We start from the raw sequence: 72,089 nt of genomic DNA, 5'->3' as shown, positions 1-72,089 counted from the left end.
TGCAGATGACACGGCAGCCACGCTCTTTCTTTAAGCTGGTATGTGGAACTTCGGAGCTACAATATAAAGTGTACGGGGGGAGGGGCCGGTTTAATAGGTACATAGGCGGCACACTGAGGCAATAATGGCTCATTCTATATCTTTCTAAGAGACATCACTATATAATGGCAATTAATAGTGAACAGGGGGCAGTGGGTTTAATATTTGCTAGATAAAAACATTTAAAAACAGTGAATTATAAAAATCAAATAATGTACAATCACAAACACATAATATACAGCAACATTGACGACTAACCCACATGAATAATGATGGAAAACACACAGTAATTAATTGAATAAATAATGAATAATAAGAACATAATTATGAGACTGCATAGTTGTACAGAAAAAAAATGCAATTAATGGGAGAATCGAGAAGATATAATAAACATAATACCAATTTTAGTTAAAATGAATACAATTAAATGTAATTATTAATTGCTGTGGAATTAGTTATTAAGTGGTGGTGGGGGGAGGGGGGGATTTGTTTTTCATTGCTGGTTCCCCATACTCAAGCAGCAAATTAGGTAATCAATTTATATAGATGGATGAATAGTTTAAATTTTAATAGCAGAAGTATGTGCAGAATATATACACATATGTGTATATACAAGCATATTAGTGATCGTCATAGTGTAATTGGGCGATTGGATGTAGAAGGGGGGGTGTAGGAGCTGGGGGGCAGGGAGAGGAAGCTATTAGTGTTTAGTTAGTTGGGGGGATATCAAAATGAAAATAAATTAAAAGTAGTGAGAATTCATTAATTTTAAAGGAATTTACAGAATTAAATATATTAAAAACCATCATATTCATATTGGTCTGCATTAGCCAATACAGCATAGATGTTGAATCGGGATGAGCTTTGAGTTCGAGTCGAACTCATGTTTGACTAGAACATCGGCTGTTCGCCAGTTCGCCGAACAGCAAACAATTTGGGGTGTTCACGGCAAATTCGAAAGCCGCAGAACACCCTTTAAAAGTCTATGGGAGAAATCAAAAGTGCTAATTTTAAAGGCTTATATGCATGGTATTGTCATAAAAAGTGTTTGGGGACCTGGGTCCTGCCCCAGGGGACAAGGATCAATGCAAAAAAAAGTTTTTAAAACGGCCGTTTTTTCAGGAGCAGTGATTTTAATAATGCTTAAAGTGAAACAATAAAAGTGTAATATTCCTTTAAATTTCGTACCTGGGGGGTGTCTATAGTATGCCTGTAAAGGGGCGCATGTTTCCCGTGTTTAGAACAGTCTGACAGCAAAATGACATTTCAAAGGAAAAAAAGTCATTTAAAACTACTCGCGGCTATTAATGAATTGCCGGTCCGACAATACACATACAAGTTCATTGATAAAAACAGCATGGGAATTCCCCACAGGGGAACCCCGAACCAAAATGAAAAAAAAAATGGCTTGGGGTCCCCCTAAATTCCATACCAGGCCCTTCAGGTCTGATATGGATATTAAGGGGAACCCCGACCAAAATGTTTTAAAAAATGGCGTGGGGTCCCCCCAGAAATCCATACCAGACCCTTATCTGAGCACGCAACCTGGCAGGCCACAGGAAAAGAGGGGGGGACGAGAGAGCGGCCCCCCCGCCTCCTGAATCGTACCAGGCCACATGCCCTCAACATTGGGAGGGTGCTTTGGGGTAGCCCCCAAAACACCTTGTCCCCATGTTGATGGGGACAAGGGCCTCATCCCCACAACCCTTGCCCGGGGGTTGTGGGGGTCTGCGGGCAGGGGGCTTATTGATATCTGGAAGCCCCCTTTAACAAGGGGACACCCAGATTCCGGCCCTCCCCCCTGTGTGAAATGGTAAGGGGGTACAAAAGTACCCCTACCATTTCACAAAAAAACTGTCAAAAATGTTAAAAATGACAAGAGACAGTTTTTGACAATTCCTTTATTTAAATGCTTCTTCTATCTTCTATCTTCCTTCGGTTTCTTCCTCCATCTTCTTCTTCTTCTGGTTCTTCTGGTCCTTCTTCCAGTGTTCTCGTCCGGAATCTTCCTCCGTGGCGTCTTCTTCTCTTCTTCTCCTCGGGCCGCTCCGCATCCATGATGGCATGGAGGGAGGCACCCGCTGTGTGACGCTTCTCCTCTTCTAACGGTTCTTAAATAATGGGTTGTGGAGCCACTGGGTGACCCCGCCCCCTCTGACACACGGGGACTTGACGGGGACTTCCCTGTGGCATTCCCCGTGATGTCAGAAGGGGGCGGAGTTACGTAACGGGTGACCCTGCACCCCATTATTTAAGAACCGTCAGAGGGCCGGAATCTGGGGGTCCCCTTGTTAAAGGGGGCTTCCAGATATCAATAAGCCCCCTGCCCGCAGACCCCCACAACCCCCGGGCAAGGGTTGTGGGGATGAGGCCCTTGTCCCTATCAACATGGGGACAAGGTGTTTTGGGGGCTACCCCAAAGCACCCTCCCAATGTTGAGGGCATGTGGCCTGGTACGGTTCAGGAGGGGGGTGCTCTTTCATCCCCCCTCTTTTCCTGCAGCCTGCCAGGTTGCGTGCTCAGATAAGGGTCTGGTATGGATTTTTGGGGGGACCCCACGCCATTTTTTTAAAAATTTTGGCACGGGGTTCCCCTTAAAATCCATACCAGACCTGAAGGGCCTGGTATGGAATTTAGGGGGACCCCACATAATTTTTTTTTTTAATTTTGGTTCGGGGTTCCCCCGTGGGGAATTCTCGTACCGTTTTTATTAATGAACTTGTATGTGTATTGTCGGACTGGCAATTCATTAATAGCCGCAAGTAGTTTTAAATGACTTTTTTTCTTTTGAAATGTCATTTTGCTGTCAGACTGTTCTAAGCACGGGAAACATGCGCCCCTTTACAGGCATACTATAGACACCCCCCAGGTACGAAATTTAAAGGAATATTACACTTTTATTGTTTCACTTTAAGCATTATTAAAATCACTGCTCCCGAAAAAATGGCCATTTTTAAAACTTTTTTTTGCATTGATCCATGTCCCCTGGGGCAGGACCCAGGTCCCCAAACACTTTTTATGACAATAACTTGCATATAAGCCTTTAAAATTAGCACTATTGCTAATTTTGCGAACCGAACAGGGGGGTGTTTGGCTCATCCCTAATGTTGAATAGATGTAACACACTGCATATACAAAGTACAAGCAATAAGTGCACAGCCTTACCTATATTTGTACATAGAACCTTTTCAGGTTCGTCAGAGGATAAAGTACAAGATTATTGATAGATACCAGTAGTGGGTTAAGGGGAATACACTTAATAAAGAGATGGGGTCTGACATAGAGCGTGACCGTACTTACGAATACCCGCCACCCCCAAAGGAAGACCAACCTAAGGAGTACAGGGGGTCCCCTAGTTACAAACATCCGACTTACAAACGACTCCTACTTACAAACAGAAGGAGACAACAGGAAGTGAAAGGAAATCTACGCCTAGGAAGGGAAATTCACTCTTGTAAGAGCTATTATGGGGAAAAGGTACCTCCTCTGATGCTTTATCACCAAGGCTAGTTTCCACAACAATCCAAAATTTTCAAAATCCAATTGTCATTGGGACAGAAAGTGAGGTGAAATCTTCTGAACGGGGCACAGACAGCAAAACAAATGTTACAGGGGTGTTAACCGTTCCATATGCTATCCAAAAAGCTTAAAAATAGTTTTTTTGGCTGGAGCTACACTTTAAAAATGTACCTGTTCTGACTTACAAACAGATTCAACTTAAGAACAAACCTACAGTCCCTAACTTGTTTGTAACCCGGGGACCCCCTGTATAGATATAAAGTTATGTATATGGCATAGCTGGTATAAAGTACAAATACAGATAACATGTGTTTATGTCTATATATAAAAAAAATATGTATCTAAAAATCATATTAAAGGATGGTAGCTATCTCGATCCCTTCATTATTACCTCCTGGTGAGAGAACATCTATAGGTTCTGTTCTTGGACCTCTTTTATTTTCAATCTACACCTCTTCCCTGGGTCAGCTGATAGCCTCTCATGGCTTTCAATATAATTTCTACGCTGACGACACACAAATCTATCTCTCCACCCCTCAACTCACTCCATCAGTCTCCTCACGCATCACTAACTTACTAACCGACATATCTATATGGATGTCACACCACTTCCTTAAACTCAACTTGTCCAAAACCGAGCTTATAATATTTCCTCCCCCACGTGCCTCTTCCCCTGACTTGTCTGTCAAGAGCAATGGCACAACCATCCACCCGTCCCCATATGTCAGGGTACTAGGTGTTATCCTGGATTCTGAACTCTCCTTCGGCCCCACATCCAATCACTTTCCAAAGCTTGCCTCTTCAATCTCCGCAACATCTCTAAACTACGTCCATTTCTAACCAATGAAACCACAAAGCTCCTGATTCACTCCCTGGTTATCTCTTGCCTCGACTACTCCAACTCCCTCCTCATTGGCTTACCTTTAAATAGACTATCTCCCCTTCAGTCCATCATGAATGCTGCTGCCAGACTCATCCACCTTACAAACCGCTCAGTGTCTGCTACCCCTCTCTGCCAATCCCTCCATTGGCTGCCACTTGCCCAACAAATTAAATTCAAAATACTAACAATAAGTTACAAAGCCATCCACAACTCTGCCCCCAGCTACATCACTAGCCTAGTCTCAAAATACCAACCTAATCGCCCTCTCCGTTCCTCCCAGGACCTCCTGCTCTCTAGCTCCCTCATCACCTCCTCCCATATCCGCCTCCAGGACTTCTCCTGAGCCTCGCCCATCCTCTGGAATTCCCTACCCCAATCTGTCAGATTGTTTCCAAATTTATCCAATTTTAGGCGATCCCTGAAAACTTTCCTCTTCAGAGAAGCCTATCCTGCCTCCATCTAACAACTGCACTATTTTCTCCATTAGCTCATCCTCCACAGCTATTACCCTTTTGTATAACTTGACCCTCCCTCCTAGATTGTAAACTCTAATGAGCAGGGCTCTCTGATTCCTCCTGTATTGAATTGTATTGTACTTGTACTGTCCTCCCTAATGTTGTAAAACGCTGCATAAACTGTTGGTGCTATATAAATCCTGTATAATAATAATAATATGATATATCCAGTATGTTTCTCTAGCACACCATTTTTTTAAGCTGCAGAGAGGGATCTAGAGATCTGTTCAATGACTCATACATTAAGTCCAATGGTGGATTTATGGTGGACCTCTGCAAAGTGCTGTGGGACACTGTGTGGGTCCTCACCCCCCTCGATGAACCGTCTATGTTCGCCAACCCTCTGCTGTAAGGCTCGGATTGTTCAGCCAACATAGATAAGGCCACATGGACAAGTGAGGCCATAGACCACAAAGTCAGTTGAACAATTGTAAAATTCTTCGAGTTGGTAGGTTTTACCTTTGGTACAGAATATCTGCACCAAGAGGCACCTCTCTCCTTGTGTTTTCTCAGTGTACTGGAACATGGTTTCTGTTCCTCTATGACAGAAGCCCTGAGTGTGGGACCCCCTACTACCATCCTATATGGTCCTTGGACTTTTAAATAGATTCAAAGATCATGGACTCTTGTCATCTTATTTTCTCCTGCATAGATCACTATGCTTATAAATGAATTAATTTTATGTTTAACAACACTGTAGGATATATTGCTCTAGTTGCCTGCACCTTTACTTGTACATGTGCAGTGTGCCCCTAAGGCTCTGTTCTATTAGCAGATGGGTTGGGGACAGTAAAAGAAGGGGAGGCCTTTTTACATAATGCAGAGGATTAAACCCTTAGGTTTCACAGTGATGATAACAAGCATGCTTTACCGCATATACAGACTCATTTTATTGTTGTGGGTTTAGTAACACTTTTATTTATTAAAAAGTCAAAAGCATTCTCATAAACATGAGAAGATAAAAGCATATCAAATCACAACTTCAGCATAGGGGATATCCAAATCACTGTAGTTGGAATCTGACGCTTTTTGGGAGACAAGCCCCTTTCCTCAGAGCAGAAGCTGTCATTGTGAAGCTTGTGATTTGATATGCTTTTATCTGCACATGTTTGTGAGTATGCTTTTGGATTTTTAATGAACTAAAAATGGTGTTGGAGGTAATGCACTAGGTGTCTGCACCCTCCTTTGTTTCTTTTCACTGATGGGGATGCACTGAGGTTTGCTATTGAGGCTGCACTGATGGGCGTTGATGAGATTGCACAGATGGGTGCTGGTGAGCCTGCACTGATGGGTGCTGATGAGGCTGCACAGATGGGTGCTGATGAGGCTGCACAGATGGGTGCTGATGAGGCTGCACATATGGGTGCTGATGAGGCTGCACATATGGGTGCTGATGAGGCTGCACTGATGTGCAATGATGTTCACTAATGAGGCTGCACTAATGGGCACTGATCAGGCTAAACTGATGGGTGCTGATATGAACTGATGAGGTTGCACTGATGGGTGCTGATGAGGCTGCACTAATGTGTACTAATGCACTGCACTGATGGGGCTGCACTGATCAGCTACAATGATGACCATTGATAAGGCAGCACTGATGAGGTTCCACTGAAGAGACAGCAATGATAAGCAGCACTGATGAGGCAGTACTGATCAGCTACAATCATGTGCACTGATGCACACTTATGAGGTTCCACTGATGAAGTAGCACTGATAAGCAGCACAGATGTGAACTAATGAGGCAGCAGCTATGAAGCAGTACTGATGGACACTATGTGACACTGAATGGGCACTATGTGACATTGAATGGAAACTGTGTGATACTGATGGGCTTAAAAAAGCACTGAAGCATAAAGCAGTAAACTCAGTTGGCACAGATCAATCTCCTTCCCTCACACTCAGTCTCTGTGTGAGAGAATGAGAGCTGTCAATGACTGATGAGCTAAATTGTTTACACTTATGATCGCTTGTCATTGGACACAGCTATCACATGGTAAAAGGCTGCTGTGATTGGACACAGCTATCACATGGTAAAAGGCTGCTGTGATTGTCCATTTACCATTATCTGTGATTGGCTGTGTACACAGTGATCACAGATTCTTCCCCATGCGCGCCCGAGAAGCGGGTTCTCGTGAGGACGTCAATAGACACCCTCCCAGCAATGTGAGTCCATGCTGTAGCCGTCATTTGGCTAAAGGGTGGGAGGAACCTCATCAGTGCACATAATTGTAGCTGATCAGTACTGCCTCATCAGTGCCGCTTATCAGTGCTGCCTCTTCAGTGGAACCTCAACAGTGCCACCTCATCAATGGTGACACTGGGTGAGACTGTCTGGTGATTGTTGATTTCTCCCATGCTGTTCAGGTAGATCTCCACATCTTTAAAGTTGCCTACCCCTGTTCCGGATCTTCTCCACCTTATCCAAAACAAACAATAGTTTTGACTATACTGTAGATGCACATTATCATGTTATTTTGGATTTTACTGATTTATCTGGAAAGAAGTTTTCCATAATAAATCATTTTACAGCTCAGGTGAGATTCCTGTTTGGCTAATAGCCAGTCACACAGAAACAAACATCTAAGTGTTAGTGAAATCCATTGGTCCAGGACAAGTTGCATTTGTTTGTTTTACTACAAAAAGAAACTATGCAAAATCATAACAATAATTTAAGTGGGTCATATTGATTGAAATATCCACCTAGCATTGCCATTTTATATCTTGTAATCATGCTACTTCTGAGTGGCTCTGTTTTATAGGCTATTGAGTCTAAAATATACCACTAAATGGTTATACACTAGTTTTGCTTTGCTCTTTTCATCAAACAAACATATTTTCGTGTTATATCTTAAAAGATCCCTCTGTTTGGTTAAAGTTTACATTAAAAGTTTACATTTTTGAAATCCTATCCAGAAAGCAATTCTCTGCAGAAAAAAGCCTCCTCTTTTTGCATTTACTTTGAATTTCCTTTGCCACCTTTAGCAGTCTTCTATCTTTATCGCTGCAGAGGAGGATGGTACTTCTTTTGGTGTCTACATCTCTGCCTGGGTGATTTTAGACACTTTTACTGGCTGTCCAGTGGTGGGATCCTCTCACGCTCAAGAAGACCTCACAGCATGAAAATGTTACAAAGAGCTGACCAAATGGTGTTGTCAGAAACTGCAGAGTTGGATTATTGGGCGCCATAGCATGAAGTGGCACCTGGTAGTGAGTAAAACTGCTGAAAAAATATATTTAAAATAAAAGGAAAGGGTATAAAGGGAGAGGATGGGACAGGGGAATGTGTTTGCCCAGAACTGGAATCTTTGGAAAACAACAACACCAAATTAAATTGTTCCACTAACCCCCAAAATAAATCAATGTACATTTCACTTTGGTATAATAAATAATGGCAAAGTTATTCCTGAATCTCTGGGCCCAGGTCAAACCTAAAAATAGCTTTGGTCCTTGGCATTTGTGTCAAGTAGAGACATAAAACAGTAATACCATATGTATTGTTTGGTGTGCCTGCTCTGAATGTAAAGAGTGCTCCAGTGCTCTCCAGGTGATCTGAACAAGCAGCGGAAGTTTGAACTTTTCCTGCAAATGTACTGTTCTGCTTCATCTGAGAAATTACTGTACAGCTCTGCCATGGTGCACCTTGTTTGCCCTATTAGGTGGCTTTTTTATTTTTGGTACTCTATAGGATGTATTACATTTTATATGTGTGTATTATTACAGTGTACAGACAATTAAAATAGTTATTCTGTCTTGCTTTTTGAGGTTATTTTTAACATGGGCTGGGATTTGTGTTTTCCTTTAAACAAATAAAGGTAAAGTGTAAATAAAGCAAAACCTTTAAAAAAAAAAACTTTGGATATAGATAGAAAGTGTTAAAACCTCCTTTTTTTAATGCTTTCTGTGTTCCAAGCTTGATTGATTTACACTCTCTATTTGTCTTGGTGAGCACTATCTTTGGTACAAAAAAATATTAGGAAATTTTATACATCCCTACTCATACATTATTGTTTTACGCAAAATATACTACACAGTATTCAAGATACACTGTATCTTTCTTTTTCCCCCTTGTAACTTGTGCAAAGAAAGTTATTGTTTTAAATAAACAAAACAAAAGGTAGATTGCTGCATGGCTAATGTAATACTAGATTTTACATTTTCTGTAGCTGCAGTTATTTATCTTTGTTTTGTTCACTGCTGTGGCACAAGTAAGCATCAAAATGAAGAAGTTGCAGTTTTTTACAATTCAGCAATGAACATTTTAAAAATTGTAAATACATTATTGTAAAAGTTTAGACCTACTGTACATATTACTGATTGTAAAAGGATGCAAAAGAAAGAAGAAAATTGTAACTAACAAATTGTAACTGTTGCTTATACCACGATTGTTTTTTATATAGCACTGTCAGCAGCTTTAACCACAATGTTGTGTACTGCATGTGATTTAACTGAAACAATTTTAATTACATGCAAATGATACAGAATACATTTATGTAGATTTTGTATCCCCCCTCCAGTGTAGTAATTAAGATGAAGACATAGCACTTTAATGAGCTTGTTAAGCTAGACATTTTCTTGATTATGTTATTCAAAACAAATCCCAAAATGCAAAAGTCATTGCACCTAATATTGTGATAAATATCTACTGAAAGTTTTAAGCTCACGGGATCTGCCTTTTACAGATATGCATATTAGCTAATATAATAATTGGCAATAAACAAATGAATTCAAGTCTAAATGATCTAATGCTAGGCTATGTGATTTATGTAAACATGTTTTAGGTAGGTTATAAATTGTTTTTGTAAATATAAAATTAACCTAAAACATTGTTGATGGTGTTAGCCATCTTTTAAAAAATGGACTTTCTAAAAACTCTTTAAAAATCTTTAACTAGAATGGAATGCAGGTTTGTAGCATGTGCAATTGAAACAGCTTGCTCACTATGCTTGCTGACATTTTATAAATTAATTAGGTTTGTTTGTGGCCTCACAGACAGGAATAGTGAGGTGCACATAAAGGCCAACAGGATGATTTTAAATTAGGTAAATGTGTTAAAGTTTATAACTGACATGATCCAGATAACTATAATATGAATAATATTAATGGAAATGTGTCACGTTGACACTATAAGGTGCCTGTTATTACTAATATTAATGTTTTTACATGCAAGGTGTAATAATGTAGTTTCTATAAAAATTTAAAATAAAGAACCACATACTTGGAAATGTCCTATATATATGTTCCACTTGGCAATTTAGTAGTTTGAAACTTCTTTGATACCAGTGAAAATAAGATGTTTTGATGCCAAAAAAGTCAGTGCTGCTCCAAGGCCATGTTCTAAAATAATAGATCATATTTGTAATATAAACATACAGTATATAGAGGTAGTATAGTATATACTGTTTTTAATATATATTGTAGACCTGTCTCCTATTTTGGAACATTAAACTGTTGCTTGGACTAACTCTGCCAACCATATGACTACCATTCGCCACAGTCTTATTAGGGAATAACGTTTTTTAAAAGGAGTTTGTTTATTGCTCATTCTGCTGCTTTGGGTACAGCATACACCTATTTTTGGAGGCAATACACAGGCCTTAACTCTTAAGTAGAGATGGTCAGAACACCCCCTCATTTGGTTTACGCCCAAACTTTTGAACACCACAAAAGTTTGGGGCTGAACAACAAACACCATTGAAGTTTATGGGACCTGAACTGGAAAAATCAAATATGCCCATTTTGAAGGCTTATATGCAAGTTATTGGGCATACAAAGGGTATGGGGGTCTGGGTACTGTCCTGGGGACATGCATCAATGAAAAAAAGTTTGTAAAAAAGATAATTTTTAAATGAGTAATGAGTTACTGATTCTTGAAGTGAAACAATAAAAATGAAAAATTCCTTTAAATATAGTGCCCAGGGGGTCCCCTTAGTGGGCCTGTCAAGTGGTGAATCTGTACCAAGTATAGAACCTGCTGCAGCAAAAATTACATTTATAAAGCCAAAAAAAGACATATTTCCTGCAAGTTTTCTTTATTTTATAAAGCTTGGGGGGGGGGCAGTCTATATGATGAGGCCACAATTTAGTCCACTCAGAACAAGATTAGAGATTTTTTGGATACGTTCTGGTGTCAGTTTTGCAGAATTTGTATAGAAGTAACAGGTGCATAAAAACTGGGCTTTGGGTATTGGTGGTGCTTTCACACCATAACCCTGTAGAGGTACTCTTAAAGAAAGCAAGAATTGGCCTTGCTGTCAAAAATTGAAATGACATGTCCTTGTCAAAGAGGTGAGGGTTGGAGCTGACAAATCTTGCATCATCACCACTAGCTGTATGGAGATGTGGCGGCAAAGCAAGCTGCAGCACTGAGCCCTCTCCTGCATCCTTCTGAGTTGCAAGTAGAGTTACCCAGTGTGCTGTGAACAAAATATATCATCCCTGACCATGCTTGCTGGACCACGTGTCCGCAGTTATGTGGACCTTGAAGCTGACTGCCTTGCCCAACAATGTTGCTGTGAACTAAATATATCATCCCTGACCATGCTTGCTGGACCACGTATCCACAGTTATGTGGACCTTGCAGCTGACTGCCTTACCCAACAATGCCCCAACATTGCCTTCCATGTGATGGTGCCTTGTCAAGTATGCTGTACTCAAATGGCTGGTGTTTTTGCCAAGCTTGATCTGCTTGAGGCAAAGTTTGCAAATTATACAAAAAATAAAAATAAAAGAAACGTATATATTATATAATTATGTATTCAATATTATCATATAATCCACGCTGACGAAGCTCACGGAGTTGAGCAAAATGCATTGACATCTCAGTGTCCTACAGCCTGGCTCTCTTGCTGCTCTTTTCCCCCGCTTCACCCTGTATTGCAAGGAACTGGTCAGGCATCAAGGTACCACAGAAGTTTACTATACAGCCCCACTGCACAGTCCCAAACAATATATACCTGGATGAGGTTCATTCCACTGGTGTCATGGCACGTAAGACAGACTAATTGAGAGACCTTGTGAGCTCTTTGGTGGTAACATTTCATGGTCATGGACAGACCAATGGAGCAGGCTGCATGACGGGTGAGACCTATCCATTGGACAGTTTGTCCTGCTTTATATCTTCACACTGTGTTTTGATTATATAGACTCTCACGTCAATACATTGCTACTGCCTCACTCATCAGAGATAATTCATATCTATATGCTCTTTCACTGACAGTCTCCATGTCTGCACTATCTCCATTTGGGATCTCTCTGCATACATCCACACGAATAACTATTAGACAGTTCATCTCAGCCCTTTAATACTGTTGGTTCACTGTGGCTGTTCCTCCAGAGTGGCATTTCTGGCTCTGAGTTTGTGACATTTTTGTGTCATCAGTTGATTCAAGGGATCCTTCATGCTCCCCAGTACTTAGTATTACTGGATGCCTATTCCCAGACTGTCAAACATATAGTCACCCCTCGTGTATGTGAAAAGTGAATGTCTGTGTGCAAGATAGCCCGGGCTGTTTTTATTCATATAGTGAAAATGTTGCCAAATTGTTTTCACACTTTTGGTGAAGGTTCTGTTCATTTTGGCTCAATAGCCAGCTGTAACGTTTACATGTGTCTTTTTTGCATCAATTAAAGTTTTTTGTACTCATACCACAGTGTTTTCCACTTGAAGCTTCTATTCAAACCTTTGGTTTATTTTTTCTGTTTGCAAAATTTGCAAATTGCATCAGTGGGATCGGCTGCACATGTGCTAAAAAAGGCCCAGATAACTGAGCTGTGGGAAGTGGGCCAGGAGATAACCGCTTCACAATATGATGGACTAGGGTAGCTACTCTCTACTCTTCCATGATGGATGCCTTGTTGGGGGTTATGCTCAACCCCCACTTTCCTCCTTTGCTCTATCCAGCACCTAAGTTGTGCCAGTGACCTCATTGTCATCATCTCCTTCATCCTCATCTTCACTGGAGCCAGCTGATTTGTTGTTTACCAGTGTTCTCCTCTCTCTGTAGGCCCATGTTACTACCTTCCTCAACCTCAGAACCAACATCAGAATCAAGTAATGCCTGTGCATCACCAAGGAGCAAGTAGCTGACGCTGCATTCAAATAACTCCGCTGACTCCTCCATGCATTATGCTGGGGTTATGGCAGGAGTAGCTGTGCACAAGGAGGCAGAATAAGCCACTCTGGCAGCTGGGGTGGACTGTGCACTAGTCTCTGCTTGGATCATAGTGGATAAGGAGGACGAGGATGGTTTAGTACAGTGTTTCTCAACTCCAGTCCTCAAGGCGCCCCAACAGGTCATGTTTTCAGGATTTCCCTCAGATGAAACAGCTGTGGTAATTACTAAGGCAGTGAAACTGATCAAATCACCTGTGCAAATTAATGGATAGCCTGAAAACATGACCTGTTGGGGCGCCTTAAGGACTGGAGTTGAGAAACACTGGTTTAGTAAGCCAGTCCACCACCTCCTCTGCATGCTGTGGCTGGATAGCATGGGTAACATCACTAAACAGAGGAAATAGTGCCCTGCATGGGGACAGACCATGTCCACCTTTGCCTGTGGACACAGACTTTACTAGCCCCCTCACAGTGCCATGGGAATGTCTGCCTCTCTTTACTGGCCTCCCAGACATGATGGCGAGCTTATTACCAAAATGTAATAGAGACAGGAAAATGTGTACTTGGATGCTCTTCACTGACACACTACACTATACTGCAGTAAAACTGCACTGATACACTTCAATAAACTGTAGTAAAAGTGTATTCATGCACTTCAATATACTGCAGTAAAAGTTCTCTAATGCACTTCAATCTACTGCAGTAAAAGTGCACTAACACACTTCAATACACTGCAGTAAAAGTGCCCTGAGACACTTAAATATAATGCAGTAAAAGTACCCTGAGGCACTTCACTATACTGCAGTAAAAGTGCACTAACCCCCTTAAATATACTGCAGTAAAAGTGTACTAGCACACTTCAATATATTGCAGTAAAAATGCTCTAAAGGACTTCAATATACTGCAGTAAAAGTGCTCCAACACACTTCAATATACTGTAGTAAACGTTCCCTGAGGTACTTAAATATACTGCACTAAAAGTACACTGACGCACTTCAATATACTGCAGTAAAAGTGTACTAACACACCTCAATATACTGCAGTAAAAGTGCACCAACACACTGCAATATATTGCAGTAAAGCTGCACTAATGTACTTCAATATACTGCAGTAAAAGTGCACTTATGCACTTTAATATATTGCAATAAAAGTGCCCTGATGCACTTTAATATACTGCAGTAAAAGTGCACTAAAGCACTTCAATATACTGCAGTAAAAGTGCCCTGATGGACTTCAATATACTGCAGTAAAAGTGCCCTGATGGACTTCAATATACTGCAGTAAAAGTGCCCTGATGGACTTCAATATACTGCAGTAAAAGTGCACTAATGCACTTCAATATACTGTAATAAAACCATACTAATGCACTTCAATATATTGTTGTAAAAGTGTCCTGATGCACTTCAATATACTGCAGTAAAAGTGACCTGATGCACTTCAATATACTGCAGTAAAAGTGCACTAACGCACTTCAATATACTGCAGTAAAAGTGCACTAACGCACTTTAATATACTGCAGTAAAAGTGCACTAACACTTCAATATATTGCAGTAAAAGTGCTCTAACACACTTCAATATAGTGCAGTAAAAGTGCCCTGACACACTTCAATATATTGCAGTAAAAGTGTAATAACACACTTCAATATACTGCAGTAAAAGTGCACTAATGTACTTCAATATACTGCAGTAAAAGTGCACTAACACACTTCAATTTACTGCAGTAAAAGTGCACTGACACATTTCAATATTCTAAGGTAAACCTGCCGCGACACACTAAACCAGGGGTCTCCAAACTATGGCCCTCCAGTTGTTCAGGAACTACAATTCCCATCATGTCTGTGAATATCAGAGTTTTACCATTACCATTTTAACATGGGATGTTAGTTCTGCAGCAGCTGGAGGGCCGTAGTTTGGAGATCCCTTCACACTAACTCACTAGTAGCAATTAACAAAGCCCTGTTCTATCTATCTCCACTCCAATATCACACTGCAAATGGCTGCTCTGGGAAGGGAATTGGGCACAGTCATCATTACTTTCTCCAATCATGGCGTTGACAGTGTTCTGTGCCCTGATTGGGCAAAGCCTTAATTGCCTCAGCCAATCCAGGTTTTTAAATGCACTGTGCAGCACACAGTGCATTGTGGGGCATTTGGCAGGCCGAACATACGTTTGAACGCCCCAACAATTCGGGTGTTCGCTGAACGGGTAAACAACCAATGTTCAGGCTGAACTTATGCTGAACCATTCGCCCAACACTACCCTTAAGTAGAAGTAGTTCCACCGTTTTCTACAATAAATCTTATAGTTATTACATGTTCTCCTCAGAGCCCTTTTACCTTCATTAAAGGTCAACCCATGCAACAACAAGTAATACCCTAGATTAAGCAAATTAAATAATATTTAATTAAAGCATCCACATTAAAGCCATCCTACTCTAATATTCAAAAGATACATCTCCCCAGTAAATCCTTCTAAATCAAAACATGCAAGGATGTTCTTGTATTAGATATCATCTTTATCAAAAACTACCTTGAACTGTCCATCACCCCCAGTAAGTTGGGTATTGAAATAAATATTGTGATTTCCTAGAAGCATGAATGATAATTAGCCAAATTCTGCATGAACAAATGTATTAAAGTTTATGTAAACTCCATCAATGCTTTCTCTTATTGGCTCCCATATGGTCTGCTAGATATAGCATTGGAAGCATTTTGTTATATCTGTTAGAAAACTGCAAAAAAATAACTGTTCATCCAGCCAGAAATATTGTGAGCTGATTATGTTCTGTGCTATCTTCCTCTGCACACAGTTATTAGTTAGAATTATGCACAGTTATGTCTATTGACTATGACCCTATGTTACTGACTGGGGTGGTGTTATACAGTCCTAACACACTCCCTTTCTAGGGTGAGCATGCTGCTTCTCCTAGATACAGTATGGTTGTCAACTTAGGACAGGAAGTTTGTTCCTGGCTGGATCACCAGATGAAATTAACCACTTCAGCCCCGGAAGAATTTACCCCTTCCTGACCAGGCCATTTTTTCCAATATGGCGCTGCATCATTTTAACTGACAATTGCGCGGTCGTCCAACATTGTACCCAAACAAAATTTATGTCCCTTTTTTCTCCACAAATAGAGCTTTCTTTTGGTGGTATTTGATCACCTTTGCGTGTTTTATTTTTTGCACTATAAACAAAAGAAGAGCGACAATTTTGAAAAAAACACATTAAGGGTTATTTACGAAAGGCAAATCCACTTTGCACTGTAAGTGCACTTGGAAGTGCAGTCGCTCTAAATCTAAAGGAGAGATCTGAAATGAGTGGAAACACTGCTGATTTTATCATCCAATCATGTGCAAGCTAAAATGCTGTTTTTTATTTTCCTTGCATGTTCCCCTCGGATCTACAGCGACTTTACTTCCAAGTGCACTTTCAGTGCACTTTCAAGTGCACTTGCAAAGTGGATTTTCCTTTAGTAAATAACCCCCATTTTTTACTTTTTGCTGTAATAAATACCCCAAATTAAAAAAAAACAAAAAACAAATTTCTTCATCAGTTTAGGCCAATATGTATTCTTCTACATATTTTTGGTAACTTTGGTTAATATGATTACTTATGCAATACATAAGACCACATGTTTAATTTGTGAATAAGCCCTCTCTTGCTCAATTCTGAAAACAAAAATTTAAGTCTGTGAGTGCATGGCTCCCTTATCTTGTTTATTTTACTAAGTGTCCAAACCTCTAATTTACAATGTGGGATAAAAATACAGATAAGGCTAACACAGTCTCTTTGTGAAGCACTCTTGAAAATTCATGCACTCAGATTCAACTTTAGGGAGAGAAGAGAAAAAAAATATTTAAATGGCTTCTCTCATGTTCACAAAAATAGGGGTAAAAATAATATGATACTCATAGGCTTTCTATATTCTTTTAACCTCAATAGTTCTGACACGGCGTTCACAGCAAATTCGAAAGTCTCAGAACCGAGTTAAAGTCTATGGGACACTAACATGACAAACCAAAAGTGCTAATTTTAAAGGCTTATATGCAAGTTATTGCCATAAAAAGTGTTTGGGGACCTGGGTTCTGCCCCAGGGGACATGTATCAATGCAAAAAAAGTTTTTTTAAAAATGGCTGTTTTTTCGGGAGCAGTGATTTTAATAATGCTTAAAGTGATACAATAAAATTTAAATATTCCTTTAAATATCGTGCCTGGGGGCTGTCCTTAGTATCGCAATAAAGTAGCGCATTTTCCCCATGTTTAGAACAATACCCCAACAAAATGAAATTTCTAAAGGAAAAAATGTTATTTAAAATTACTTGCGGCTTTAATGTATTGTCTGGTCCCGGCAATATAGATACAAATCTTTGAAAAAAATGGCATGGGTTTCCCTACCCAGTCCATTACCAAGTCCTTTGGGTCTGGTATGGATATTAAAGTGGTTGTAAACCCTTACAACAGTTTTTGCTACAGGTAAGCCTATAATAAGGCTTACCTGTAGCTACCCTGGATATCTCCTAAACCTGAATGGTTTAGGAGATATCCCCTGTATTTGCCGACGTCATCGGCACGTGCACACTGAAGCAAACTGAAGCAACGGCACATACGTTACTGGCGGCCCCTGTGCACATGCGCAGGAGTGACATAATCACTGCTCCAGCTAATCAGAGTGCCGGAGCCCGCGATACCCGGAAGTAACTCTGGGAGCGATGCCGGCCACCGGAGCGGTGTACGAGGACTGCTGCAGGGACTCGATCTCAGGTAAGTAATTCATAATGAGCTAGTATGCTATGCATACTAGCTCATTATGCCTTTGTCTTGCAGGGTTTTTTTTGCCCTAGGGTTTACAAACCAATTTAAGGGGAACCCCGCACCCAAATTAAAAAAAATTGAGTGGGGGTCCCCCCAAAATCCATACCAGGCCCTTCAGGTCTGGTATGGATATTAAGGGGAACCCAAGCCAAAATTAAAAAAAAAAAATAGTGTAGGGGCCTCCCAAAATCCATACCAGACCCTTATCTGAGCACGCAACCTGGTAGGCTGCAGGAAAAGGGGGGGCGAGAGAGCACCCCCCCTCCTGAACAGTACCAGGCCACATGCCCTCAACATGGGGAGGATGCTTTGGGGTTCCCCCCAAAACCCCTTGTCCCCATGTTGATGGGGACAAGGGCCTCATTCCCACAACCCTTGCCCAGTGGTTGTGGGGGTCTGTGGGCGGGGGGCTTATCGGAATCTGGAAGCCCCCTTTAACAAGGGACCTCCAGATCCCAGCTCGGGTACGTTGTACCCCTACCCATTCACCAAAAAAAGTTTAAAAACTTTAAACATGACAGTAGACTATTTGGGACAAGTCCTATATTAAAAAGGAAAAAAAAAACTGTCCAGCGATCTCCATTCATCTTCGATCACAGCGTCCAATGACCCGATGATAAAAAAAACAAATGAAAAAACTCTGCCTCCATGGAAGGCTCCTGCTGACTGAAACCTCTTTGTGATGACAGCTGTTATATAGCTGAGGGCGGGGCCACCCGGTGACATAAACAGGTGACCCCGCTCCCTTCTGACGTTACGTGACATCACGTAACGTCAGAAGGGAGGGGTCATGCCATTTTTTTCAATGATTTTTAGCTATATTGCCGGGACCCAATAATACATTACAGCTGCAAGTAGTTTTAACCACTTGCCGACCAGCCACTGCAGTTGTACATGGCTGGGCGAAACGATGTTATGTAACGTCGCTTCACCCTGTGGCCACTAGGGGCGCACACTCCCTCTGCTCGCCCACGGAGCCGATGCAAGTGCCCGGCAGTCGCGATCACCGCTGGGCTCCCGCAATCACTCGGGGCACACAGAGAACCGGGATCTGTGTGTGTAAACACACAGTTTCCGGTTTTCTGAGGGGAGAAGAGACAGATCGTCTGTTCATACAGAGTATGAACAGCGATCTGTCATCTCCCTTACACAGTCCCCTCCCCCTTCAGTTAGAACACACACTAGGGAACACAATTAACCCCTTGATCACCCTCTAGAGTTAACCCCTTCCCTGCCAGTGACATTTTTACAGTAATCAATGCATTTTTATAGCACTGATCACTGTATAAATGCCAATGGTCCCAAAAATGTGTCAAAATTGTCCGATGTGTCCGCCATAATGTCACAGTACCAATAAAAATTGCAGATCGCTGCCATTACTAGTAAAAAAAAATAATAATAAAAATGCCATAAAACTATCCCCTATTTTGTAGACGCTATAACTTTTGCGCAAACCAATCAATGTATGCTAATTACGATTTTTTTTTACCAAAAATATGTAGAAGAATACATATTGGCCTCAACTGAGGAAAAAAATATTTTTTTATATATTTTTGGGGGATATTTATTATAGCAAAAAGTAAAAAATATTGTGTTTTTTTCCAAAATTGTCGCTCTTTTTTTGTTTATAGCGCAAAAAATAAAAACCGCAGAGGTGATCAAATACCACCAAAAGAAAGCTATATTTGTGGGTGCAATGTTGCAAGACCACACAATTGTCAGTTAAAGCGATGCAGTGCCGAATTGGGGTAAAATCTTCCGGGGCGGTTAAATTACATTTTTTCTTTTAGAAACTTCATTTTGATGTGGTACTGTTCTAAACATCGGAAAAATGTGGTACTTTACAGGCATACTAAGGAGACCCCCCAGGCATGATATTTAAAGGAATCTTTCATTTTTATTGTTTCACTTTAAGCATTATTAAAAACACTGCTCCCGAAAAAATGGTCATTTTTAAAACTTTTTTTTGCATTGATACATGTTCCCTGGGGCAGGACCCGGGTCCCCAAACACTTTTTATGGGAATAACTTGCATATAAACCTTTAAAATTAGCACTTAATTTTCATGTTCGTGTCCCATAGACTTTAATGGTGTTCGCGTGTTCGTATAACTTTTTTGCCGGTTTGCAAGTTCTGGTGCGAACCGAACCGGGGGGTGTTCGGCTCAACCCCACTGTCTATGCTGAGCTATCCTATGCTTTAAATATATCTTTGAGGATGTGGAACCGTAAGGACTCAGATGTGGCTCATGGGGAGTGAGACACACAGTGCAGCTCACTAACGAGGATGATAAGATGCATCTGTGGAGCCAAGTGGAGCCTTCCTAAGCAATACAGAAACTGCAAAAATTCAACAAGAGCAAATGTTAACATTTAGGCTACTTTCACACTGGGACGTTGGGGGAGATTTTAGTGGCGAACACTGGGCGTTTTTAGTGGCGATTTACCGGCACTTTTAACCCCCGCTAACGGTCAAAAAAGGGTTAAATGCGCACGCGCTGCAGCGGCCCTTTGCCGGCACTTTGGCAGCGCTTCCCATTGATTTCAATGGGCAGGGGCGCTATAGAAGCAGTGTATACACTGCTCCTACAGCGCCTCAAAGATGCGGCTTGCAGGACTTTTTTGGCGTCCTTCCAGCACACCGCTCCAGTATGAAAGCACTCGGGCTTTCACATTGGAGTGAGAGGGGAGGCTCTTTGCAGGCACTATTTTTAGGGCTATAGCACCTGTAAAGCGCCTCAGTGTGAAAGCAGCCTATATCAATAGAACAAAAAGTATACTATTACGTGAATAAAATAATATATCAAATTTGTATATACAATATTGTACAGTATCAATATTACTGAAACAGGATGCAATTAGAATATGATTTTATATATATATATATATATATATATATATATATATATATATATACTGCTCAGAAAATTAAAGGAACACTTTGAAAATACATCAGATCTCAATGGGGAAAAATATCATGCTGATATGTATATATATATATATATATATATATATATATTGATATGGACTGGAACATGTGTTAGGAACGAAAGGATGCCTCATCGTTTGATGGAAATTAAAATCATCAACCTACAGAGGGCTGAATTTATAGACACCCTGAAAATGCTCTGACAGTTTTTCACAAGTTTTGCAGTTGGCTAGGGTCAGTGTCACTATTGGTAGCATGAAGTGATACCTGGACCCTTTAAAGGTTGCACAGGCAGTCCAACTCCTCCAAGATGGCATATCAATACGTGCCAGAAGGTTTGCTGTGTCTCCCAGTCTCAAGAGCATGGAGGAGATTCCAGGAGACAGGCAGTTACTCTAGGAGAGCTGGACAGGGCCGTATAAGGTCCTTGACCCATCAGCAGGACCGGTATCTTCTTTATGCAAGGAGGAACAGGATGACCTCTGGCAGAGCCCTACAAAATGACCTCCAGCAGGCCACTGGTGTGCATGTCTTTGACCAAACAATCAAAAACAGACTTCATGAGGGAGGCCTGAGGGCCCAACGTCCTGTAGTGGGCCCTGGGCTCACTGCCTGACACCATGGAGCTCAATTGGCATTTTCCATTGAACACCAGAATTGCCAGGTCCACCACTGGTGCCCTGTGCTTTTCTCAGATGAGAGCAGGTTCACCCTGAGCACATGTGACAGACGTCAAAGGGCCTGGAGAAGCTGTGGAGAACATTATGCTGCCTGTAAAATCGATCAGCTTGACTGGTTTGGTGGTGGGTCAGTGATGGTCTAGGGAGGCATATGCATGGAGGGGCCCACAGACCTCTACAGACTGCCATTAGGTATTGGGATGAAATCCTTGGACCCATTGTCAGACCCTACACTGGTGCAGTGGGTCTTGGTTACCTCCTGGTGCACGACAATGCCTGGCCTGTGGTGAGAGTATGCAGCCAGTTCCTGGAAGATGAAGGAATTGATACCATTGAATGGCCCCCACGCTCGCCTGACCTAAATCCAAAAGAACATCTCTGGGACAATATGTTTCGGTCCATCTGACACCACCAGGTGGCTCCTTAGTCTGTTCAGGAGCTCAGTGATGCCCTGGTCCAGATCTGGAAGGAAATACCCCAGGACACCATCCGTCATCTGATTAGGAGTATGCCCCGGCATTGTCAGGCTTGCATACAAGCACATGGGGGTCATACAAACTACTGAGTACCATTTTGAGTTGCTGCAATGAAATTTCAGCAAAATGGACTAGCCTGCTGCATAATTTTTTCACTTTTCATTTCCATCAAACGATGTGGCATCCTTTTGTTCCTAACACATTACCCAGTCCATATCAGTATAGATATCCCGCATGATATTTTTCCCCATTGAGATCTGATGTGTTTTCAAAGTGTTCCTTTAATTTTTTTGAGCATATAATGTAAAAAATATATGTAAAATATAATTATCATGATCATAACAAAGTGCTAAAATGGTGTGATACATATCTCATTATCTTAAAAAAACATTATAATAATCATCTAAAAAGGGGTACTGAGTTGGCAAAAATAGTATAGAAAGAGCCTACGAATTCATATACGATAAATAATACATTTAGTAAACTGTACTGTATTCCTAAAGCTAGGAGAAAAGTCACCAGTGACAAAGTCAAGAGGATGCTGGATCTAGACATCATTGAGGAGTCCAGTAGTGACTGGTCTAGTCCCATCGTTTTAGTCCCAAAACCGGACGGTACTTGGAGGTTTTCGGAAAGCTTAATTTCCAAAATTTCACCCCTACCCTAAGCCCAGGGTAGATGAGCTCATGGTCAGACTTGGGAAGGCCCATAATCTGACCACTTTGGACTTGGCGTGGGTTACTATAGAATGTCTATCCCAAATTTTACAACTGTAGCAGCCCCACTGTCTGAAAAAAAGTAAGAAAACTGCACAAAATTGTGCCCAAATTGTAAAAAGCTGCAAACCCAAAAATAAGATATCCCCTTCCGATATCAAATTGCAAACTATCTGTGTTGTGCTAAAAACATAAATCAATAAGTGACTGATTTAATCATAGACATACATATTCAAATACAACTGTAGTGCAAATAATACGGCTCAATTAAGAAAGCAAATAGTGTCCATCAGAAAAACCCAAAAGAGATCCCAAGATCAAAGAGAATCCCCTTTTAATGTGTAAAGTGAATAAACTCCTCCCTCATTCCAGGAAGATACTGCAAGTGTCAGCAGTATTCACCGTCACCAAAGGTCATATCAAGATGCGGGCTTACTAGTCTGAAATGACCCCCTTATTCAGAGTGGTCAGCAAAGGCTTAACCAGTATATACAGGCATCAAAGGTATCTCTGTGCCTCACCTTACAAAAGTGAAAGACTCAGTGATGGTAGAATGGTCTCCATAAGCAGTGGAGTCTTTCCAAGTCCTGAAGAGGGCCCTTTGTGCACAGCCAGTACTGCACTCCCTTGATTGCACTCCAAGGATTTTGTGGTTCAGACGGATGCATCTGATGTTTGTATTGGGGCAGTGTTGTCACAGGTACACTGTGGAGAAGAACACCATATAATGTACCTGAGCAGAAAACTTAATGAACATTAAAAGAAATATGCAGTAACTGAAAAGGAATGTTTAGCCATAAAGTGGGCCTTGGACCCTCTTTGATACTATTTGTTAGGGTGCCCATTTGACCTGATAACCGATTATGCTCCCCTCAAATGGATGGCCCAATAGAAGAAGATAAATAGACAGGTGAACCAGTGGTTTTTGGCTCTACAAGATTATTCCTTCACAGTAAACCAAAGGCCAGGTGTTAAGATGGGAAATGTAGATGCCCTGCCCCGGGTTCAATCCTGTTGGGCCACAGGTGTTCCAACTCTGGGGCTGAAACAAGAGGAAAAGGGGGGTTATGTAGCAGAGTGTCTCAGAGGGACCCTAGAAAAGTCCTGTGTGAGGTTTACACATCTCATAGGCTCCTCTTATACACTTTTAGGGATCTTTGATTCTCGGCTAGTTCAGGTTACTCCTCTCCCCATGGAAATTTGGACTCACCTGGAACATGCAGTCAGTGCTCAGAGTCTGGGGGAACAGACAGGTGGTGTCTGTTCGATCTGCAAGGTTGGTGAAAAGCAAACAAGTTAGGCTCAGACAGCCTGATAGTCAGGGTTTGTGATTGTATAGTTAGTACCCGGACATGGTTAGGATTTCGTTTTTTTGTCAGTTTTAAGCTTTTTCTGTTTACCTCACTGTACAACACTTGTAAATAAACTTGTGAATAGCAGAAATAAACACTGTTTACTACTACTTCATCAGACTGGTATCTGTGCCTAAAAGTGTGCTAACCCCAAGTAGTTTTGTAACTGCTACCTATCCCCAGCTCGCACCGTGTTTATGTAATAACATTGATACAGTATTCTGTGTATGTAATGTATTCGTATACTCTGTGGATATTTTGTTATGAACTTGGCATACTCACCTTTTATTAAAATATACACGATTGTCATATCTGCCTTTAAAATTCCCATAAAGGGGGTTTTGTACGATTGTTTCGGCTTCTCTCGAATAGTCATGCTGGACAACCAACATTGGATCAGCTGATCTGTGTATTCTGACAAGTGGGAGCCCCCACTGTCAAAATACAATAGCACGGGGGTGGGGGGGATTGTTGCATACACATTGCTTGTGCAGATGTGGAGATCTGGTTGAGCGAAAAGAATAAACTCCCTGTGTATACCCTACTAAGGTTTGGTTGGATTTAAATTACTTCTGTCCATAATGATGAAGACTAGAAAAATAGAAAGCTAGAACAATTATTTGTAATCCTTAAGATGCCTGGAAAGCCTTTTTGTGTTTTAGGATACAGGTGTTGGTATAGGTTGGACCCATGTTTGTGGAACTAGAAATCTCTGTACTAAGTGCAACATATGGTGTTTCTGTGTCTACAGTGTGAAATCATTAAAATGTAATTAATGTAGTCACTGTCTCCTCTTCAGGGTTTGCAAAAATAAAATATATGTCTATCATAAGATTATTAATTTTCCAGGTTAATAAGTTTGTTGATTTTATAGATTGCAGTCCTAATACAGCAGTGGGTTGTGACCAGTGATAACGGTGAAGTGTCGCCCATAGAGGTACATTTGCAACTTCTGGGGAGCCCACACAATCGCAGGACACTCTTTTTAAATTGGTGCATATGCTACTTCTCTGGGAAGCAGTTTCCTGCTCAGTTAGAGGATGGGATGTTCCTCTCCTGAATCATCCACCTATCTCAGGAGTGCACCCAATTTGGACGCATCAGTCTGGAGTCTGGAGCTTGGAGCTTGTAGCACGGGGCACTGGCCAGCACCTCTTTCAAGGCCTAAAATGCCTTCTCACATTCTAGTGTCCAAGACACCACCTTAGGCAGTTTTTTGGTTAAGTCAGTCAATGGTTTAGCCAGGCTACTGTAGTTGCACAATAACTTCCTATAGTAGCTAGCTGTCCTGAATGACATAAGCTGCTTTATAGTTTGAGGGATAGGCCAGGCCAGGATGGCTTTGACCTTCCCTGTCTCAGGGTGCCTCCTCCTACCCGGTGTCCCAAGTCCTGGACCTTAGTCATCCTTGCTGTATGTGACACTTACTTGGCTTCATGGACAGATTTTCTGTTGTCAGATCGAACCTGCAATAGGTGTGCCAATTGTTCTTCCCAGGTAGCATTGAACATGGCAATTTTATCCAGATAAGAGACTGCAAAGGTTCCCAGCCCCTCCAATTTTCATTCATGACTCTCTGAAAGGTGGCTGGGGCATTCTTCATTCCAAATGGCATGACTGTAAACTCGAACAATCTGAATGGGGTGATGAAGGCAGACTTTTCCTGAGCCTCAGGTGTCAGAGGAATTTGCCAGTACCCCCTGCTCAGGCCTTTGATTAGATAGTGGGTAGCTGCCAGCCTATCCAACAACTCAATCTGGAACATGGGGAAGGCATTTGCAATAGTGATGGCATTCAGATTCCTGTAGTCAATGCACAACCTGATCATCTAAACCTTTTTGTGAACCAGGACTACTGGGAATGCTCAGGCTCAGTGAGAGTTCTGAATGATCCCTAGCTACAACATTTCCTCAATCTCCATTTTCATGTTGGCCTGCACCTCTATAGAGACGTGGTAGGAAGACTGTTTATTGGGAGGATGCACCCCTGTGTCCCCCCCCTGGATGGCAAGTAGACATGGGCCGAACGACCCCTGGTTCAGTTTGTGGCAGAACTTTCGAACATAGAAAAGTTTGGAACCGAATAACAAACCCCATTGAAGTCTATAGGATCCTACCTGGAACAATCAAAAGTGCCCATTTGAAGGGTTATATGCAAGTAATTGGGCATACAATGTTTATGGGAGTCCGGGTACTGCCCTGGGGGACATGTAACTATGTATCAATGAAAAAAGTTTGTAAAAAACATAATTTTTAAATGAGCAGTGATTAACTGATGCTTAAAGTGAAACCATAAAAAATGAGAAATAACAACAAAAATTAAAAATTCCTTTAAATATAGTCAGTCGGCCTGTAAAGTGGCACATCTGTACCGTTTATAGAACCTGCTGCAGCAATAATGACATTTAGAAAGCCATTTAGAAGTGACATTTAGAAAGCCAAAAAAATAACATTTTCCCTGCAAGTTTTCTTTATCTGGAACATGGGATAAACAATGGCAATGTGACATTTTCCCTGCAAGTTTTCTTTATCTGGAACATGGGGTAAACAATGACAATTGTTTTGCAAACAATGGCTTGGGGAGCCAGTCTGTATGATGAGGCAATGATTTAGTGCACTCGGAACAAGACTAGAGATGTTTTGGATAAATTCTGGTGTCTCTTTCGCATACTTTGGATAGAAGTAACAGGTGCAGAAAAATTGGGCTTTGGGTGTTGGTGGTGCCGTACCGTAACTTTATAGAGGTACTCTTGATGAAAGCAAGAATTGGCCTTGGTGTCTAAAATTGAAATGATATACACTTGTCAAACAGGTGTGGAAAGATTGGACTTTGGGTGTCGGTGGTGCCTTCTCACTGTAACCCTATAGAGGTACTCTTTAGGTGTTAATTGTGCCCATGAAACCTACACCAAAAAAGTTTAACAGGTGAAAGCAACACCCACAAGCTAGGCACCCTAGACAGTCTTTCAGAGATTCCAGTACTCCAAAGCACTTAATCAGCGACATTGGCATCAGGGGCTTGATAGCTGCTGCTAATCCAGGACTGATTAATTTTGAAAAATGTCAGTCGGTCCATGGAGTCTGTGGACAGATTCATACCAAATTCCCATTCGGAAAACACACTGAATGCATGGCAGCTCAGCAGCTCAGTTGCATACTGGGAAAATTCTGGCCAGTGGTCTTTTCTCATGACCCAGTAACCCAGTGGATCATCAACTAGAGAGCTCCCCATGTCTGTTTTCACCCCTAGATAATCTCCCACCATATGATGCAGATGCTGCCAATGGGATGTGAAAGCTAAGAGCCCTGGACCTAAATTTTTTTTGAAAAGCATCACTGAGGCGGCCCCCTTTTCCACCGCTCCTCCCTTGACCAACAGAAGCCTCAAAACTATGTTTTCCATGAGACTGTATCCTACCAGAGTCTGAAAAGGCATTACATAAACTCCTCTTTAAGGTGTCCTCAAGAGATGTCATCTTCTGCTCCCTCTATGGGGACGGAATGAGTTACAAGACTTTCCCCTTGTTACGGTGGCCATGGAGGGTTGCCAACCAATAGTGATCCTTTTCCTTGATGCCACGTATTCTCGGGTCCTTTTGCAGGCTTTGAAGAATGATGGAGCCCATGTACCGCAAGTTTGTGGAGGCATGAGAAGCAGACTCCCCGGGGTCACTGAGGATTACAGTATCTGCAACTGCCTCTTCCCAGCCATGTACTACTCCCAAGGGTTTTGGGGATGAAAACCATCTGTTAAGGTTTGATGTACATCTTCCCCTGCTTCAATGCCTCCAAAACTGCCAGAATCCTCCCCCTGTCGCTGTGCCATACTCACACAGCACTTGTTGATGGCCCTCCGCTGCATGAGGCAAACTTTGCAAATTGCAATAGTGCAATCGGCTGAACATGTGCTAAAAAAGACCCAAACCGCGGAGCTGTGAGAAGTGGGTTGGGAGATAACAGCTCCACAATCTGTTGGAATAGGGTGTCTGCTCTCTACTCTTACATGATGGCTGTCTCATTGGGGTTGTGCCTCACCCTCACTTTCCTTATCTGCTCTATCTGGCACCCAAGTCATGTCAGTGACCTCATCATCATTATCACCTCCATCCTTGACATCACTGGCGCCAACTTGGCGATGCACTGTGGCTGAGGGAATATGACTGCCAATTTGTTGTTTACCAGTGTTCTCCCCTCTCTGTAGGCTCATGTTCCTATCTTCCTCAACCTCAGAACCATGATCTGAATCAAGTAATGGCTGTGCATCATCAAGGATCAAGTGGCTGATGTTGTGTTCAATAAACTCTGCTGACTCCTTCATGCCTGATGCTGGGGCTATGGCAGAAGTAGCGGTGGACAAGGAGGCAGAATAAGCCACTCTGGCAGCTGGGGTGGACTGCGTACTAGTCTCTGCTTGAGTGATGAGGATGAGGAGGATGAGGATGGTTTAGTAAGCCAGTCCACCACCTCCTCTGCATGCTGTGGCTGGATAGCACAGGCAACATCACTAAACAGAGGAAATGATGCTCTGCCTGAAGATGGACTACATTCACCTTTGCCTGTCGGCACAGACGCTGCTGGCACCCTCACAGTGCCATGGGAACATCTGCCTCTCCTTGTTGGCCTCCCAGACAGGATGGGGGCTTATTACCAAAATGTAATAAAGCTGGGGAATGTGTACGTGGATGCACTTTAACCACTTGCCAACCGATGCACGCTGATATAAGTCGGCACAATGGCAGCAGTGGGCAAATGGGTGTACCTGTACGTCCCCTCTAAATGGCAGGGCTAGCGGGCGTGCGAGCGCCCACCACATACAGCAGAACTGTGCCCGCGGGACTTACGGATTCAATTTCAGCTGGTGTCCCGGCGATCGTGTCACGGAGCCACAGAGCGGGGAGATGCCTCTATAAACAAGGCTTTTCCCAGTTCTGCCTAGTGACATGAAAGGGATCTACTGCTCCCTGTCTTTGGGAGCAATGATCGCTGTCATGTCAGTGGTAGCCCATCCCCCCACAGTTAGAATCACTCCCTAGGACACACTTAACCCATTGATTGCCCCTAGTGTTTAACCCCTTCCCTGCCAGTGTCATTTACACAGTAATCAGTGCTTTTTTATAGCACTGATCGCTGTATAAATGACAATGGTCCCAAAATAGTATCAAAAGTGTCCTATGTGTCCGCCATAATGTCACAGTCATGATAAAAATCACAGATCGCCACCATTACTAATAAAAAAAAAATAAATAAAATGCCATAAAATTATCCCCTATATTGTAGACGCTATAACTTTTGCGCAAACCAATCAATAAACACTTATTGCAGGTTTTTTTTACCAAAAACATGCAGAAGAATACATATCGGCCTAAACTGAGGAAAAAATGTGGTCTTTTTACATATATATATTTTTGGGGGATATTTATTATAGCAAAAAGTAAAAAATATTGCTTTTTTTTTTTCAAAATTGTCACTTTTTTTGTTTGTAGTGCAAAAAATAAAAACTGCAGCGGTGATCAAATACCACCAAAAGATCTACAGAGCATAGGGAACTGATGGAAGACCCTTTTTCAGTGGAGGAAGTACTAGATACGATCCGATCCTTAAAGAAGGGTTCAGCCCCGGGACCAGACGGCTTTTCTACAGGCTACTATAAAAAATTTGCCACATCACTAGCCCCCCATCTTTCTACATTTTTTAATTCCCTTAGGGATGGAGCCACCCTGGAACAGGAGCTTAATACAGCATTTATAACGGTAATACCGAAACCTTGCAAAGATCCTAGTGAAGTAATCAACTACAGGCCTATATCACTTATTAATAATGATATCAAAATCTTTACGAAGATCTTAGCGAACAGGATAGCAAGCTTTATCCCAACTTATATTCATAAGGACTAGGTAGGCTTCATCCCGGGGAGACAGGGACCAGACCAAATCCGTAGAACAATTGACGTTATCTCCCTGCTCAAGTCTGGGTGGGATGGGGGCCCCCATCAAAAGGGTTTCCTCCTTTCCATCGATCTGCATAAAGCTTTTGACTCAGTTCACTGGACCTACATCACTGACTTACTTCGCAGATGGGGGTTTGGACCCTATTTTCTGAACATGTTTCAATCCCTGTACTCGACCCCCTCAGCCCAGATCAGGCTCTTAGGGGGATACTCAAAGAAATTTGCAATTGGGAGGGGAACTAGACAAGGCTGTCCACTATCTCCTCTCCTGTTCGCGATTGCCATTGAGACATTGGCGATCGCGATAAGGATGAATCCAGATGTTAGAGGAGTGCGATGTGGAGATCAGGAGCATAAGTGTGCGCTTTACACAGATGACCTCCTCCTCTATATCACTTCACCTCTTACCTCCACCTCTGTGATCTATAAAATTCTACAGAATTTTGGAATGATTGCTGGCCTAAAGGTCAATTTATCTAAATCGATAGCCATAAATATTTCTGCTCCGCAAGACATAATAACTCAACTTTCCGCCAACTTTACTTTTGCTTGGGCTCAAACAGAGATTCTGTACCTAGGCATTAAGATAACATCAGATATATCCAACCTTTACAGCGCTAATTACCCCCCTCTGTTCCAAAAATGCAGAGGGGACCTGGAGAAATGGGCTTGATGTGGTCTGTCCTGGCTGGGTAGGATTCACGCGATAAAGATGACTCTTCTCCCGCGCCTCCTTTACCTATTTCGCTCCCTCCCTATTCCGATTAGGAAACAAACCCTCTACAGATTTCAATCTGAGATTCTCCGCTTTGTTTGGGGTCATAAGGGTTATAGATGTCCATCCAGCATTCTCTACCGCTTGAAGGGTCAAGGGGGGTTGGGACTTCCGGATTTATGGGGCTACTATCAAGCAGCTCAACTTTCGCAAATATCGGTAGTCTTTACAAAAGGTCCAAAACCTAGCTGGGTGTCCATGGAACGTCAGGCCACCCCGTTAAACACTATAGACTTCCTTCTTTGGTGTGACCCTAGAATCAGACCAGCCATCATGTCCCCGACCCTCTCACATTCTATTGCCCTTGGCACAGGCCTCTTTAAAAATCACAATCTGATTTCTCCCATGAGACCGCTATCACATTTGTTCCACAATGCAGACTTTCCTCCGGGGATGGTCATTAAGGCGTTCAAATGGTGGACAGACAAAGGCCTCTATAAATTAGGACACTTTCTTTCACATAAGGGCCCGATCACTCTGTCGCAATGTAGAAAAGAATTAGAAATGCCAGACTCGGAGAGATTCAGATTCTCTCAAATATCCCACTACCTACAACTCATTTGGTCACGTAATTCTGACTGCACCTCATTAACTCCGTATGAACATTGGTGTGCAAACACAATAATCCAGAGGGGAGGTATTTCCCTAATCTACACAGCACTAAAATCCAATGATGAAAAACCTGCTTATGCTCGAGCCTGGGAGGAAGACACAGACTGCGTCCGCTCTCTAAAGGAATGGTCGATCGGTTTCCTCAGATCTTATAAAGGTATTCTAAACATCTCCCTGATAGAAGCTAGTGTCAAAGTTATAACCCGTTGGTATTATGTTCCTGCTCACCTGTCAGTCATCTTCCCAGGGACCTCCCCTCTATGCTTCAGGGTATGCGAGCTACAGGGCACAATGATTCATACATAGTGGTCATGTCCGCGAATTAGATCATTCTGGCAGAAAGTGTTCCTGATCATTAGCACCGTATCAAAAAAAGTATTAACCCCAGACCCCATTACTGCACTGCTTCACGGGAGGATTAAGGATATCTCTAAACTAACACAGAAACTGATATTCTTCATCCTCTTAGGGGCTAAAGTAACTATCGCCAAATGTTGGAAAAAATCTAGAGTTTCGATGCTCGGATTTAAGAGGAAGGTATCTTGGATTATGACGCAGGAACAAATTGTTGCCAAATTGAATGACAAAAGTAGCCTCTTTTTGGATATATGGGAACCTTGGGCCAGATACTGCGGGATCCCTTTGTTCCCAGGCATGTCTTTGGAACCTGGAACTAGAGAGACTACACAGTGAAGATGCTCTCCACCCCCCCTCCTTTCCTCTTTTCTCACCTTTCTCTATTTTTCTGTTGGAGACTCCCTTGTCTCCCATGTTTGCTGGTAATAACCAGGTAGTACCATGCTGCCTACTGATGCAAAAGGTATAGGTTTAATGTTCCATTTCTCTGTTATTTGTCGGGATTAGTTTGGGTCCTAACTATCGCTACAAAACCTATTACATGAATATCGAACCCTGGATATCAGGTTTCGGCAGGTCTATGGAGGGGCAGTTTTCTTTTCTTTGCTGTATAAAAGAGGCCTTTGTGCCTCAACAGGAGGGAGATCCAATCAGACAGGTAGACGCCTCCACAGATTGATCCCACAGGGGTGGAGCGTCACCGGCTGATTGAACCCCATTGGCCTCTTCCTATTAGGAATAGGGTATTTTGCATCCCGCTCCTTCGGAGTAGGAAGTTACACTTCAAGATAACACCTAGATCTACAAAATGTTTTGATAGGCTGAGCTTATAAGCCTCTAGCTAACTCGCTCTACTGTGTCAATTTACATATAGCTTATGTTGATTTACTGTATTGCACTAATTGATCTATGTCATCATTTTTGCTACCTTTTTATACTGTATCTGTATACCCACTCTCTTCAAAATAAAAAATTTTTAAACGAAAAAAAAAAAAAAAAAATACCACCAAAAGAAATCTCTATTTTTGGGAAAAAAAGGACGTTAATTTTGTTTGGGGGTAACGTCGCATGGCCATGTAATTGTCAGTTAAAGAGACGCAGTGCCGAATCGCAAAAAGTGCTCTGGTCAGGAAGGGGGTAAAATCTTATGGCGCTGAAGCGGTTAATCAATGGAACGTGGTATTTGGTGTACTTCAACTTGTGTACTCACTACACAGACACTCCACTCCTCTGACACACTATAATATTCTGCAATAAAACTGCACTGACGCACTGCAATATACTGTGGTAAACGCGCACTAACGCACTGAAATATACTGCGTTAAATGCGCAATAACGCACTGCAATATACTGCATTAAACTTGCACTAACACACTGAAATATACTGCATTAATGTGCACCAATGCACTGAAATATACTGTGTTAAACGTGCACTAACGCACTGCAATAAACTTGCAATAATGCACTGCAATATACTGCGGTAAACATGCACCAATGCACTGAAATATACTGCATTAAATGTGTACTAACACACTGCAGAATACTGTAATAAACATGCAATAACCCACTGAAATATACTGCTTTAAATGTGTAATAGTGCACTGCAATATGCTGTGGTAAACGTGCAATAACGCACTGACATATACTGCATTAAACATGCACAAACGGACAGAATTATGATTAGAACATACAAATAGAAGAAGACTGGAAAAGAAACCAATATCAACCTTATATACTCATTTAGTGAAAACTGCATTCTTAGATATAAGTAAGTTAGATATAAGCGCGTGCATACATGGAGAGATTGTAGTGTGTAGGCCCCCGGAGGTTACCTATGGTACTGCAACCCACACCTCCTAACCAAACCCAGATACTACCTAGTAAAACTTGGTATGAAGATCATGGGTAGGGAGAGAAAACAAATATGGTCACAGGCATGATAAACCTGGGGAAGCTACCACTGGAAACCAATGGATTGACATTAGTGTCGTTAAGAGAATCTAAACCCATACTTATATGTATAATACTATTCATAAATACCGCACACACAAGCATGGATATGCCCAGATACACATCCAGGGGTGAACATAACTACAATGGTGGGCAAGGGGGATCAAGAACAGGTCCCATGTGGTCTTCCTAGGTGCTGCATAATGCAAGTCATGGACAAACCCAGATATTGCCCAGTAACTCTTTAAAAAACATTTCATCAGGAAATCCCATTCTAGTCAGATTTAAGTACCAGTACTAATAATTGAGTCACAGTACTTGTATTAAAGGGGGTTTATGATCTGAAGTCAGCCCCCTACAGTCAAAGAAGGAATGTAAATAAAGGGGGAGTTAATAAAAGGAATTAGAATAAGACTAAAATCTTAGGCAAATGTTGATGTGTATAGTAGATTAGGGAATGATGAGCGCTGTGGGTCTGAAAACCAAGAGGGGTATACTCATATGTATGCCTGAATATTAGCCCAGTATGAAAGCTGAGTATCTCCATTGTTGGAGAGATTAGTGTGTAGGTCCCTAGTGGTTACCCATGGTACTGCAACCCACACCTCCTGACCAAACCCAGATACTACCTATTAAAACTTAGTGTAAAGATCATGGGTAGGGAAAGAGAGCAGATCGAGGGGTACAAATGCCCCCTATTATAAAAGGTTAAGGGTTGGCTATAAAATTCAAATCTATATCTAAGTTGAGCCCTTTGGGGGCAAGTGATCCTAGCTGGTATATCCAGCTGGTTTCATTCCTGGGTTTGGTTAGGAGGTGTGGGTTGCAGTATCATAGTTAACCACTGGGGCCCTACACACAACCAACAATGGAGATACTCAGTTCTCATACTGGGCTACTATCTAGGCATTCATATGAGTATATCTCTGTGGCTTTCAGCCTCACAGCATTCACTACTTCCTGGTTTACTATGCACATCAATATGTGCCTAAGATTTGAGGTTTATATCAATCCCTTTGTTAATACCACTTTATATGTTCATCTCTTGTTTTTTTGGAGGGGGCTGTTTCTAGTTCACAAACCCCCCTTTTTTAACACAAGCAGTTTGACTCAATTATAAGTACTGGCATATAATTTGACCCTTATGGGTTTTCCTGATGAACTGTTTTCTAAAAGCTTTACTGGGTAATATCTGGGTTTATTCATGAGCTGCAGTATGTACCTAGGATGACTACACGGGACTTGTTTATGACCCCCCCTTTTTTGTTCATTATGCACTTAGGTTTACCCTTGGAAGGTATCCAGGTATATGCATGCTATATATGTGTTATTTATGAATGTATACCTCCTTTGTATTTATGTCTGTTATTATTTTATATAAGACGAGCGCAGATGCATAGGGGCATTTTTTTCTATAGTATTTGTCCTTTTTGATTGGAGGGATGTTGGCGCCAGTATGAGCGTGTGCATTATGCTTCCCCGTAGAGGTTTCTTACACACCTTTCTTCCATCTGTTTAATGACTGCTGCTATTGGTTATTTTTTGTGGGAGGGGGAGGAACCCCGCATGTCCGCTCGCCTTATTAGACGTGACAATCAGTATGGTGGCACCGCCTTTGATAACGTCCAATGACGAAATGCGGAAGGTGTGGCTACGCTACTACGTCATTTCCGGTACGGAAGTAAGGGGCTGGAATGCAGGTGGAGCGCAAGCTGTGAACCAGTGCCCTTACAGATTGCCTGTTTCATTGTGCTTATGGGTCTCCCTGTACTGGGACACATTTTGTTTTTGCTTATAACTTTTAATAAATACTTTTTTTTAAATACTACTGAATGGAAGCCCTATCTCTTTCTATGAGGATCTAACTATGAACAGCTGATGAATCAACTTTGGGAAAAGTGACCAGGAAGACTCCCTTGGATATCCTTACTGGGTGGAGTGAGCTGCTGAGGCCCTACAGTCTACAGATGCCACGTGTGGACCACTAGGAGAGGTACCAGGAACCATCCCAGGCTATCTTTACATGCCCATTACCCCTGCAGGGGTGCAGGGAGCTGGTGAGTGGGGACCCATCAGAGGGAGCACAGAATTCACGCGATTCTCTGAACACAAGAGTCACTTGAGCACTTTGGACTTTTTTTTGTTTTTCGCTGGTCATTTTGGAGCTTCAAAAATAATTTTGTGTCTGTATAATGACCCACTGCAACACGGGGTCCCTGGCTACTGCTGGCTATGGCACAGCTCTAGGTGTGATACGCTCGCTCCACTCTATTGGCCGTCTGTCTCATGTCTTCTGCACAGAGACTCGTCCCTATAATCAGGGCTCCCGGCTCACGGCCTATGAGTTGGTGTACGAAAAGATGCCGGCAACTCCCATCACCGACAGCATGGCAGCGGTCACCATGCGAGAGCGGCATGTCAACGCTGTTGTGGTGGGAGCCGACCGAGTGGTGGCCAATGGGGACACGGCTAATAAAGTTGGAACATACCAGCTGGCCATCACTGCCAAGTACCATGGAATACCCTTCTATGTGGCCGCACCTAGCACATCATGTGACCTCAGTCTGCCGACAGGAGCCAGCATCGTGATCGAGGAGAGGCCAAGCCATGAGCTGACAGACATTAATGGTATCCGTGTGGCAGCTCCAGGTATTGGAGTTTGGAACCCAGCATTTGATGTCACTCCTCATGAGCTGATTACTGGAATAATCACAGAGATAGGAGTCTTCAAACCAGGGGAGCTTAAAGCTGGACTGAGCCGTGGTCTTGAAAAACGTTCTATAGTGTAATAAAATAATGCAGTGAAGAGGGTGAGGCAACGTGAGGGGCAACATTTTTAACTGACATTCCAATCATCTCTGAAACCTAAAGATTTTGTAAATCCTTACATACTGTATACTAAGTGAAGTGACTGGCTTCAGGTGATACACAGAGATTAAACAAATCCTCCTGCAAAAAAAAAAAAAAAAAAAAAAAAAAAATAATTTTTTATATATATTTTATATCTTCATGCTGATTTTTTATTACTGTTTATGACTACACATATGTTTATCTCTCAAGGTTATTCTTATGCACACATATATACGTGAGGTTTATTGGGATTCACTTAATATTTATTTGTATTTGTGTATTGCACATTTTTTTATTTTTTATTTTTTGCACATCGGTATGGATGCATGGAGCCTGCATTATCGGGGTAATTAACCCTTCCATACACGCATTCACCACTGACATGCATATTGCCACTATATTCATCCTTATAAGTTAGCCAGTAGGTAGCGCCACCAACCCCACATATATGGATTATATAGAATATGCCCATTGAACCCTCAGAATTGTTGGAGATGTGGGTATACTCCAGGAGATTTTAATATCCCCACTAGGGCAAAGAGAACGCAGGTAAGTCTGCTGCTTTTCTATGCGAGAAAGGCAATAGTACTGAATTGGAAAAGAACAGAAGCTCCCTCATTAGCCTTTTGGAAATATTTAGTAAACAACAACTTGCCGCTGTATAGAGAAACTGTATATTGTAATAGAGGATGTGAAGAAAAATATGAGAGTCTGGGCAAGCTGGATAGTAGAACCTACAACAGCTTCTCAGAATTCCAAAGAGTGAACAGCTAGAATAATAAGAAAGAAAGTAATAAGTATATAGGAAAGTAAAGGGGAACAACAAACCACACCATAAACACAAAGTTTTAGGGGGAAGAATGAATGTTTTTATATGTTGTAATTATTATAAAGAAAAGTTATCTGAATGCTCCTGCGAAAGTGGGAAAGTTGAAGACTGAAAGTACCGTACATGCTGTAATATGTTTTTTCTATTTAGAAAATGAATAAGATTTAATAATAAAAAAAAAAACAATAAAAAATGCACTGGAATATACTGCTTTAAATGTGCACTAACATACTGCAATATACTGTGGTAAACCTGCAATAACGCATTGCAATGTACTGCAGTAAACGTGCAGTAATGCACTGAAATTTACTACAGGTAACCTGCCCTGACAAAATAAAAATACACTAAAGCAAAATGAACGGTCACACTACACTCACACTGTACTATCACTAGATTCACACTAAAGTAAAAATGAATGGTCGCACGCTGACTGAACTATCATTAGATTCACACTAAACTGATACTTTACACTCACAATAGAATCACAATAGCCCACTATAGCACTGTAACTCGTCATCATGACATTGTCCAATCATGGCTCTGACAGTGCTATGTGCCCTGATTGGACAAAGCTTTCATTGCTTCAGCCAATCAGGGCTTTCAATGAGCTGTGTGGCAACACAATGAATTGTGGTCATTTAGTGGGCAAAACAAATGGTTGAATTTGGGTGTTCGCAAAGGGGCAAACAGCCAATTTTTGGGCCAAACGTATGCTCGGGTTGAAACATTCGTCCAACATTAACAGCAAGGTGCAACCACCCAAGTTTTCTTTTGAACCTGCAATGTTATACTGCCTTAGGCTCAGGTCTACTGCAGACTGGCATGTTCACAGGAAAGGCCTTCTGCTGTCTACCTTACTCTCCTAACCTGACAAAGTAGGTGACATCATTCAGGCACTTGGTGAAGGTCTATGGGCCCTCCCATGCTGCTTAGAGTTTGTCCTGCCACATGGGAAGTGGAACATACACCTGCTAACCAATGTTGTATGTCTGTTCTCTGGTGTTGCCGTCATAACAATGTTTAAGTCTGGCCTGGACCTGTGTCATGTTCTCATGTACTATTCCCAGCAGAGCCTCCATTTTGTCTTGGAAATTTAGGATGTAATCAGCCACAGATTAGATTCAATGGCCCCTTACACTCTGTCCATACAGAAGTTCGAATGGCAAAAAGCCTGTGGATTACAGGGGCACTGTCAGGGCTGGGCTCAGCCCTTCCTTCTCAAAGCTGGCTGCCCAGCTGTCGGCTAATATCCTGCTTGTCAGTCCTGCCTACTTAAGCTGTCCAGTCCAGATGATCTCTGCCTTCACCTTGGTCACATCTCTAGAGACACTCTCCTGTGTTCCTGTTAAAGACTTTCTTGGCTGACATTCCTTCTGGCTCCAGATCTTGCTTGCTGTTCTACTACCCTCATCTCTGGCTCCCTGACAATTTGGCTCGTCTGACTATTCATTCCGTTTCCTGAACTCTGTCTATGTTTTGACTACGTTTACTCTGTTTATCTTTTTTTATTATTATTAAACAAGTGTGATTTAACTGTACTTCTGTCTCAGTCTGATTCATGGTTTCTGACAGGCACCCCTCTGTAATAAAACAGCAGATAAGGCAGATATTCCCAGTTCTTCCCCTGGGGTTCTACAAAGGTGCGCAGCATCTGTTTCAAGGTTCCATTGAAAAGATCACAAAAGCTGTTTGTGGATAAGGACTGACCATGATATGTGTCATCTATATCTTCTGACAGAGAGCTTGCATCAAATAGGACAAAAACTGGGGGCCTTGATTGCTAATGGGCTTCTCCCGAAATTCCACTCTTGTGAAGATTCTCAGCAGGGGGGCGTGGCGACCGGGCTCCAAGATGGATGCTTAACCAAGGAGCTCTGCTCGCTCACAGGAGATAATTCACAGCCATCAGAGCCCACCGCTGCCATTCACGGCTTCAAACACAGCCCACCGAATGGCAAGATCCCGCTGCATAAGAGGAGGATGCCCAGACATCGCAAAAACCCGCAGCAGCTGCAGAAAATGGCACCAAAAACAGTCTCCCATCCGCCACTAGCCACTCCTCTAACCCATCCAGTGAATCCTCTTCAGGCCCATCTAGCCCCTCAATGAGGAGTCCAGCCAAATCAAAGCCACGGAGAGACTCTTCAGTCAGACAACAGACTGATCCGGACATGGAGGTAAGCGGACCTCACAATAACTCTGACCACCCAAGCAGTAAAGAAGGGGATCCTATTAAGGAATTCCCCACAGCAGACAGACCTGTATCAGGTACTCTGCTGAAGGAAATGTTGCTGTCCTTATGCTCCTCATTACACGCAGATATGGTCAGGGGAATAAATGAGTGTCAGAGGGAAGTGCAAGCAATAGGCCACAGTGTACATCAGGTGGAAAACAAAATGGAGGAGTATACCTCAGCATACAATGTGATGGTGGAGGCTCCTACAGCTCAGGGGGAGGATATAAACTGGATAAAAGACAAAATGGCTAACCTCGAGGACAGGTCCAGGAGGAACAACCTCAAGCTGCGGGGTATCCCAGAAGATGTTCCCCCTACCCAACTCCTGCAATTTGCCCAGACCCTTTTCTCCACATTGGTAGCAGAAGCATCAGCGCTTGATCTTCTTGTGGACAGGATACATAGGGTCCCCAAACCGTCTTTCCTCCCTGATGACATTCCCAGAGATGTCTTACTGAGAATGCATTTTTACCACATAAAATATTGTGTACTACAGGCATCACGCAAGCCAGAAAACATCCCTCAGCAGTATGACACCGTCAGACTGCTCCCGGATCTTTCCAGACAGACTTTACAATGTCACCGTAATCTGCTGACAATAACAAAAGCCTTGAGGAACCAAAAATGGAAGTATCCTGCCACACTTTCTATCAACGGGGTCACTGTTGTGGTATCTTCCTTAGAAGAAGGGCTCACTGCTTTAAGGCACTAGAATATCATCCTTGACCAGCCCACCACACAACCACATCCAGCGGGGCCTGTGCTCATTTAAAACTAATGGCAAGTCGTATCTTACAAGCGTTCTAATAAGAAAGATACAGGTAGAAGCTCCTAACTGAAACCCACAGGTACACAAGTTTATCTCCAGGGACGAGTTTCACAGTTTGAATCTCTCTTTCCCCCTTACAACATCAATAGCAGTTATATCTGCACAAGGATCAATTTTAAGATCCATTTCTTACGATACCCATGTTGACTTTTCTTTTTGTTTTCAGTTTATGTTCATCTTCCTTTTCATGTGATATACACAGTTTAATCCGGATCAACCTCACCTCATCTGCAGAAAATGTTTCGCCACAGATGTCCTTCTCCAGTGACACGGCAGCATTACAAACCGAGACCTTCAGTCACAGTGAGTACTCCTACTACACAGCTACACGAACTACATCATATCTTTTGACAACAGGCGAATGCCTAAAAAAAGACTAATGTGAATATGAAAATTGGATGGTGATCATTGAGTGAAAGTGTCAAGCACTATAAAAGGAAAATTATAAAATGCTAATAAATGGATAAGACATAGATAATAATAGCTATGCCTGTAGCAAAAAACAAATATTGCATAGCACAATCAATGAACAGTGAGTTCCTCTAATGTCAATAGATACAATAATATACCTTAACAGTGACTGCAAAGCTAAATCGTAATTGATAAAGAAAAATGATGTACCAACATAAGGAAAATAAAACCAAAAAAGAGTCCGTAGTTCAAAAAGGACAATATTGAATAAAGTCCATCCGTATTAAATTGACATGCATAAATTAAAACTGTTCTCCAGGTGCTCTGTGAAGTATTGTAACAGGATCTCGCTGTGGTGAGAAATAGAGTGCGTAGATAAACCTCCACCTCTAAGAAAAATTGCTGCCCCTTACCAGATGTGAGTGGTCTCTTAATTATAGGAGACCCAGGAGGCGGATGGCTGCAACCCCAGCCAGGGATCTTTGAAGCAGGTACTCAACGTCCAGGTCCAGGGACTCACTCCAAACAGCCTCCCACCATGTAGTTCCAGTCGGGAGCCACTGCGGATCAGGCAAGGAGAATACCCCTCTTCTGGAGCCCCAATTCATGGATCTTCTCTGGTGTCGAATCTGTTGGATCTCAGATTATAGAGATCTAAAAGGCTTGTTGCATTTGCCTGCCGGCTTCTGTGATCTCAACCTGGGTAACACTCCAGAAAGCTGTCCTCTCTTCCTTGAAAAAAAAAAAAAAAAAAAAAAAAGAAGGAAGAGAGGACAGCTTTCTGGAGTGTTATTATATAACCTACACGCTGATCCCAACACACAACAACCAACAGTAGAAAAGATCACATCATTTCTGCAGAACATTGACCTTTCAACTCTTTCTGAACACCAACTAGAGATCCTGAATGCACCTATCACGGTCACGGAAATAGAACAGACAATAAACACACTTCCTAATGGGAAGTCTCCGGGGCCTGATGGATTCTCCAATGAATACTTTAAAACGTTTACCAATATCCTCTCACCACACATGAAAACAGTATTCAACAAAGCTGCTGAGACCGCCACACTCCCACAAGATATGCTGTGAGCACACATAGTAACATTACCAAAACCAGGTAAAGAACCCACTACACCAGCTAATTTCTGCCCTATTTCACTCCTCAACTTCGATACAAAAATATATGCAAAACTATTGGCCAGGAGATTAACAGATATCATACCATCTATCATACAGCACGACCAGATGGGTTTTGTGAGGGGGAGACAAACCTCAGACGCAACCAGGAGAATTGTAAAGGTGATACATTTTGCTGAAAAGACTCGAATGCCTTCTCTGCTACTGTCAATCGACGCAGAGAAGGTGTTCGACAGAGTCCACTGGACTTACATGGAAATGACCCTTTCCAAGTTTGGCTTTAAGGGCCCTATACTACAAGCCATTATGGCCTTATATTCATGTCCTTCAGCACAAGTATACTCTACAGGGTTTTTATCCAAATCCTTCGACATTACAAATGGAACTAGACAGGGGTGTCCCCTATCCCAAACCATCTTTAATTTGATGATTGAACCATTAGCTGAGGCTATAAGGACACACCCCTTGATTACGGGCTTCCAGTTCACCTCCAGGACACATACCATTAAGCTATTCGCAGATGATGTAATCCTACTCTTGACTAATCTGGTCACATCATTACAACAAGCCCACAAAATTCTTAACGCATTTGGTCAGATTTCATATTATAAAGTTAACTTCACTAAATCACTGATTTTGGATATTTGGGTACCACCATCCACGCCCAACTTTTTACAGTTACAACTACCCTATACGTGGAGTAAAGAAGGCATAACATACCTCGGTATTACACTTACAAACAAAATCTCTGCGCTTGTCAAAGCTAACATGGCCCCATTGATTGCCAAACTGGAAGCCCAACTCAAGAATATGTCTAGTAATGAAATGTCATGGTTTGGTAGAATTGCAGCCTATAAAATGATGGTATTGCCACAAATATTGTATATATTCCGTACTCTGCCGGTCCACATCCCTCTACACTATAACAACTGTCTAATGAATATGGAGATATGTATGGAAAGGTAAAAAAGCCAGATGTTCCCAAAATAACCTCACATCCCATAGAAAAGTAGGAGGGGCGGGTCTAGTGGACATACACAACTACTACTGGGCAGTTCGACTAGACCAGACCAAACACTGGTTCAAAACCAACGACACGCCACTATGGGTGGAAATTGAAAAAGTACTAGCACCGACAACAGATCTAACATTACTACTGCTAAGTGATAGGTGGGCACCATGGAACATGAAAATCTTACCTCCCCCAATACAGATATCATTAAGAGCATGGAGATTCATACTAGCACAAAAACACAAGGACATACAGAAAGTACAATACAACATACCCTTGACACTCCTAGAGGCAAAGATCCCACTATTGAAAGTAAGGAATCTAATACATGACAGTATCAAACACATATCAGACCTCTACAATGGACCAAAACTCAAAACTATTGATCAGATCATGATCTAATACAGCCTTCCAAGAGACAGAAGGTTTACATGTCTGGGGATCACACACTTCCTTAAATCTCAAACTAGTCCAAATATAACCCTTTCTGACAAAATATGGCAATTCTACTCAAAAGTTGACAGCAACACGAAAGGCATATCCTTTTTCTACAACCAAATAAGGGATAAACTTACATTTATAAAAACCAAAGCAATGGGAAAATGGGAAGAAGAAATAGGCACTACCTTCTCAACTGAACAATGGCAACATTCCTTCAAAGAAATACATAAAGCTTCTCATTGTGTTAAGCATTGGGAACTGGCAATCAAAATGGCTAATAGATGGTACTACACTCCATACAGACTAGCAAACTACTACCCTGGGTCTTCACCATTGTGCTGGAGAGCGTGCGCACACACAGGATCCCTACTACACATGCTCTGGCACTGCCCCACAGTCAAAAGTATATGGTACCAAGTATTTAGACTAATATCCTCTATAACTGGTATGCTCACCCCTCCAGATCCAGGTATGGCAATTCTACACCAAAACATGAAAAAATTTCACACAGACTTTAGACACGTCATAACACATATACTCTTAGAGACACGATCATTAATCCTACGTAACTGGAAATCCACAACAGCCATAAACATATCAGATATCACCAAAGCTGTAAATAGGAATTGTACGTTTGAACGTCTAATAGCGATAAATTCATTAAGCTCTGAAAAATTTGATAAATGTTGGTCTATATGGCCCTATTGATAGTGATTTTGATAACATAAGAGGTTTTTCTGTAATATTAACATTACTGGCAGTTACAGCTTATTACTGAAACACCCCTTTTTAGATGTATATCAAACTAATGTGTATATCATTAACAGCATTTTTTTTCTTTTTTTGTTCTGTATTTTGTTTGCCTTGAAATAATCAATAAAAACTATTGAAACAAAAAAAAAAGATTCTCAGCAGAGCATTAGCGACCTTGTCCACCTAGAGGAAAGTGAGAGCGCCAGCCTCAGGATAGCGTGTGGCATAGTCAACAACTATTAGGATATAACATTTGCCTGAACTGTTAGGGATGGCTAGAGGCCCAATGATATCCACTGCTACCTTCTTAAGAGATTTGCCTGGGAACCTGAGCCCCTGTGATTCTGCTCAATCCCAAATATGTACATATATACTTATATTTTAGTAAGTGTATACTAATTACTTGTGTGGTGTAGGTTATATATACAGTAATTACAGTTTATTATTGGATGAATTAGTATATGTTTTCCATTTAGTTGTACCCCAAAGCTCCTGAGGAAGCAACCAAGTTGCGAAACATGTAGAGCCACAAGTCTTGGAGTACAAGACCTTTTGTTTAAGTCCTAATTGCAATCTCAGAACACCCAATAAGAGGACAGTATGCGACCAGTCTAAACTACGTTGCATTTTCAACAATGCCAGGAGCCTGGCGGACAATGTGGGTGAACTAAAGATACTGTTGTATGAGGAGGATTTAGATTTTGTGGGAATTTCAGAGACCTGGTTCAACAGCTCTCATGATTGGCTGGCAACCATTCAAGGTTATTCCCTTTATCGCTGGGATAGAGAGGTTAAAAAAGGGGGAGAGGTATGCCTATATATCAAGAATAATGTACAAGTGAATGTGAAAGATGACATCACTAAGGGAACTAGGGAGTAGGGATGAGCCGAACACCCCCCCCGGTTCGGTTCGCAGCAGAACATGTGAAAAGGCAAAAAATGTTTTCGAACACGCGAACACCGTTAAAGTTTATGGGACACGAACATGAATAATCAAAAGTGCTAATTTTAAAGGATTATATGCAAGTTATTATCATAAAAAGTGTTTGGGGACCTGGGTCCTGCCCCAGGGGACATGTATCAATGCAAAAAAAAGTTTTAAAAATGGCTGTTTTCGGGAGCAGTGATTTTAATAATAAAGTGAAACAATAAAAGTGAAATATTCCTTTAAATTTCATACCTGGGGGGTGTCTATAGTATGCTTGTAAAGTGACACATGTTTCCCGTGTTTAGAACAGTCCGAGAGCAAAATGACATTTCTAAAGAAAAAAAAGTCATTTAAAAGTACTCGCGGCTATAATATATTGTCGGTCCCAGCAATACACATAAAAGTCATTAAAAAAAACAGCATGGGATTCCCCCACAGTCCATTACCAGGTCCTTTGGGTCTGGTATGAATATTAAGGGGAACCCCGAACCAAAAAAAAAAAATTGCTTGGGGTCCCCCCAAATTCCATACCAGGCCCTTCAGGTCTGGTATGGATATTAAGTGGAACCCCGTGCCAAAATTTAAAAAAATGGCATGGGGATCACCCCAAAAATCCATACCAGACCCTTATCCAAGCATGCAACCTGGCAGGCCACAGGAAAAAAGGGGGGACAAGACAGCACCCCCCTTCTGAACCGTACCAGGCCACATGCCCTCAACATGGGGAGGGTGCTTTGGGGTAGCCCCCCCAAAGAAGAAGATGCAGGGAAAGAAGAAGACATTAATAAAGGAATTATCAAAAACCAGCCATTGTCTATTTTAACATATTTGACACTTTTTTGTGAAATGGTAGGGGTACATTTGTACCCCATTACCAATTCACACAGGGGGGCCAGGATCTGGGGTCCCTGTGTTAAAGAGGGCTTCCAGATTCCGATAAGCCCCCCACCCACATACCCCCACAACCACCGGGCAAGGGTTGTGGGGATGAGGCCCTTGTCCCCATCAACATGGGGACACAGTGCTTTGGGGGGCTTTGGTTCAGGAGGGGGGCCGCTCTCTCGTCCCACAAAGACCCTGAATTTCAAAAGAGCCAACTTCCCTAAACTACGAACCTTGCCAGAAGATATAAATTGGGATAACATCTTAGAAACCAAGAACACGGAGGAGAGATGGGTTTGCTTTAAGAGCATATTGAATAAGGACATTAGCCAGTGCATGCCATTGGGAAATAAAATTAAAAGAGCGAACAAAAGTCCTGGATGGCTTAACTTCAATGTAAAAATGCATATAAAAGCAAAGGAGAAGGCCTTCATTCAGACTTCACAAAGAATGCAACAAGATATGTAAGGGTGCAATTAGGGTGGCTAAGATAGAACACAAAAGACACATGGTGGAGGAGAGCAAAAAATAATCCCAAGAAATTCTTTAAGTATATAAACAGTAAAAAAGGAGGACAGACCATATTGGCCCCATAAAGAATGAGGAAGGACATCTGGTTACAAAGGATGGGAAGATGGCAAAGATATTGAATTTATTCTTTTTCTCAGTCTTCATGAGGGAATCGGGGGCTTCAGTAACCAAAACTGCAGTGTTTGTCCTCATGACTCATTACAGGAAGCATCCTCATGGCTAACAGAGGACAGAATTAGAAATAGACTTGGGAAACTTAACATTAATAAATCACCGGGACAAGATGGCTTGCACCCGAGGGTACTTAGGGAACTCAGTCAAGTAATTGCAAGACCGTTCCTAATTTTTACTGACAGTCTACTGACTGGAATGGTACCATCTGATTAGAGAAAAGCCAATGTAGCACCAATATTTAAAAAAGGGCCAAAATACATCCCTGGGAATTACAGACCAGTTAGGCTAACATCAATAGTATGCAAGCTCTTGGAGGGGGTGATAAGGGACTATATACAAGATTTTAGTAATGAAAACAGTATCATTAGTAGGGATGAGCCGAACACCCTCCTGTTCGGGTTAGCAGCAGAACATGCGAATAGGCAAAAAATTTGGCAGAACACATGAACACTGTTAAAGTCTATGGGACACATACATGAATAATCAAAAGTGCTCATTTTAAAGGCTTATCTGCAAGTTATTGTCATAAAAAGTGTTTGGGGACCTGGGTCCTGCCCCAGAGGACATGTTTCGATGCAAATTTTGTTTAAAAAACGGACGCTTTTTCGGGAGCAGTGATGTTATTAATGCTTAAAGTGAAACAATAAAAATGAAATATTCCTTTAAATATCGTGCCCGGGGGTTGTCTATAGTTTGCCTGCAAAGTGGTGCAGTTTTCCTGTGTTTAGAACAGTACCACAGCAAAATGACATTCCTAAAGGAAAAATTGTAATTTAAAACTGATCGCTGCTGTAATGAACTGCCGGGTCTTGGCAATATAGATAAAACTCAATGAAAAAAAGAGCATGGGACCACCCCCCAGTCCATTACCAGGCCCTTTGGGTCTGGTATGAATATTAAGGGGAACACCAAACCAAAATTTAAAAAAAAAATGCGTGGGGGTCCCCCTAAAATCCATACCAGGCCCTTCGGGTCTGATATGGAAATTAAGGGGAACCCTGCGCCAATTTTTAAAAAAATGTCGTAGGGGTCCCCCCAAAATCCATACAGACCCTGAAGGGTCTGGTATGGATTTTAAGAGGAACCCTGTGCCAAAATTTAAAAAAAATGGCGTAGGGGTTCCCCCCAAAATCCATACCAGACCCTTATCTGAGCACGCAACCTGGCAGGCCGCAGGAAAAGAGGGGGGAGAGAGAGCCCCCCCTCCTGAACTGTACCAGGCCACATGCCCTCAACATGAGGAGGGTGCTTTGGGGTAGCCCCCCAAAGTACCTTGTCCCCATGTTGATGAGGACAAGGGCCTCATCCCCACAACCCTTGCCCGGTGGTTGTGGGGATCTGCGGACGGGGGGCTTATTGGAATCTGGAAGCCCCCTTTAACAAGGGAACCCCCAGATCCCAGCCTACCCCTTGTGTGAAATGGTAAGGGGTACAAGAGTAAAAAAGTGTCAAAATGTTAAAAATGACAAAAAACACAGCTTGGGACAAAATAAAAATGTCCCACAATGTCCATTCATCTTCTTCTCTCACGCCATGACCGACCAAAAAAGAAAAAAAAAATCTGCCACCAATCCACCTCCATGGGAGGCTCCTGCCATCTGACACTTCTTGGCTTGTGACAGCTCTTATATAACTGAAGGTGGGGCCACCCGGTGACCCTGCCTCCTCTGATGCCACAGGACTTCCCCATGGCTTCCCCATGGCATCAGAGGGGGTGGGGTCACCCGTTTACCTAACCAGGTTAGGTTGCCCTGCCCCCTCTGACACCACAGGGAAGCCATGGGGAAGTCCCCGTGCGTCAGAGGGGGCGGGGTCACCCGGTTATGTCACTGGGTGGCCCCACCCTCAGTTATATAAGAGCTGTCACAAGCCAAGAAGCGTCAGATGGCGGGAGCCTCCCATGGAGGTGGATCAGTGCCAGGTTTTATTTTCGGTCTGTCGTGGTGTGAGAGAAGATGAATGGACATCTTGGGACATTTTAATTCTTTTATTTTTTTGGTAAATTTGGTGCAGGGTTCCCCTTAATTTCCATACCAGACACGAAGGGCCTGGTATGGATCTTAGGGGGCTTCCCAATTCTGATAAGCCCCCTGCCCGCAGACCCCCAGGTTGTGTGGATGAGGCCCTTGTCCCCATCAACATGGGGACAAGGTGCTTTGGGGGGCTACCCCAAAGCCCCCTCCCCATGTTGAGGGCATGTGGCCTGGTATGGTTCAGGAGGGGGGCGCTCTCTCATCCCCCTCTTTTCCTGCGGTCTGCCAGGTTGGGTGCTCAGATAAGGGTCTGGTATGGATTTTTGGGGGGACCCCACGCCATTTTTAAAAAAAATTTGGCGCAGGGTTCCCCTTAATTTCCATATCAGACACGAAGGGCCTGGTATGGATCTTAGGGGGACCCCCACGCAATTTTTTTTTTTAATTTTGGTTCGGGGTTCCCCTTAATATTCATATCAGACCCAAAGGGCCTGGTAATGGACTGGGGGGATACCATGCACTTTTTTTTCAATTAGTTTTATATATATTGCCAAGACCCGACAATTCATTACAGCTGCGATCAGTTTTAAATGACTTTTTTCCTTTAGAAATGACATTTTGCTGTTGTACTGTTCTAAACATGGGAAAAATGCGCCACTTTACAGGCATACTATAGACACCCCCCAGGCACAATATTTAAAGGAATATTTGATTTTTATTGTTTCACTTTAAACATATAAAAATCACTACTCCTGAAAAAACGGCCGTTTTTAAAAAAAAAAAAATTATTGCATTGATACATGTCCCCTGGGGCAGGACCCAGGTCCCTAAACACTTTTTATGATAATAACTTGCATATAAGCCTTTAAAATGAGCACTTTTGAGTTTTCATGTTAGTGTCCCATAAATTTTAATGGTGTTCCGGCGGCTTTCGAATTTGCCTCGAACACCGCATATTGTTCAGTGTTCGCAGAACATCTGATCAAACAAAGTTCGGAAAGCCAAACCATTCGCCCATCCCTAATCATTAGCAGTAATCAGCGTGGATTCATGAAGAATTGTTCTTGCCAAGCCAATCTATTAACCTTCTATGAGGAGGTGAGCTGCCATCTAGATAAAGGAAGGCCCGTAGATGTGGTGTATCTGGATTTTGCAAAAGCGTTTGACACAGTTCCCCATAAACATTTACTGTACAAAGTAAGGTCTGTTGGCATTGACCATAGGGTGAGTACATGGATTGAAAACTACAAGGGTGAGTTCAGAGGGTGGTGATAAATGGGGAATACTCTGAATTCTGTGCTGGGACCAATCCTGTTTAATTTGTTCATGACCTGGAGGATGGGGTAAACAGTTCAATCTCTGTATTTGCGGACAACACTAACCTAAGCAGGGCAATAACTTCTCCGCAGGATGTGGAAACCTTGCTTGTTCTTAACAAATTAATGGGTGGGCAACTACATATCTGTAACGAGCCCCTTGCTCACTCGGTTCCACTCTCCCGACACTCCTCTGCAGCTATAGAATCAGACTGCAGATCGCAACATCTGATTGTTCGGTCATCCAATGCTCCGGGATTAGAACTACAGCTCTGTGCCGTTCTAACCCAGTTGTGATAGCTCAGAACAAACACCAGGCAGGCTGTATGTAAGTTCAACCAGGACTCTCATTTTTTGGAAAATACAGGCCCTTTTATACACAAAAAGTGGAGGTGCAGACCTCCTGCTCATATTACTCTAACAATACAGCTGTAACCTAATTAACCTAATTAACATGAGCTAATTAACTAATTCCTTTAGACAGCCTAGGTGACTCAGACATGAACTTTAGGCCAGACTGGCCATCTTGTAGTTCAGAAAATCCAATCAACATTATCACAATAGCAGAGTTAATTAAACACAAACAACAATGGGGATCTAATGACTCTTAGATTCTATAGTAGACTTATTTACAATACACATTTTAGCAGACAACAAACAGACATGTGTTGGAATTTACATCAGCATCTCCTAACAGTATCTGTCCCAGCATTATGAATCAGACACTATTTCTAATATGGCAAATCCAGGGTCCCCAGAGTCTGTGTGTCCTGGGGGACCAGGACCCGAATCCACAGTAATACCACCTCAAGTGTCCCCAGGCATACAGCTCACAAAGAACACCGTTCCCCCAAATGCCAGGGCCCATGATCGATCGGCAAGAGGCTAGCATACAGTCCCCTCCAAAAGTCTCTCTCCCAGCTAGGTCTGTCATATTTCTCCTCTTTCGTCAGGAGACTAACACAGGAGGAGACCCCAGACGGGTTGACTCCGAAGTTAGTTAGTAGTTCCAGTCCTCTAATGCCTGTACCCACACAGTACCCCAAACAAATTGTTCCAAACAAAGCATTACTCACCCAGCCAACCTCTGCCCCTCTCAGAGAACATATCTGCCACTGGGGAGAGGCCTGGACTGGCCCTTCTCCCTGGACTCCTTTCTACCGCTGGAGAGAAGACAGGGTGTCTGGGCTCATTCTGTCATGCTGTTGGGGATCTGGGCCGACTGCCCAGCATCCCTGGGGTATATAGGTGGAGACTGAAGTCCCATCCACCTTCACAGGAAATCCATCCTCTGTTAGTTGAGGGCAGAGGCCAGCAGTACTCGGCCTGTTGCCAGCCCTTCTGCTGGAAACCCCACACCATCTGCTCCGGCTAACTGTTGGGGAGGGACAACACACACCTCCTCTCCCTTCTCCCCCTGTATCTGCTGCTGGGAAGTGATTGCCACCTTCTCACCCTGAGCCTCCGAAACTGCCACAGGTGTGGGGCAGAGGTCTTGGACCCTCTGTCCGGTTGCCAGCGCTTCAGCTGGGGAAGTTCCTTGTAACTTCACAGATACTTCTGTTGGTGCTGGGCAGAGCACAGTGAAGTTTGGCCCTAATAACAGCTCCTCTTCTGCTGGAGGCTCCCCAGGTTGTTCTTCCTCAGCAGAAAAGTCTATCAAATCCCCTGTCTCTGCAACTGGTGTCTGGGGATAAAGGTTCACCATCTCCTCTCCGTGGAACCCAGAAGATGCTATTAGTGCTGGGCAGAGCACAGTGAAGTGTGGCCCTAATACCAGTTCTTCTGCTGGAGGCTCATCAGGTTCTTCTTCCTCAGCAGAAAAGTCTATCAAATCCCCTGTCTCTGCAACTGGTGTCTGGGGATAAAGGTTCACCATCTCCTGTCCCTGGAACCCAGAAGATGCTATCAGTGCTGGGTAGAGGTTAGCAGAGCTCTGCCCTGTTGTCAGCACTTCAGCTTTGGGGATAGCGATCTCCAGATTTTCCACTGCAGATTCTCTGGCATTCTGCTGGACAGGCACATTCCTCCATCCAAGATCATCCAATGCAGAAACAGGTTCATCAAGGTCAGTCAGCATTTGCTGCATCCGCTATAAGACCTCCGCCTCCATAGCTGCGGGGGCAGGTTGGCAAAGCACACTGTTACTCTGCCACATTGTCAACTCTTCAGCCAGGATTTCAGAGTTGTCAACTGGTATTTCCTGATAGTCCCAGGCAAAGGGAGCCCCACCCTGCTGCTGAGCAGAGTCTAACAGCTGTTTGTATGCGATCTCCAGCTCCCATTCCTGAATGACCAAAAACTCCAAATCTTCCTGTGCTCAGTGCACTTCTGAGACATTCAGTCTTCGCTCTCTGTGCTCCATTATTTCCTCCAAACGCCACTCCCGATCACTCCCAAAGTCAGGGTCCCTGGACAGCCTCCAGTATAACAATCCCCGGCCATCGTAGTCAAAGCCTTCCGTGGGGCTGTCATCCGCTGTCCACGGGAACACTTGGGCTACATACCACTGGAGGGCTTTGTAGCTCTCGTCCAACCGCATTTCTGCCCGGATCAGCCTGCTTAACTCGGCTGTCCACTCCTGGTTTGGCTGTTCCCCCAAAAACAGGATTTGCACTTCATACTGCGACCAGTACCTCACATAGGTGGAGGGGAGAACTTTTCCCTGGTGTCGCTGCTCACGGGCTAGCACTTCCTTCCAGAGTTTACAGCGGATAGAATCAAACCATCCTAGCAGGACCTGCTCTGATACTGGTCCTCTGTGCTGTGTCTGCTTCTCTCGCAACCTCCTTCTGAATTCCTCATCCATGGTGGCTGGTATCTCTCCTTTCCTGCTATCTGGACCTTGGATCCAGGTGATGGTTTGGATGTGTTCACGGCAAGGAAGCACGATCCCACTATTCCCTCCACGGCTCTCAAGTAAGTCTTTCAGCGTGGCTCTCCTGCAGGCTGGTTTGGAGTGTCCCAGTAACTGGAGAGCAAATCCCACAGCTGCCAACCAATGTAACAAGCCCCTTGCTTGCTCGGTTCCACTCTCCTGACACTCCTCTGCAGCTATAGAGTCAGACTGCAGATCGCAACATCTGATTGTTCGGTCATCCAATGCTCCGGGATTAGAACTACAGCTCTGTGCTGTTCTAACCCAGTTGTGATAGCTCAGAACAAACACCAGGCAGGCTGTATGTAAGTTCAACCAGGACTCTCATTTATTGGAAAATACAGGCCCTTTTATACACTAAAAGTGGAGGTGCAGACCTCCTGCTCATATTACTCTAACAATACAGCTGTAACCGAATTAACCTAATTAACATGAGCTAATTAACTAATCCCTTTAGACAGCCTAGATGACTCAGACATAACCTTTAGGCCAGACTGGCCATCTTGTAGTTCAGAAAATCCAATCAACATTATCATAATAGCAGAGTTAATTAAACACAAACAACAATGGGGATCTAATGACTCTTAGATCCCATAGTAGACTTATTTACAATACACATTTTAGCAGACAACAGACAGACAGGTGTTGGAATTTACATCAGCATCTCCTAACAGTATCTGTCCCAGCATTATGAATCAGACATTATTTCTAAAATGGCAAATCCAGGGTCCCCAGAATCTGTGTGTCCTGGGGGACCAGGACCCGAATCCACAGTAATACCACCTCAAGGGTCCCCAGGCATACAGCTCACAAAGAACACCGTTGCCCCAAATGCCAGGGCCCACGATCAATCGGCAAGAGGCTAGGATACAGTCCCCTCCAAAAGTCTCTCTCCCGGCTAGGTCTGTCACAATAGCAAATGAGATTTAATGTAGAAAAATGTAAAATAGTGCATTTGGGTGGCAAAAATATGAATGCAATCTACTCACTAGGGGGTGAACCTCTGGGGGAATCTAGGATGGAAAAGACCTGGGGGTTCTAGTAGGTGAAAGGCTCAGCAATGGCATACAATACCAAGCTGCTGCTAACAAAGCAAACAGAATATTGGCATGCATTAAAAAGGGGATTAACTCCAGGGATAAAGTGATAATTCTCCCACTCTACAAGTTTTTGGTCCGGCCTCCCCTGGAGTATGCTGTCCAGTTCTGGACACCAGTCCTCAGGAAGGATGTACTGGAAATGGAGTGAGTACAAAGAAGGGCAAAAAAGCTAATAAAGGGTCTGGAGGATATTAGTTATGAAGAAAGGTTTTGAGCACTGAACTTATTCTCTCTGGAGAAGAGATGCTTGAGAGGGGAAATTATTTCAATTTACAAATATCATACTGGTGACCCCACAATAGGAATAAAACCTTTTCATGGAAGGGAGTTTAATAAGACACGTGGCTACTCATTAACCACTTGCCGACTGCCTCACGCAGATATACTGCGGCAGAATGGCACAGGCAGGCAAAGTAACGTATGGGTACGTTACTTGCCTCCCGCGGGCGGGGGATCCGATCGGACCCCCCCGGTGCCCGAGGCGGTCAGCTTCTGTCCCGGAGCGATCAGAGGTGAGGGGTAGGCCATCCATTCATGGCCACCCCCTCACGATCGCTCCCAGCCAATGACGTTCTTCCTCTGCTTCTGTAATGTAAACAGCGGCAGAGGAAGTGATGTCATCTCTCCTTGAGCCGGTCTTTTCATTTCGGCGCCGAGGAAAGAAGACATCAAGTAAGTGCACCAAACACTACACTTTCAGTAGAACATACTAGGCACACTTTTCACCCCCCATCACCCCCCGATCACCCCCCGATCACCCCCCTGTACCCCCTGTCACAGTGACACCAATAGCAGTTTTTTTTGCATTGGTGTCAGTTTGTGACAGTTATAAGTGGTAGGGCAGTTAGTGTTAGCCCCCTTTAGGTCTATGATACCCCCCTAACCCCCCCTAATAAAGGTTAACCCCTTGATCACCCCCCGTCGCCAGTGTCACTAAGCAATCGTTTTTCTGACCGCTGTATTAGTGACACAGGTGACGCTAGTTAGGGAGGTAAGTATATAGGTTCGCGTCAGTGTTTTATAGTGACAGGGACCCCCATATACTACCTAATAAAGGTTTTAACCCCCTGATTGCCCCCTAGCTAACCCTTTCACCAGTGATCACCGTATAACTGTTACGGGTGACGCTGGTTAGTTAGTTTGTTTAATATAGTTTCAGGGCACCTACCGTTTATTACCTTATAAAGATTTAACCCCTAATCGCCCGGCAGGGATATAAGTTAAATTTTAGGGTCAGATAAGGTCTGCGTCGCCCTAGGCAGCGTCAGGTTAGCGCCAGTACCGCTAACATCCACTTACGCAGCATACACCTCCCTTAGTGCTATAGTATCTGAACAGATGAATATCTGATCCGATCAGATCTATACTAGCATCCCCAGCAGTTTAGGGTTCCCATAAACACAGTGTTAGCGGGATCAGCCCAGATACCTGCTAGCACCTGCATTTTGCCCCTCGGCCCAGCCCTGCCCAGCCCACCCAGTGCAGTATCGATCAATCACTGTCACTTACAAAACACTAAACACACATAACTGCAGCGTTCGCAGAGTCAGGCCTGATCTCTGCGATCGCTAACAGTTTTTGTTGGTAGCGTTTTGATAGTCACTAACAGTCAGGAGCTTTTTTGCCTGTGAGTCTCACTAGTGTACCACTAAATTTAGAGCCCAAAATGGCAAATCGAAGGTACACTAGCGAAGAGGCCTACACGTTTCTGTGCATGACAGATAGTGAAGAGGAAGTCACTCATCTGTCAGATTCAGGCTCAAAATATGATCGTGTAGAGGACAGCGGCTCCATGACAGATAGCTCTGACGACGGAGTTGTGGTCCCTGCCAAGGTCAGGCATACCAGACCCAGAACTTCTTCTGTCCTTGATGTGCAAGAACCGCAGGTCCCTCGTATGGAGCAGAGCAATACTAGCGCCGCTATTCCTTCTGGTGAACTGGCAAGCACCAGCGGCCTAGTACACCTTGGTCGTACATCCAGCACTGCAGTAACACTTGGTGACATGGCGAGTCCCATAAGTGCAGTTCAAGCTGGCGAGGTGGCAAGCACAAGTAGTGTCCCGCTGCCACCAAGAAGATGAACACAGGCCTGTCGTGCCCACAGTGCCCTTCCTGCTGCATTCGCCAATCCGAATTGGGAACCCACCACTTCTGCAGCACCCGTACTTCCCCCATTCACTGGCCATCCCGGCATTCCTGTGGAAACAGTGGATTTTACGCCACTGGATTTTTATTCGCTGTTTTTCACCGAAGATCTCTATAGATCTATTGTGGGCCAAAGCAATTTATACGCTGGTCAACACATCGCCACTATTCCCCAGTCCTCCTTTGCCAGAGATTGGAGACCAATTACGGTCTCCAAATTTAAGCTCTTTCTGGGCCTTTTCCTCAACATGGCCATAACTAAAAAGAGTGAGTTACGGTCATTAGTGATGAGCCGAACACCCCCCGGTTCGGTTCGCACCAGAACCTGCGAACGGACCAAAAATTTGCACGAACATTAGAACCCCATTGACGTCTATGGGACTCGAATGTTCGAAATCAAAAGTGTTCATTTTAAAGGCTAATTTGCATGGTATTGTCCTAAAAAGGGTTTGGGGACCCGGGTCCTACCCCAGGGGACATGTATCAATGCAAAAAAAACTTTTAAAAACTGCCATTTTTCGGGCGCAGTGATTTTAATGATGCTTAAAGTAAAAAAAAAAAAAGTGAAATATTCCTTTAACTATCGTACCTTGGGGGTGTCTATAGTATGCCTGTAAAGTGGCGCGTGTTTCCCGTGTTTAGAACAGTCCCTGCACCAAATGTCATTTTTAAAGGAAAAAAATCTCATTTAAAACTGCTTGCGGGTTTAATGTAATGTCCGGTCCTGGCAATATGGATGAAAATCAGTGAGGCAAACGGCATGGGTACCCCCCAGTCCATTACCAGGCCCTTTGGGTCTTAAACCCCGCACCCAAATTAAAATAAGGAAAGGTGTGGGGCCACCAGGCCCTATATACTCTGAACAGCAGTATACAGGCAGTGCAAACAAGACAGGGACTGTAGGTTTGTTGTTAAGTAGAATCTGTTTGTAATTTTGAATGGGTACATTTTTAACGTGTTTAGCTCCAGCCAAAAAATCTTTTTTAAGCTTTTTGGAAAACATAGGGAAGGGTTATCACCCCTGTGACATTTGTTTTGCTGTCTTTCCTCCTCTTCAGAAGATTTCACCTCACTTTTTGTCCCAATGACAAATGTTTTTTGAAAATTTGGGTGTTTTTGTGGAACAAGGATTGGAAAGCATCAGTGGAAATGAGAAATGTTTTTCCCATATTAACTCTTACAGGAAAGAATTTCCCTTCCTAGGGGTAGATTTCATCTCACTTCCTGTTGTCTCCTTCCGTTTGCAAGTAGGAGTCGTTTGTAAGTTAGATGTTTGAAAGTAGGGGCCTGCCCTATATACTCAGCAGAAATTTGGGCCTTAGGTGTTGTTGTGGCCACAACACTGTAAGCCCTCACAGGGCCCTGCTGTGAAATAATAGATCAAGAATTGTAGTTACATGCCCCTGTTGAACAGGGGCAGAAAAATTGGGCCTTTGGTGGTGGTGGTGGTGGTGCTGGTGCCACAACACTGTAAGTCCTCACTCGCTCTTGGTGGGTGCAGAAATGGGCCCTGCTGTGAAATATTAGATCAAGAATTGTAATTACATGTTGAACAGGGGCTGAAAAATTAGGCCTTAGGCACTGGTGCTGGTGCCACAACACTGCAACCCCTCACAGACACTTTAGTTGGAACGCAGGAACGAGCCCTGCTGCAAAGTATTGCATCAAAAATTGTAATTACACGCCCCTGTTAAACAGGGGCAGAAAAATTGGGCCTTAGGCACTGGTGCTGGTGCCACAACACTGCAACCCCTCACAGATTCTCCAGTTGGAATGCTGAAATGAGCCCTGCTGCAAAGTATTGCATCAAAAATTGTAATTACACGCCCCTGTTAAACGGGCAGAAAAATTGGGCCTTAGGCACTGGTGCTGGTGCCACAACACTGCAACCCCTCACAGATACTCTAGTTGGAATGCTAAAATGAGCCCTGCTGCAAAGTATTGCATCAAAAATTGTAATTACACGCCCCTGTTAAACGGGCAGAAAAATTGGGCCTTAGGCACTGGTGCTGGTGCCACAACACTGCAACCCCTCACAGATACTCTAGTTGGAATGTTGAAATGAGCCCTGCTGCAAAGTATTGCATCAAAAATTGTAATTACACGCCCCTGTTAAACAAGGGCTGAAAAATTGGGCCTTAGGCACTGGTGCTGGTGCAACAACACTGCAACCCCTCACAGATACGCTAGTTGTAATGAAGAAACGAGCCCTGCTGCAAAGTATTGCATCAAAAATTGTAATTACACGCCCCTGTTAAACAAGGGCTGAAAAATTGGGCCTTAGGCACTGGTGCAACAACACTGCAACCCCTCACAGATACTCTAGTTGTAACGCAGAAACGAGCCCTGCTGCAAGGTATTGCATCAAAAATTGTAATTACACGCCCCTGTTAAACAGGGGCTGAAAAATTGTGCCTTAGGCACTGGTGGTGGCGCCCAGAACCAAAAATGTTCTTACAAGCTATCAGCGTGATGATTGAGGAGGAAGAGGATAATTTCTCAGGGATAGTCACTCAGCATCAGTATAGGCAGTCTTTGAAGGGATTTGAGATTTCAAAAAAAATTATTCAGTTACATCAGCATCAGGTGCTTGGTAGCTGGTGGTGATCCAAGACTGATTCATTTTTATGAAGGTCAGTCGATCGACCGAGTCGGTGGACAGACGCACCCTGTGATCGGTTACAAAGCCTCCAGCAGCACTGAATGTGCGTTGGATGCAGGACAGGCCAGTAGCTCAATTACATACTGTGCAAGCTCTGGCCAGTGATCCATCCTCAAGACCCAGTAACCTAGAGGATTTTCGGTGGGAAAGGTGTCCAAGTCAGATCTTGCCCCTAGGTATTCCTGCACCATGTAAAACAGACGCTGGCGATGGTTGCTGGAACCGATCATACCTTGGGGCTGCGGACCAAAAAATTGTCTGAACGCATCGGTCAGACGGCCACCTTCTCCACCGCTCCTTCTTTGACTGACCGAAGCCTCAGCAACACGTTGTCCAGAAACAGGAGTTTGTAACCTCCCAGTCTCTGGGAACATGTTGCACAGACCTTTCTGCAAGGCCTCCCGAAGATGTTTCATCCTCTGCTCCCTCTGCGATGGCAAGATAAGGTCTGCAACCTTACCCTTGTAACGTGGATCAAGGAGGGTTGCCAGCCAGTATTGGTCCTTCTCCTTGATACCACGAATACGAGGATCCTTACGCAGGCTTTGCAGGATCAGGGAGGCCATGCAGCGTAGATTTGCTGAGGCATTCGGTCCGGAGTCCTCTGGGTCACTAAGGACGACATGGTCCGCAGCCACCTCCTCCCAGCCACGTACAAGTCCATGTGTTTCTTGGGACTGATCCCTTAAAGACTGCTGCTGATGCTGAGTGCCAGGCTCCACCTCCATACTGACACAATCTCCCTCCTCCTCCTCCTCCTCGTCCTCTTCCTGCGTGATCGGCGGGCACGCAGGAACACTGTCTGGATAAAGGGGGCCTTGAGAGCTAAGGAAGTCCTCCTCTTCCTGCCTCTGTTCTGCCTCAAGTGCCCTGTCCATTATTCCACGCAGTGTGTGCTCCAACAGGTGGACAAGGGGGACAGTGTCACTGATGCATGCACTGTCACTGCTCACCATCCTCGTGGCCTCCTCAAATGGTGACAGGACAGTGCATGCATCCCTGATCATGGCCCACTGGCGTGGGGAAAAAAAAACAAGCTCTCCTGACCCTGTCCTGGTGCCATAGTCGCACAGGTACTCATTGATGGCCCTCTGCTGCATGTGCAGCCGCTGCAGCATGGCCAACGCTGAGTTCCACCTGGTGGGCATGTCACAGATTAGGCGGTTCTTGGGCAGGTTAAACTCCTTTTGGAGGTCCGTTAGCCGAGCACTGGCATTATATGACCGGCGGAAATGCACACAGACTTTCCTGGCCTGCCTCAGGACATCTTGTAAGCCCGGGTACCTGCCCAAGAACCGCTGCACCACCAAGTTAAGGACATGAGCCAAACAGGGCACATGGGTCATTGGTCCCTGTCGGAGGGCAGAGAAGAGGTTGGTGCCATTGTCGCAAACCACAATTTCTGCCTTAAGTTGGCGTGGCGTCAACCACCTCTGAACCTGCCCCTGCAGAGCTGACAGAACCTCTGCCCCAGTGTGACTCCTGTCCCCCTAGCAAACCAGCTCAAGCACCGCATGGCATATTTTGGCCTGTGTACTTGCGTAGCCCCTTGAACGGCTATGGAGCACCGCTGGTTCCGAGGACAAAGCACAGGAAGAGGCCATGGAGGAAGGAGGGGGTGGAGGAGAGAGGTGTGTCACAATCATTAGCATTTTGGAGGCGTGGTGGCGGAACAACCTCCAACACTACTGCACCTTGTCCTGCATCCTTCCCAGCTGCCAGCAGAGTCACCTAATGCGCCGTGAAATTTAGGTAACGTCCCTGTCCATGCCTGCTGGACCATGAGTCAGTGGTAATATGCACTTTACCGCTGACCGCCCTGTCCAGCGAGGCATGGACATTGCCTTCCACATGGCGGTAGAGAGCCTTCCGTGAGAAAAAGTGGCGTTTGGGTACCTGCCACTGAGGAACCGCACATTCCACAAACTCACGGAAGGGGGCAGAGTCTACCAACTGAAAAGGCAGCAGTTGAAGTGCTAGCAATTTTACCAAGCTAGCATTCAACCGCTGCGCATGTGGATGGCTGGGAGCAAACTTCTTTCGGCGGTGCAGCAGCTGGGGCAGGGAAATTTGCCTGGTACAATCTGACGTCGGTGTACCAAAAGCAGATTGCCCACAAGTACTTGGCTGTGACACACCTAATTCTACACCTTCATTCCTCTCAGTGCAGGTCTCAGAGAGGACTGAAGGTATAGTGGGGTTGAAGATCTCAGCTGATGAGGAGCAAGGAGATGTCCTCTTTGTTCTTTGGTGTGGGTCTTTTAGATACGCTTGCCAACGAACTGCACGGCAGGTCAACATATGTCTGGTCAAGCATGTGGTACCCAAGTGGGAGATGTTTTGGCCACGCGAGATACGCTTGAGACATATGTTGCAAATAGCAGCGGTGCGATCTGATGCACTGATCTCAAAAAAGGCCCACACCAAAGAACTTTTTGAATAACGAGCAGAGACTGCAGCACCCTGCACATGTGGAGCTTTGGGGTGTGATGCAGTCAATGTGCTGCCCTTAGGCTGGCCCCTGGAGGGCATCCTGCCTCGTTGGTGATGTGCCGCCTCCTCCTCCTCTTCCTCTCTCCTATCAGGCACCCACGTTGAGTCAGTGACCTCATCATCCCCTCCCTCCTCATCACTGGAGCAAACCTGGCAGTATGCTGCAGCAGGGGCAGCATGACTGCCAGATTGCTGTCCTTCTTAGTCACCCCCTGTGTCCGTGCTCATGTTACTGCCTTCATTGAGCTCAGTATCATCATCAGAGCCTTCCAAACGCTGGGCATCCTTCTGGAGCATGTACCCAACACTGTGGTCAAACAGTTCGAGGAACTCCTCAGGAGGACATGGTGGGGCTAGGGAAGGAGTCACTGATGACATTGAGCCGAGGGAAGAGGCTGCTGCTTTGCCAGACAAAGTACCCTGGGCATGGGTGAGAGAGGATGAGGAGGATGAGGACGGCTTGGTCATCCACTCGACCAAGTCTTCCGCATGTTGCGGCTCAACACGGCCAGCTGCCGAAAAAAAGGCCAAGCGTGTCCCACGGCCACGTGCTGATGAGGATGCACCGTCTCCACGACCAGCACGAGATACAGAGCCTGCTTGCCCTCTCTTATTGGCTTGTGACTGTCTGCCTCTCCTTCTTGGCCTTCCAGACATACTAATGGCCTGTAGCTGCACTAAGCTGGGATATATATATATATATATATATATATATGTACTGATACTGCAGCTAGCAAAATCAACTGCCTGCCTGTAGTATGAGAACACCACCAACCTTCTAGAGGTAGCTTTAGCTGAACACTGTGCAGAGCTCGCAAAAACATAACTTGTAGCTTTTTTTAGCTGCCTGCGGTAGTGATAGGATCAGGAAAACACCACCAACCTTCTACAGGTAGCTTTAGGTGAACACTGTGCAGAGCTCGCAAAAAAATAACTCGTAGGTTTAGCTGAACACTGTGAGGTGGACGCACCACACTAACTTGTAGTTTTAGCTGAACACTGTGAGCAGGACGCACAGCACTAACTTGTAGTTTTAGCTGAACACTGTGAGCAGGACGCAGTGCACTAACTTGTAGCTTTAGATGAACACTGTGCAAAGGGTCTCACTACACCAACTTGTAGGTTTAGCTGAACACTGTGAGCAGGACGCACCGCACTAACTTGTAGGTTTAGCTGAACACTGTGATGTGGACGCACCACACTAACTTGTAGTTTTAGCTGAACACTGTGAGCAGGACGCACCCCACTAACTTGTAGGTTTAGCTGAACACTGTGAGCAGGACGCACTGCACTAACTGTAAATAGTCTAGCTGCCTGACTGTGGTACTAATAGGATCAAAATAACACCAGCAATTTTATTCAGGTAGCTGTAAATACTGTAACAAGACAAGCCTGCCTGTCAGTAAAAAGATAACAGGGACGGATCTAGATGAACACTGTGAGCAGGACGCACTGCACTAACTTGTAGCTTTAGATGAACACTGTGCAGAGGTCTCACTACACCAACTTGTAGGTTTAGCTGAACACTGTGAGCAGGACGCACAGCACTAACTTGTAGTTTTAGCTGAACACTGTGAGCAGGACGCACAGCACTAACTTATAGTTTTAGCTAAACAATGTGAGCAGGACGCATTGCACTAACTTGTAGCTTGAGATGAACACTGTGCAGAGGTCTCACTACACCAACTTGTAGTTTTAGCTGAACACTGTGAGCAGGACGCACAGCACTAACTTGTAGTTTTAGCTGAACACTGTGAGCAGGACGCACTGCACTAACTTGTAGCTTGAGATGAACACTGTGCAGAGGTCTCACTACACCAACTTGTAGGTTTAGCTGAACACTGTGAGCAGGACGCACAGCACTAACTTGTAGTTTTAGCTGAACACTGTGAGCAGGACGCACTGCACTAACTTGTAGCTTGAGATGAACACTGTGCAGAGGTCTCACTACACCAACTTGTAGGTTTAGCTGAACACTGTGAGCAGGATGCACAGCACTAACTTGTAGTTTTAGCTGAACACTGTGAGCAGGACGCACTGCACTAACTTGTAGCTTGAGATGAACACTGTGCAGAACACTGTGAGCAGGATGCACTGCACTAACTTGTAGCTTGAGATGAACACTGTGCAGAGGTCTCACTACACCAACTTGTAGGTTTAGCTGAACACTGTGAGCAGGACGCACAGCACTAACTTGTAGTTTTAGCTGAACACTGTGAGCAGGACGCACTGCACTAACTTGTAGCTTGAGATGAACACTGTGCAGAGGTCTCACTACACCAACTTGTAGGTTTAGCTGAACACTGTGAGCAGGATGCACAGCACTAACTTGTAGTTTTAGCTGAACACTGTGAGCAGGACGCACTGCACTAACTTGTAGCTTGAGATGAACACTGTGCAGAGGTCTCACTACACCAACTTGTAGGTTTAGCTGAACACTGTGAGCAGGATGCACAGCACTAACTTGTAGTTTTAGCTGAACACTGTGAGCAGGACGCACTGCACTAACTTGTAGCTTTAGATGAACACTGTGCAGAGGTCTCACTACACCAACTTGTAGGTTTAGCTGAACACTGTGAGCAGGACGCACTGCACTAACTGTAAATAGTCTAGTTGCCTGACTGTGGTACTAATAAGATCAAAAGAACACCAGCAATTTTATTCAGGTAGCTGTAAATACTGTAACAAGACAAGCCTGCCTGTCAGTAAGAAGATAACAGGAACGGATCTAGCTGAACACTGTGAGCAGGACGCACTGCACTAACTTGTAACTTTAGATGAACACTGTGCAGAGGTCTCACTACACCAACTTGTAGGTTTAGCTGAACACTGTCAGCAGGACGCACTGCACTAAATGTAAATAGTCTAGCTGCCTGACTGTGGTACTAATAGGATCAAAAGAACACCAGTAATTTTCTTCAGGTAGCTGTATATACTGTAACAAGACAAGCCTGCCTGTCAGTAAGAAGATAACAGGAATGGATCTAGCTGAACACTGTGAGCAGGACGCACTGCACTAACTGTAAATAGTCTAGCTGCCTGACTGTGGTACTAATAGGATCAAAAGAACACCAGTAATTTTCTTCAGGTAGCTGTATATACTGTAACAAACACAAGCCTGCCTGTCAGTAGGAAGATAACAGGAATGGATCTAGCTAAACTGAATACAGTGTATATATATATATATGCAACACCTGGGATGCATATATATACACAATACACTGTAAGTGCAGCTAAACTGACTGACTGTTCTGCCTAATCTATCTAACTCAAATCAAATGACACTGTCTCTCTGTCTATCTCTTTCAACGCCGGAACACACACTACACAGGGCCGCCGTGTAGGCGGCCTTATATAGTGTTTGGCGTGTACTAAATCCCCTGAGCCATAATTGGCCAAAGCCTCCTTGGCTTTGGCCAATTACGGCTCTCTGTTCAGACGGCGCTGTGATTGGCCAAGCATGCGGGTCATAGTGCATGCTTGGCCAATCATCAGCCAGCAATGCACTGCGATGCCGCAGTGAATTATGGGCCGTGATGCGCCACACGAATTTGGCGCGAACGGCCCATATCGTTCGCAATTCGGCGAACGGCGAACAGACGATGTTCGAGTCGAAGCTCATCCCTAACGGTCATATTGGTCCACTGACCCAATTCACCATATGCCCTTGTTCTCTGCCTCCATGACCAGGGCAGGATACGAGCAGATTTTGTGGTTCATGCACTTCAATGACAATGAACTCTGTCGTTCTTGAAGGGAGACCCTGAATACGATCGTTCTACAAAATTCGACCCCTCGTAAACCACTCCAATCAACGTTTTGCAGACTTGTTTACTCCCCATCAAATTGTCTGCATTGATGAGTCCCTGATTAAGTTTTCTGGCCGCTTGTCATTCAAACAGTACCTTCCCAGCAAGCGTGCCAGATACGGGGTCAAGATGTATAAGCTCTGTGAAAGGGCCACAGGATATACATGTAGTTTTATGGTTTACGAGGGCAAAGATAGTCACGTAGAGCCAACAAACTGCCCTGACTACATAGGAAGCGCTGGCAAGATTGTGCGGGACTTGGTGTCACCCTTATTCGGAAAGGGGTACCACTTGTATGTGGACAATTATTAAATGAGCGTGCCACTTTTTAGTCACCTTTTTGATCAACAGATGGAGCATGTGGCACCGTGCGACCTAATCGCCGGGGCTTTCCCCAGCGACTTGTAGATTCCCGCCTTAGGCTGGGGGAGAGAGCCTGCTTCAAGTGTAATAACTTGCTCGCTATGAAGTGGAAGGATAATAAGAATGTTTTCGTTCTTACCTCCCTTCATGCAGACACGACGGTCTAAATTACTACGGCGACTGGTGTTGTGGAAAAACCCCTCTGTGTCCACGAATATAACCAAAATATGGGACCTAATTGCCCGTAAGGCCAGACGCTGGTACAGGAAAGTGTCTGTTTATTTATTTCAATTGGCTTTGCTGAACGCTCATGTGCTATACAGAGCTTCAGGATGGACTGGATCCTTCTCTAAATTCCAGGAAGAGATTGTCAGAGCCCTTCTGTATCCAGACGGTGCTCCACCTCACCTTCCCCGACCAAATGCAGCAAGCCGGCTGCATGAGAGGCATTTTCCTTATGTCCTCCCGAGTACCCCTACCCAATGAGCCCCCCAAAGAAGATGTCGTGTCTGCAGCAAGCGTGGATATAGGCGTGACACCCGGTATTATTGTCCCTCCTGTCCTGACAATCCTGGTCTATGCATTGGTGAATGTTTTGAATGCTACCATTCACTAGTTGAGTATTAGCGTAGGGTACAGCACTGCACAGACTAGGCACACTAACACAGGGTTTCCCAAGATGCCATTGCATTTTGAGAGACCCGAACCTGGTACCAGTTACAAAAGTTATAGTTGCAAAAAAAAGTGTAAAAAAAATATATAAAATAAAAAAAACAAAAATAGTTGTTGTTTTATTGTTCTTTCTCTCTCTATTCACTCTCTATTGTTCTGCTCTTTTTTACTGTATTCTATTCTGCAATGTTTTATTGTTATTATGTTTTACCATGTTTGCTTTTCAGATATGCAATTTTTTTATACTTTACTGTTTACTGTGTTTTATTGGTAACCATTTTTTTGTTTTCAGGTATGCCATTCAGCTGCAGAGCGGATTTATTTATCTTGACAGCAACAGCGTTTGCTCCCACGATACATAAAGCCGTGACTCCAGCGCTGTCGGAGATGATTTCACCACCAGTTACATACTTCAGCATATATGCCGAAGCGTGGGGGCAGCAGTGGGTGGAGGAGCGATTTGCTCCTACCTTTTGCGGGAGGATGCCCCCATGCTTCGGCATATATATATTTTAGGCACAGGTTGCGTTAAATGTTTTATTTTTTACTATTTTGTTTTGTATTTGCTTTGCAGGTATGGTAAGTCTTACTGTTATACTGTAATGTTACTTTGTTTTATTGTTAACCATCATTTGCTTAGCAGGTACGCCATTCAGTTGCAGCGCGGATTTATTTATCTTGACAGCAACAGCGGTTGCTCCCACGATACATTAAGCCGTGACTCCAGCGCTGTCGGAGGTGATTTCACCACCACAGTTACATACTTCAGCATATATGCTGAAGCGTGGGGGCAGCAGAGGGCAGAGGAGCGATTTGCTCCTAACTTTTGCGGGAGGATGCCCCCATGCTTCGGCATATATATACGGTGCATGTATGCCCATCATTAGAAGTGGGTGGATGAAGGGAGGTATTCTAATGGTGGGCATACCCACCAATCAATCTCTTTTTTTCGTTCATCCCACAGGCTGCATGAAAAAAAAGTTTACAATATATGCCCAACAAGGACCAGCAACATACTGGTATGTTGCTGGACTTTCAGTGGTTATACCAGAATGATGCCTGCAGGTTTAGGTATCATCTTGGTATCATTCTTTTCAGCCAGCGGTCGGCTTTCATGTAAAAGCAATCCTAGCAGCTAATTAGCCTCTAGACTGCTTTTACAAGCAGTGGGAGGGAATGCCCCCCCAACCATCTTCCATGTTTTTCTCTGGCTCTCCTGTCCCAACAGGGAACCTGAGAATGCAGCCGGTGATTCAGCCAGCTGACCATAGAGCTGATCAGAGTGGCTCCAAACATCTCTATGGCCTAAGAAACCGGAAGCTACGAGCATTTCATGACTTAGATTTCGCCGGATGTAAACAGCGCCATTGGGAAATTGGGAAAGCATTTTATCACACCGATCTTGGTGTGGTCAGATGCTTTGAGGGCAGAGAAGAGATCTAGGGTCTAATATTTTTTCAAAAAAGAGTACCTGTCACTACCTATTGCTATCATAGGGGATATTTACATTCCCTGAGATAACAATAAAAATGATTACAAAAAAAATTAAAGGAACAGTTTAAAAATAAGATAAAAAGGGGGGCGTGGCCAAGATGGCGCTGTAAGCGGTAGCTTTTTCTGAGAGCTCCGCACTTTCACAATAATAATCCGGATCCATCTGCACTAAAGATCCCTGGTAACACTCCACTGCTGCTTGGGAGGTTGCCAGGATCCCACATCTGTCGTGGGGAGAGGAAGATTTCGCCCCTGGGCCGCGATCGGACATCTCGCGGCCTACCTCGGGTGACTAGGCCGCAGCCGCGGCCTTTCCTGATGGGCCCAGCCGTGCGGCGGAGGATCCTCGGAGCGATCGGCCCTACAGAGCGGGACTCCACATCTCACACAGGCTGCAGGCAGAGGTAGGGAAAGCGGGCCTTGTTGAGATACAGGCCAAATCTCGGGCCGTTCCCCTTCCTCCACCACGAGATACTAGGCCGCAACCGCGGCCTTTCCTGATGGCCTGCAGACCCCGGACCGGCCTGGAGGTGAATTTGTGCCCTAGGCTTAGAACAGAACGATGAGGGGACGGGGGAGTACTAAAGGGGCAGCGGAGAAGGCTTAAAGCACCCTCCATTCCTGACACCCTGAGGGAGGCAGGCTGGGGCTGTACTGAAAACCACTGCAGGCCCCTGGAAGTCTGGAGAGGACAGCTTGTGCAGCCAACAGACCGCTGAAAAAGACCCGGGGGAGGGGGCCCTGTGACCGCAGAGAAATACTGTCAGGCAACCGGATCAGAACCTGCAGTGCCCGCATCCCTCCTACCTGTGAAGCGGGGAGGCTGGGCTGAACATCCCTGTGGGTCTGTGTAGGCCTGAAGCGAGCAGCTCCTGAGCCATTCGTTTGCAGGTGAAGGGGGAGGCCTGTCAAGGGGACACAAACTTTACCCTACCCGCTGTCTGAACACCCCTGACTTCCTAGACGGGCTCCCACAATCAGCTGAATTCTGCCCAGATCTGAGCCACCAACACCTGAATGCGGCGCCGGAACTCCAGTACAAAATATAGTAAAGGGGGCAAGAAGTAGACCTTCCCACCACAACTGGACTCCCCCCAGACGCCCACCTGTCTTCCTCCGGAGTCCCCTAACATACGCAGCACCCACAGAGCTCCGCAGACAGATACTATGGAGTCGGACGACTCTCGGCCCCCCTGGTTGGCGGATGTCATGGCGGCCATTGCTACTTGCCAATCAACGCTAACAACAAAGATCGAAGCAGTTCAGTTGGATATGGGTCTAATCTGCCAAGATATCGACAAAATCAGATCGTGAGTCACTGAGACGGAGCAAGTACCACCGAAGACACCATTGCGGAACATGGGGCATCAATCCGTACGCTCCAAACTAAAGTAAAGGCCCTTGAATATAGAGCCGAGGACGTGGAGAACAGGAATCAGCATAATAACCTTTGTATTGTTGGTTTACCGGAGGGGGCGGAGGGGAATAATCCTACCTCCTTCATAGAGGGTTTGCTCCGTGACCTTTTACCTGAGGCCTGCTGGTCACCTTACTACACGGTGGAGAGGGCGCACCGCATCCCGCCTAAGCCGGGGCCTCCTGGATCCCCCCCTCGCACCTTCATTCTCCGTCTACTCAATTTTAGAGATAGAGACAAAGTTCTCCGTGCCTCTAGAAATGTCGGGGACCTCAGATTTCAGAACACGAAGTTGATGATCTTCCCCGACTATTCGGTAGAGACCCAGAAAGTTAGGAAATCCTTTGACCAAGTTAAGGCGGCTCTGCGATTACGCAGAATCCGCTACAGTGTACTCTTCCCTGCCCGTCTGAGAGTTCAGGACGGCGAGACAACTCGATTTTTTACCTCTCCAAGGGAGGCCTCAGCCTGGTTGGATTCATTACCACAGATCCGTTGACGGTTTACCTGGTATGTACTGTGAGATCCCTGACTGTTTGCTCACCATAGCCTTGGCCCAGGTCTGAGATAATACACGTATTCCCACATGGATGACTTACTTCGTTGCACAGGTTATGCCCAGTTCAATGCATGGTGTGGGCAGACTTGGGAGGAGACGCTTACTACCCCTTCCAGGGAAATTCTAAGATAATGCCCCTGCCAAAGAACTTGGTCAGGAGACCGCTGAAAAATGAAGTTTCTTTATACTTGCTTGCTTTCTTGAAGGGTGTTGGGAAATTTTTGTTCGGTATCTTCACCCAAAGATGGATCGACTTTACTGTGGGGTCGCACTATGGGATATTTCCCTTCATCTGACTTTTTAAGTCCCCACAGCCTGCTGTATCACAAGCGGAGCTCTCAAGTGCGTAAGCCACTTGAAATGCTGCTTTCCCCCCCGTGTGAAGTCTCGGGGGGTGAGTTCGCCTCTTCCACGGACCCCCTGTTGCAGCCGGCGAGCTGAATACGTTTGGGATTGAAACCCGCCTCAGTTTTGGGGGGTCGGGTGGGGGGGGTTAAGTTCCCCTATTGGGGCTATTTTCATCTACTCTAGTTATTGGTATCCTTTATCTGTTTTTAATTTGGTTTTGTTTTTGTTTGTTATTTGTACCAAAATAATTGACTCATCAGCATTGCACTGTCTACAGTTGTGTCCAGTTCAGGTCTTGGGGTCTGGTCCGAGAGCCGTGAATTCCATTGATCCTAACATTCCTAACACCCCCGGTGGTCATGTCCTCACTTAACATCATCTCCTGGAACACCAGGGGACTGAATTCCCCGGTTAAGCGATCCCTGGTGTTCCAATTCATTAAATCTTACAACCCACATATATGTGTGCTCCAGGAAACCCACCTAACAGGACGTAGGGTTCTGGCCCTTAAAAAACCATGGGTGGGACACCACTACCACTCCACGCACTCCACATTTTCTAGGGGTGTAACTATACTGGTATTGAAGTCACTTCCTTTTCGGCTCTTGGATTTGGCCCTGGACCCCGATGGACGGTACGTTATTATTCACGCTAAAATATATTCTCTAACGTGGACTATTGTGGGCCTATATTTGCCTCCCCCGGCTTCCTTGCTGGTGCTCAATCAGATCATCGGTAAGATGGCCGACTTTGCCTCTGACAACAATGTCATATTGGGGGATTTTAATCTGGTCCCTGACCCGGATTTAGACAGACTAACTCCTGCGGGACATCATTGCCCTGGGTTGGCTGAGTGGGCGGATACCTACGGCCTGACTGATGTCTGGAGGTGGCATCACCCCCAATCTAGGGCATACACATGCCACTCGGCCTCCCACAGAACGTTTTCCCGCATAGACTTGGTCTTCGCAGGGAGCCAGGTCCTCCCACGGGTCACAGACATACAAATATTGCCTAGGGGAATTTCCGATCATGCACCCTTGTTGCTGTCTTTCGATTTCTCCCTAGGCTCAGTAGAAAGGATATGGAGGCTCTCCAGATTTTGGATTTCAGACATCGCAGTAGACTCCCAATTTAGAACGGAAATGCTTGACTTTTAGGCAGTAAATGTGGGCTCGGCTGACTCCGCAGTGGTGTGGGATGCCTTTAAAGCCACAACGAGGGGACATTACCAGACCATCATTGCCAGAGTTCGACGGGAGCGTAGGGCAGATTTGGTGAAGGCTGAGCAGGAGGCGAGTAGTGCGGAGGCTCTTTTTGTTCGTACCCGAGATCCTGCGCACTATTCGCACCTACAACTTATGACGAAGGAGGTGGTTCATCTCCGTACTTCTCTTACTCAGAAGAAAATGTTGGCTCAATCCCAGTGAGATGAGCATTTCACATATTAGAGACTCCTCGGGACAGCTGATCCACACACCGGAAGAGATCAATTGCTGCTTCGCGGAGTTCTACGAATCCCTCTATAGCTCCAGGGTAGACTATAGAGGGGAGGATCTGGGGGCATACCTAGACGACATTGACATCCCAACCCTTACAGTAACGTATCGCGACAAGCTTGACACTCCAATTACGTCCTTGGAGATACTACGGGCTCTTAAATCAATGCAGACAGGGAAAACTCTGGGACCCGATGGCATCCCTGTGGAGTTTTATAAACAATATGCTATAGAACTAGTTGACAAACTACAGGTCCTCTTCTCTGAGTCATCGTGCCTTGGGAAACTCCCGGACACGATGAGCGAGGCGATCATTGTAGTGATCCCCAAGCCAGGGAAAGACCCCACGTTGTGCTCCTCATACCACCCTATATCCCTTCTGAATGTGGATGCAAAAATACTAGCAAAAGTATTGGCCAATAGGCTTAACCTGGTAATTACCGCTCTCATCCATAGGGATCAAACAGGCTACATGCCCGGCAGAGGAACTGACATTAATATCAGACGCCTCCATACTCACATAAAAAAACAAAAACATGTACTCAGGAGAAGCAGCAGAATGTATTTTGGGGTATAATTCCACATATGCCTATGGCATGTTTGAGCAATATATCATTTAGTGACAACTGTGTGCAAAAAAAAAAAGTTTGTCATTTTCCTGCAAC

General features: G+C 44.2%; 1 protein-coding gene across 1 annotated transcript; it reads left to right on the top strand.

The window, feature by feature from the left end:
- Positions 1–35,865: 35,865 nt before the first annotated feature.
- On the top strand, positions 35,866–36,629 carry LOC141147713 (methylthioribose-1-phosphate isomerase-like). Its single transcript, XM_073634907.1, has one exon. It carries the CDS (start codon positions 35,871–35,873, stop codon positions 36,465–36,467), a length of 597 nt encoding a protein of 198 aa, XP_073491008.1. The 5' UTR covers positions 35,866–35,870; the 3' UTR covers positions 36,468–36,629.
- The last annotated feature ends 35,460 nt before the right edge of the window (positions 36,630–72,089 follow it).

Source organism: Aquarana catesbeiana, linkage group LG06 (genome assembly GCF_042186555.1).
Source record: "Aquarana catesbeiana isolate 2022-GZ linkage group LG06, ASM4218655v1, whole genome shotgun sequence".
In the NCBI taxonomy this organism is placed as follows: domain Eukaryota; kingdom Metazoa; phylum Chordata; class Amphibia; order Anura; family Ranidae; genus Aquarana; species Aquarana catesbeiana.
The sequence above is the reverse complement of the archived record's forward strand: the minus strand, read 5'-3'. Positions and strand labels throughout refer to the sequence as shown.

Excerpts from the sequence above, each read along its gene's own strand:
- LOC141147713 (XM_073634907.1), top strand. The coding sequence starts at position 35,871 with ATGACCCACTGCAACACGGGGTCCCTGGCTACTGCTGGCTATGGCACA.